Source organism: Rosa chinensis, chromosome 5, assembly GCF_002994745.2.
Source record: "Rosa chinensis cultivar Old Blush chromosome 5, RchiOBHm-V2, whole genome shotgun sequence".
NCBI classification, from domain to species: Eukaryota; Viridiplantae; Streptophyta; class Magnoliopsida; order Rosales; family Rosaceae; genus Rosa; species Rosa chinensis.
The window spans coordinates 43,243,925-43,316,013 of record NC_037092.1 but is presented as its reverse complement, the minus strand read 5'-3'; the positions used below and the strand labels follow the sequence as shown (position 1 = coordinate 43,316,013).

Sequence of the window (72,089 nt, the reverse complement as noted above, 5' to 3'; positions counted from 1 at the left end):
GGGGAAATTTCTAATAGTGATGTAGCCATCTTAAGCTCCTTAGTTGTGAAAATTTTGTGCATGTAGCTGCAGGTCCATGAGAAGCAACATATTGCTCCAACATTAATAACCCTCCATTTTTCTTGAATAACTTGGATTTAAGATTAACGAACGTGTGCTTCTTCACACTAGAATAAACCCTAGAGACCGCGAACAAAAGCAAACCGAAATGAGGTAAAACCTGCAAGGTTTATTATAGGACAAAATACTGTTTACTCCCTATACTTATAGGGAGTCGACGTTTCAGTCCCTCACCTTTCAATTTCGACGTTTCAGTCCCTCACCTTTCAATTTCACCTAAATACTCCCTATACTCTCCAATTTGATACAATAGGTCCTTGCCGTCAAGCCACCGTCAGAAAAACCGTTATCTTGCTGACGTGGCAGTAATTTCACGCCAAAATGTCTATTTTACCCTCTATGACTTTTTCCCTCTCTCTCTCTCTCTCTCTCTCTCTCTCTCTCTCTCTCTCTCTCTCTCTCTCTCTCTCTCTCTCTCTCTCTCTCTCTCTCTCTCTCTCTCTCTTCCTTCCGGCTCTCTTTCCTCCTTCTTTTCATCTCCTCATCACTCTCCTTCTTCACCTACAGTCGTAGTGCTCTGTTCCTTGGAGATAACCAGTTAATGAATGGCCTCCTCTTCAAGCTCAACACCAAAACCAACAACATCCACATCATAATACCCGACCCACTTTCGATCTTAACTAATTCCCACAACCCATATGCAAATATCTAGACCCATCTCACAAATCCATTTTCAACACTTGAACCTCACTTCTGGAAATGATGAAATCTACAGTAACCTTAAATCCCTCCATCCTCATCTTCAAACGGCAAAATCCCTCCACCTAAACAAAATGAATACCAAAACCACAACCCATCAACACCTCTAAGTCGCCAAAATTCGAGAAAAACACACACCACCACGAGCTCCTCCTCATCCTTCGCCACGACCCAGATCGCTCCATAAGAGCTGTAACCGCTGCTACCGGAGTAACAGAGATGCCGAGGCACACAGGTGGTGTTGAGCGGCGGGCGAGTCTGCTTCCGGGTCGACTCGGTCAAATGATGAACCGAGGCTAGGCGCGAGATCAATGGAGATCTGCAATGCAACGACTCGGAGATCGTTATGGTGTCGACCCGGCGACTCGACGATTGCTCGATTAGCTTCTGCTTAAGAGGAATTAGGGTTTGCATGGGGTCAGCAAAGATGAGCTTGGGGATGGAGAGCAGCCCATGCTCGAATGGCTCGCGCTGTAGGTGAATCAAAAAGACTGGGTTTTCTAGACTCAGATTTGTGAGTTGCAGATCATCCAGAAATGAATAATGAGAGAGAGGTTGGGGAAAGAGTGAGGGGATAATCAACTGTGGCCGGGTGCTTCGGGGTTTCACTTCGAATTAGAGAGAGAAGAGATCAGAGAAGAGGAAGAGAAGGTCGAAGAGCAGCGACATGGTGGAAGAAGAAGAGGTAAAAAAAAATTAAATAATAAAAAGTCATAGAGGGTAAAATAGACATTTTGGCGTGAAATTACTCCCATGTCAGCAAGATAGTGGTTTTTCTGACGGTGGCTGGACAGTAAGGACCTATTGTATGAAATTGGAGAGTATAAGGAGTATTTAGGTGAAATTAAAAGGTGAGGGACTGAAACGTCAACTCCCTATAAGTATAGGGAGTAAATAGTATTTTGTCATTTATTATATTTTAGGACCTTATTTTGCTCTGAATTTCAACTTTTTATTAGAGGAAGATGTAAGATTTAGTGGATTTATCAATGTCAACTTAAGTCACAGCAACTTGTTGCTCTTAAGTACAGAATAAGCAATTGGACTTAACGATGATCTTTCAATTAGGGTTCCTAGTTCATTGAAAGAAACTTATATGATTGGTCATACCCTTATTACACTAGGTTCAATAAAGAATTTGTACATGAATCAGGAGTATGTTCCTATAGCTAAAAGGTTTAGGAAAACCTTTATGGGAAGGAACCTAAACCTTATTAATCCTATAAATAAAACTACTTGGTCCCTGCTCTAGCTATCACAACCAACACAAAATAATACATAACCTCTACACAGGAACCCGACCCATTCTTACAATCTGAAAGCCTGCGTATAAATAGAATAAAGAAGCACAAACATACCATTGCTTCTTCAACGGTCTTGAGTTTTGCTCCAGATGCTAGAGTTCCTCGATTAAATCTTCAACAAGAGAATTCCACCTGTATTTCTCTACAGCATGTTGGATTCTTAATCAAGGAGCTTTTGCATCTTCTATTTTGCTTTCAGATTGAATCGCTGATCAAAACTTCATATGAATTCTCAATTCCACGTATGTGGTCCTCACATATGCTCCAATTTTGTTTTCTTGCAGAACTTCAATTTCAAATAGCCTTGTTGAGGCTTTTAAATGCGATTGTTTCCAGGATACTATTTGAATTGTGTTTTGGTTGGGTTTTGTATGTTTTGATGTGTTCATTGATATTGTTTTGATGTGTTCATTGATGTTGTTTTGCTGTGATTTTTGTCTCCCTTATTTTCTGAAAATACCGTAAAACACAACGCATAAAACTTGATCAAAACATCTAAAATGTCTTGATTCAGTTTTGGTTTAGGTCTTTTGTAGATATTATTGTCGATAGCAATCCCTTGTGAAAGACTTATCATAAAACATTGGTACTAGATCAACAGCTTGTGACATTGATTTTAGTGGCTTGAATTCTTGCTCCATACAGAAGGTATAAATGACTAGAGCTTCTGAGATCAATGTCAGCATATAACAAAGTCTAAAACTTGCCTTAAGAAGGTAACATGAACTATTTTCTTACCAGTCGAGGTGGTAACATGTTCAAGATACCTACAACTGAGTTTCTTAGATTTTGGGCATATGATTAAAGCAAAATAGGTGTCTAAAGTCTTTTTGCCACTCTAGGTAAAGCATGACACATTCAACATTCATATAGGCACTTCATTCATTGCCTCTCCAGTTATTATGAAAAGGTCTATGCCAGAAGCTGTCAAGGGTGGTATACCAGATGCAAAACAAGCAAGAGAATATTTTAAGAACATTGAAGAGAAATATCAAGTGTCTGATAATGCTGAAACTAGGGCATTAATGAATGCTCTTTCTAGTATGAAGTTTGATGGAGTACGAAGTATAAACTAATACATTTTGACGGGTACAGAAACCGCAGCAAAACTTAAGGCTTTAGTTGTCACAATTAATGACCCTTTTCTAGTTCACCTAATCCTAAATTCCTTACCCTCTCAATATTCTCAACTAGAATGCAGTTAGAACACATAGAGAGAAAAACGGATTGTGAATGAATTGTTTTCAATGTGTGTGCAAGAGGAAGATAGGATTAAGAAGAGAAAAGGGGTGGCTGTTAATCTGGTCAACAAGCCACAATTCAGGAAGAAAGCCTTCAAGCCTCAATATTATGCACCATCCACCTCAAAAGCTTCAAATGAAACATCTCAGGGATCTACCAACTTTAAAAAGCAAAAGTCAAGTTCAGTTAAGTGTTTGTTCTGCCGTAAGCCAAGGCATGTTAAGAAAGATTGCAGAGGTTTTAAGGACTGGATGAGTTAGAAAGGTAACAATTTTGATTTTGAAAATAAAACTGTTTCTCATTTAGAGTAAAAAACTGTCAGTGTGAATGAATTGATTTCAATGTGTGTGCAAGAGGAAGATATGATTAAGAAGAGAAAAGGGGTGGCTGTTAATCCGGTCAATAAGCCACAATTCAAGAAGAAAGCCTTCAAGCCTCGATATTCTACACCATCCACCTCAAAAGTTGCAAATGAAACATCTTAGGGATCTAACAACTTTAAGAATCAAAAGTCAAGTTCAGTTAAGTATTTGTTTTGCAGTAAGCCAGGGCATGTTAAGAAAGATTGCAGAGGTTTTAAGGACTGGATGAGTTAGAAAGGTAACAATTTTGATTTTGAAAATAAAACTGTTTTTCATTTAGAGTAAAAAACTGTCAGTGTGTCTAGTAGCTCTTGGTGGTTTGATACTGCATCTCCAATTCATGTTATTACATCTATGCAGGGTTTTCTAAGAAAGAGGATTCCAAACAAGGATGAAGCTAGGATTAGCTTGGGAAATGGGAACAGAGTAGCTGTCAAGGCCATAGGAATCATTACACTTGTTTTTACTACTGGTTTTTCTTTGGATTTGGAAAATGTACATTGTATTCCTTCTATGCAAAGAAACCTGATTTCAAGCTCTCTTTTAGTCAAAAACAATGGCTGTACTTTTACAGGCAATAATAAAGGTTTAGATTTCTTCAAAAATTCTGAGTTTATTGGCAATGCTTCTTTTATTGCAGAAATTCTGTTGAAGTCTTTTTGAATGAAAATATGTTGGTTTTAAAAGGCCTAGACTGAATGAAAAATCTGTTTTTCTTTGGCATAGACGTTTGGGACATATTTTAGAAGAAAGGTTTAAGCAAACAAAATGTTTTCTTTCTTTAGACTTTTCTCATTTTGGTTTTTGCACAGAATGTCTTAAAGGTAAAACCACCAATCTTAGGAAGAAAGGGTTCGATTAGAAGTCAAGAGCTATTAGAACTTATTCACACTGACATTTGCGGTCCTTTTCCTCATAAAACCATAAGTTGAAATCAATACTTCATTACCTTTATTGATGATTTTTCAAGATGTTGTCAAATTTTTCGTATTTCTGAAAAATCAAATTAAATTTTTTTTTTTTTTAAACAGAGGTAGAAAAACAGTTGAACAAGCTTATTGATAGGAGCATAAAATGCGACAAATATAATGTGCAATCTTTTACACTTTTCTTAGCTATTTCCTTTAAACAGTCAGTTTTAACTTTGTTTTCTTTTTAGGTAGTTCGTGAAGTTGTTCAAGAGAAATAAGAGCTTAAAGGGAGCAACGAAGCCATGGATCATGAAGTCCTGATGTAGAGGACCAATATTGATCAACCATTTGGCCAGAAATTACAAGGGAAGTCCACATAAATCATTGTGCAAAACAGTTGCTGCAAAGCAAAAAATTGCAGTTTCAGAATCAGCTTTCTGGGAACGAGGAGCAATTCTTGCATTCTTCCAACTTCACATTTTCATAAAAGGCCAGCGATCCTTGAATACATGATGTTATAGTTCAACAGGAGCCAAAGAACTGGTAAAAAGCGTCAACGAGGCAGCAGGAAATCAAAGTCAAAGCAGGCTTCCCTATAAGGCAGAAATTGTTAGCTTTTCACGAAGCTTTTTGGGAGATCTTTTCTGTCCATTTACTTAGAGTTTTTCCAGAAGGTTGTTAATTATTCTAGTAGATATGATGTCATAGAACACATAGGAGTCAATAACCGTACAGAAAAGTGGCGAGAGAAAGGCGTTCCTTGTCCAAGAAGGAAGCTTCAGAGACAGAAATTGAATCCTAGTCAAAACAGGGTATTTTGGCTGAGACTCTTCTTTGGACGGATTTCTTGGGCATTTTTGGAAGGTTATTGATGCTGCAAATATGAAGGAGAGTCCTAGAATGATTCCTCAAGATTTTGGGAAGATTATTAAGGCTTGAAAATCATTTAATTGTGCACCAATTAGACGAATCCTCAAGCAACTAGGGGAGGCTTTCAAAGAAGAATTGGAAAAGGAAACTTGGGCTGTGTATTCCACACATATAGAGGCTCTGAATACATTTAAAAGTACCACCATACATCGCCATCTTCTGCCTCCAAAACCCTAGTACACAAAGTCTTGAAATTCCCAAGTCCTCCAGGAACAAAAATCGTGCACATCATCATCCATCTTCCATCAAGCTTAGCCGTGAACCATGATCTTGAAGGAGTTCTTGTGTCCAAGGCTGCCTAAAAGTGAATTTGTGGCTTTCATATTCTCTCTTTTACGGTTTTTATCCTCTTGTAATCTAATACTTATGTTTTTTATTTGTTGAATTTAAGACGATGTGTGGCTAGTTACTTTTTGTTAGGGGCGAGGTTTGAAGCCCTAATTATGTAGAACATATGTTTGTTTTAATATAGTTTCTTGATCTTTGGTGTGAATTGGTTGTTTATTTCTGCTTGATTGAAAACTTTTGCATGTGTATGTTTTATGGTCGCGAACATAGGATTTAGGCATGTAATTGGAGCTAGGTTTAGAAAATAATTCACCTAATTGTCTTATTTTCTAATCCACAAGTATGCAAGGCTTTGGACAAAAGCTTATGTTTTAAAAAAAACTAGAAGAGCATGCTAGGTAGGCGTTCCACACTAGACTGCAACTCTATAACCAATCGTTTCCATGAGATCTTAATGCTTCAAATATGTTGACACTATATGTGTTGTTGATAGGATAGCGTTCTATACCTTGATTGCATGTTTGATAGGCTTAGCTATTGTGCGTTCACGTAGACTAAGTATTTAGGGAAACATTAATAAGGGACATGATCTGCTTCGACTTGTTTCTTGGTTGGTTTCTGTTCACACCTTAGTAATTGAAACTAGGTTAACATTGTTCAAAAGTAATTGGTGGTGGATTTCCAAGTCTCTAACATATTCTCCATCTTATTTTTTCAAAATCAAAAATCAAATTCGTTTTCCTTTTATTTTCATCAAAAACCAAAAACCCCAAAATATTTGTTCTTGATTAGGATTGAAACGCACCTTTCTATCCCCTTCTGTTTTCTGCCATCTTTTTCTCTCTTTCTAGTGTTTGACATTTTTGTTTAGTTTAGTTTCAGATTTTGTTTGTTTGATTTTTGTTGTAGTTAGTTTAAATTAGTTTGTTTTTATTTTGTGTGTGTTTAATTTGCTACCCTCAATCTCTAGCATCGAACGATCCTTACTTACTCTATATTGCTAACGACTACATCTTGTAGGGTTAAGTTGAGCGCCTAATTTGGGCTTATCAGTTATATTAAAGTTGAGCGTACACTGAATCTGGGCAAAACAAGTGTCCCTTTGCTCTCTATCTTCAAGAATGTGGAACCAAGGCTCAGTTCAGCACACCAGGAACCCCACCAAAGAATGGAGTAGCAGAAAGAAGGAATAGAACTTTGATAAATATGGTGAGAAGTATGATCTATAAGTCTGGTTTGCCGAGATATTTATGGGGGTCGGGGAAACACTAAAGATAGCTAACTATATCTATAATAGAACCCCTTGCAAATCAATCGAAAATAAAACACCTTTTGAGTTATAGTTCAACAAGAAGCCTAGTCTGCATCACTTTCATGTATGGCGCTGCAGAGCAGAAGTAAGGATTTAAAACCCTCAGCAAAAAAAAATTGGATTCTAGAACCCCGAGTCCTTATTTTGTTGGTTACTTGAATAAATCTAAAGGATACAGGTTTTATAGTCCTCATGGTAGCACAAGAATATTAGAAACCAATAGAGCTATTTTTATTGGAGAATTATATGGTTTAGAAATTGTGTATATTAGTGAATTTGAGGAGACTGATGAAACTAATATTAATGATACTTCTGAGTGGTTAGTTTACAATAGCAATGAGGGAATGGACACTGAGATGACTGATCTGGTTGAATTACCAGTTGAGATTTTGCCTCCAGCAGAAGCAGTTATAGCTCAATAAGATAATATTCAACAATAACAAGAAGTTGATGAAATGTTACAACAACAAGAACTCAACAATGAGCATCAATAGCATAATGATATTGTTTAGCAACCTCAGGAAGTTGAACCACAACAACAACAAGAACTAGTACAACTGAGAAGATCACAAAAGGAAAGAAGATCAGCCATTCCAGATTGTTATGAAACAACCTAATTCTTACAAAGAAAGAGTTCGATCTTGGAGAAGAAGAAGATCCAGTTACTTATTCGCAGGCACTACAATCAACATATGTAAATAAATGGGTAGAGGCCATGAAGTCAGAATTAATGTCAATGGAAATAAACAAAGTGTGGGAATTGGTTGATAAACCAGAAGGATACAAGCTAGTGGGATGCAAATGGGTATTCAAGACCAAGAAAGATTCAAGAGGAAATACAGAAAGGCACAACGCGAGGTTGGTTGCCAAAGGGTTTACTCAAAAGGAAGGGATTGACTACATAAAAACATTCTCACCAGAGTCAACTAAAGATGCCTTCAGGATATTAATGGCCTTAGTAGCTCACTTTGATCTTGAGTTGCATCAAATGGATGCCAAGACAGCTTTTCTCAATGAAAATCTTAAGGAAGAGATATACATGGTGCAGCCCGAGGGTTTTATTATTGAAGGAAAAACTAACAAGGTATGTAAACTTGAGCGATCCATTTATGGTTTAACGCAGGCTTCCAGACAATGGTCCCTTAAGTTTGATTCAGTAATCACTTCATTTGGCTTTGAGGAAAATAAATTAGATGAATGCATATATATGAAGATCAGTGCGAGAAAGTATATTTTCTTAATCTTACATGTTGATGATATCTTATTGGCAAGTAGTGATGTGAATATGTTAAAAGAAACAAAGAGTTTTCTTTTGAAGAATTTTGACATGAAGGATATGGGTGAAGCTGCATTTGTACTTGGCATAGAAATTAAGAGAGATAGAAATGTAAAAGCCTTGAGATTATGTCAAAGAAATTACATTGACAGAGTGTGTTTCTACTGAAGAATACGGTAACTAAGAAGCATGATGGGGAGAGAGAGAGAGAGAGAGAGAGAGAGAGAGAGAGACGACACCGCATGTATAGTGGTTCACCTTGCCCTTGAGGCAAGACTACGTCCACTTAGATATTTTACTATGAGTGAGGTCAAGTGACCTTTGTAGTGATACAAGTGTGGGAATCATGAATCCATCCTCTCTAAGAAAGGGAGGACTTCCCTTTATAGCTAAAGGAAGTCCCACTCTATTCTATATTTCCAACGTGGGATACAATACACATATTGCTTCTCTTGAAGCCTCTTGGAGAGCATGGGAGGGTGGCCTCCCTACGAGGTACCGGCCGACCTCTACCATAGCGAGGTAGCTTGGGTGTCGGACTACCGGATGCATGTCGTAGGCGGGACTAGCCATGTCGTGGGGCCCACCTAAGAGGTCGTTGCTTATGCTTGGCGGTATGTGATATAAGTGGTATGTACAAGTCCCCCAAGTCCCCGAGGAAGAGGGGCTTCTTGGTTGGGGAGTTTAAATGTGATGCCGCCAAGTATGAGTGATGACCTCGTTGAACGCCATACCCATACTAGTACCCCAACTCCGTAAGTAAGAAAGGACTCTACGGGTATGTTGGTGCACCGGGGCCCTCATCAAGCTAGTACCTGCAAAGAAGATGAGAGTGCACAAAAGCATATTGATTGCGCTAGGGCAATCGAAGTGACATTTGAGTTGAATGCATCAGGGTGCATGAACGTGTATGAGATGCATGATGCAAAGATGTGTGATGAACACGGTAAGACATAATGATATGTAATGTTGTATGCACATGATGCACATGTGTTAGGATAGGGAGTGTTGTTACTCGCTGAGTCCCCCAAGTCACGTAGTTAGTAAAACGAGAATTCGGACTTAGATATCATTCGACGATGTCAGTGAGGCTAAGAATGAAGCTCCGGTATCGAAGTTACGTGTCATACTAGCGAGACTATGACAAGACCATGATAGTCCCCCGAGTATGAGTGTGTAAGAATTGTGCTCGCTCAAATTGAGCGAGCAGTGGGTTGTGTGAGTTCTGTCCTAATGTTTTATTAATGGGATGTAAAAGAAATTTAATTGTTGCGATCAACAATAGGTGAAAAATTTCAATATTTCCATTAATAGATCATAGCAAGAAAAGTATGAGCGTGAAGCTCAATGATAGTCCCGGTCGGGTACTACCTCCACTTGTGATAAGTGGTATGAATAAGTCCCCCAAGTGTAGAGAGCGCTCGGGAGGTGAGATGACTCAAAAGCAAGGGATTGGACCTTGGCTTACCCCATGGGGGTACCTCGCCCGGGGCAAGGATTTTGATGCAAGGGATTGGACCTTGGCTTACCCCTTGGGGGTACCTCGCCCATGGCAAGGATTTGGATGCAAGGGACTGGACCTTAGCTTACGTAAGGGAGCTACCCTTTAGTAATCCCGCTGGGATACCTCGCTCGAGTAGAGGATTTATGAGGGCATGTAGGCCTCGTGTGCAACGACTTTGGTACCCGATGGGGTAACGTGAGGGCTTGCTCCTTCTGGTACCCGATGGGGTAGAGTGAGGGCTTGGTGCCTCGGGTACTTGATGGGGTACCGTGAGGGCTTGGTCCCTTTGGTACCCGATGGGGTAGCTTGAGGGCTTGCTGGCTCCGGTACTTGATGGGGTAACGTGAGGGCTTGGTGCCTCTAGTACCCGATGGGGTACCGTGAGGGCTTCGTGCCTTGTGTACCCGATGGGGTACCGTGAGGGCTTGGTGCCTCGGGTACCCGATGGGGTAGCCTGAGGGCTTGGTGGCTCCGTACCCGATGGGGTGATTGATCCAATGATCCCGGTAGGGTGAGAGATTGGTGTCTCGTACCCGATAAAGTATTTCTGGCCTTGGGCCTCCGGTACCCGATAAGTGTTGGGCTGACTCGTATACCTAGTGGAGTAGATAGGCTCGGGGCCTCATGTACCCGATGAGGTGAGTGAGCCCGTGATCCCGGTGGGATTGATGAGGACTTGAGCCTCCTTAACCCAATGGGGTTGAATGAGGGCCAGTAGGCCTCCTTTACCCAGTGGCGTGGCCCCGGGTAGAATGATGATTTGTGCCTCGTAACCCCGTAAGGGTATCCGGTAGCTTTGGCCTCAGGTACCCGGTGGCGTGGCCCCCGATAGAATGAGGGATTGTTCCTCGTAACCCCGTTGGGGTACCTCACATGATTGGAGGGGTTTTATGCAAGGATATGACCTTGGCTTACATAAGGGAGCTACCCTTTGAGGGTACCGCGCTCGGAGTGAAGATTTTAAGTGCCGCATTTTACTCTTATGTAGTGTCATGTGTATACATGTAGTAATTTAATTGATTTGCAATTAAATTGAAGCATGACATAAACACGTAGGCATAATAGATATGCTAATAGATATGCATGATATCGAAATTATCAAATATCGTAGGCATGCTTAGATTATAGAAATCGTTATTTGAAGCATATAAAGCATGCATTAGCTCAAATTTGAAAGTGTAAATGAGACTTATCTGGAGCCGTGAAGTTGTATAAATATTGTAATTGTTAGAAATACCAAATCATGTTGGAGTTGTCCAAGCATGACGCTCCATTGTTTCGGTGAATAAGGTGTTCCGGTAACATGAATCAACTCGTCATCGAGGTACTCTTAGCAAGTAAGTAAATGCTAGATAGGAATAGTTGAATTTCCTTGAGAAAAAATAGATGATTAATATGTGGATTTGTAAAATTAACATCCATAATTTGCATATGTATTTTGAAACAAATTTTGAATATATGTACCAATTGAGCAAAATGTATAAGCAATGTAGTTGTGTACTAAATGATGACAAGTGGCGTGTGGTTTTCGATGGGCAATGAAAATTTGTACAAATGTAATTTTAGGTGAAATGGCATGTAAGATGCCGAGGATAAAATGCATAGAGTAGTATACATGTGCAATAATTGAGAATTATGCTCAGTATTGTGCCACTTGTATATATGGTTTGATGGAAAAGACCAAGCAATCATGCTCCATACATTTGTATGATAAAAAAGCTCAGGTTGCCGGGAACTTTAATTTGAAGTATACCTAAGACATACATAGGTGGTTACACATCGACATGTCTAGTACTGTGGGCATGTGTAATTATAGGGAGCTAGGTGTCCAACTGAATATAGGCTGCATGTGTTACTGAATAAAGCTACAAGGCATGCATGTGTAAGTATATCCTGCATTCATGCTCTAAGGTACCATGTAGGTTTGCATGGACAATATAATTAATTGATACGTGGCACTAATTACACATACCATGTGTAGAGTGGAACGACGTGAATTCAAACATGATTGAAGTTTCATTTGAATAATAGAGTATATATGAGTAGTCGAGTACTTATCTTTGCAGGCTTGCAGCCTTGCAAGAGGGCTGTTGTTTGAAGACTGCAGATTGTCTGTAAGAGATTTACAAGTGCCCGGAGAGGTAAAAACCAGATTAAATTGTGCAGGCAACTGAGGCAGACGTGTCCGTGGATTTCATGGAAAGGGAAATCGATGACTTGGTGTTGCGGGGTGTCCAGAGAAGATCGATGGGTGTCCAAGCAACCTCCTTTTTTTTTTATGTCCCGGAGAAGGAGACGAGGAGGTCCTGGAAGGATATGTGCAGGTACCCGATCCCAAAGCTATATGTGCCGGAAGGATAGTTCCCGGCGGCTGTGACTCGATCCACCAAAGCTACTTCAAGGATGAGTCGAGCTAGCGCTAGTACCTTAAACGAGCGGTGCTATGTGCAGATGATGATCACGTTCAGTGGTGAATCTTCGAGTCTCAGAGCCTGTGGATCTCGGCTAATTGAGATGGTACCGGTGAGAGTGCCGGGGTGGGTGGTGCCGGGAGGTTGAGTACCAGACTTCCAAGTGCCCGCTAGCTCTCTCTCTTTTTTTTTTTTTTTTTAAATGACCGGGTACCAAGAGGTGGGCTGTTCACGTACCGGGAGAGTCAGCGAGAGCTAGATTGATTTTAGGAGGGATGAGACCGAGACCTGGTGAGATGAGTCACTCAGAGGTGCCGCTTGAGAAATCGATTCCGGGACTTGGTGAGGTTGACTGGTGTGCCAAACTTGCTACCGGAATGAGGTGAAGGACTGAGAGCCGGAGAGAGATGTTAGGCTGGGAGGCGTGGGAGAGATGAGTCTCCGGTGATGGAGAAGGTGATACCCGGTTGTGCATCTGGCAGCTCTGGCTTATGTAGATCAACGAGTGAAGGTGCCGGTATCAAGGATCTTGAGGATACCTGGACAAGCGGGCTTACTCGAGTCCACAAAGAGGATGTCCCATTGGCAGGTCGATCGGGCTGGCGATGATCTCCTGGAAGAGGAGAATCCAGAAGGTCCCGAGGTGATATATGACTTAGCGAGATCGTGTTTAAAATTTCTTGGAGCCTCAGGCCTGACAGGTTGCTGACTCAGTGGGTCTGCAGGTGGGATCCTGGAGCTGTCGATGTCGTTCAGAAGTCCAGGTAGCCGGTTACATCTCATGTCAGCGGGTACCGGGTACATGTTATGTGAGCGGGTACCGGCTCCAAGTGGGATCCTGTAACTCCCGGAAGCAGAAATGTTGATGAGCGGGTACCGGGTAGGCTGTTGGTTACCGGGTAGTGCCGGAGATCGAGGTTGTCGGTGATGAGAATCCGGGAGGAGGCATGGGTGCCGGCCAGGTTACGGATACCGGGCTCCCAATCATGACATGTCCAAGAGCGGGAGAGATCTGTTACCGGGAGTTGTTGACTCGGTGTTTGACTCGATGACGGAGCTTTGTGGATCCGGGAAGGTGAATGCCACCTAGACCCTTGGTGAGTTGCTGAGGGAGCTAGCAGTGAGGTGATGGAGTTACCGGTGATGATCTCCGGGAGGTGAGGATACTGTTGGGGAGGCCTGGTTCCCAGAAATTTTGAAGTACCTGGCGGGTTGCGCAATGGTACCCGTACGTGACTCGTTGAAGGATCCGGGAAGGTGAATGCCACCGAGACGAGTGGTGTCCAAGTGAAGCTTGATTCCCGCTGACTTGTGAAAGTCCTGGAGGCTTAGGAGTGGAGGTGCCCGCTGACTCAAGTACCTGCATGTACCCATGTACCCGGATGGCTCGTGTACCTGAATGGCTTCCGTACCCGAATGGCTCATGTACCCGGATGGCTCAAGTACCGGAATGGCTTATGTACCCGGATGGCTCTTGCTTAAGGTCGGAGGTTCATACCCACACTTAGGGACCCTCCTTCTAGCGCCAATGTTTCTACTGAAGAATATGGTAACTAAGAAGCATGATGGGGAGAGAGAGAGAGAGAGAGAGAGAGAGAGAGAGAGAGAGAGAGAGAGAGAGAGAGAGAGAGAGAGAGAGAGAGAGAGAGAGAGAGAGAGAGAGAGAGAGAGGACACCGCATGTATAGTGGTTCACCTTGCCCTTGAGGCAAGGCTATGTCCACTTAGATATTTTACTATGAGTGAGGTCAAGTGACCTTTGTAGTGATACAAGTGTGGGAATCATGAATCCATCCTCTCTAAGAAAGGGAGGACTTCCCTTTATAGCTAAAGGAAGTCCCACTCTATTCTATTTTCCAATGTGGGATACAATACACATATTGCTTCTCTTGAAGCCTCTTGGAGAGCATGGGAGGGTGGCCTCCCTACGAGGTACCGGCCGACCTCTACCATAGCGAGGTAGCTTGGGCGTCGGACTACCGGATGCATGTCGTAGGCGGGACTAACCATGTCGTGGGGCCCACTTAAGAGGTCGTTGCTTATGCTTGGCGGTATGTGATATAAGTGGTATGTACAGAGTGCTTAAGAGGTTTGGAATGAAACATGTAAAGCTGGTGAATCAGGTACCAATGTCAAAAGGGGACTGACTACATTCAGGGCAATGTCCTAAAAACTCATTCGAAAGAAAAGAGATCAACAAAAGGCCATATGCAAGATTGGTTGGGAGTTTAATGTATGCTGAAGTATGGTGTATGCACAAGGCCTGACATTGCCTTTTTAGTTAGTGTGTTGACAAGGTATTAGCTTAATCCTGGCAACGAGCATTGGGTTGTAGGCAAGAAGGTACTCAGGTATCTACAACGAACAAAAAATTTCATGCTGGTATACAGAAGAATTGAAAATTAGGACGTTGAAGTGATTGGATATACAGATTCAGACTACAAAGGTTGCATTGATGATTTGAAATCCACTTCAGGCTATATCTATGAATTGGCAGGAGGTGCAATATCTTGGAGAAGTGTTAAGCAGTCTTTAACAGCTACTTTAACTATGTCGGTTGATTATGTGGCTATTCATTATGCCACTGGACAAGCTTTATGGCTGAGAAACTTCATGAATGCAATAAAGGTTGTGGATTCAATTGAAAGGCCATTAAAGCTTTACTGTGACAATGCAGCTGCAGTATTCTTTGCTAAGAACAATAAAAGGTCTACAGTCTCAAGGAATATAGATGCGAAGTACTATGCAGTCAGAGATAGTGTGAGAAACAATGAAATTGAGATAATTAAAATTGGCACTTTGGCTCAGCTTGTATATCCCCTCATAAAGGCCATTTCAGTAGCACATTTTCAGGTACATGTCAAAAACATGAGTGTTTTAGAAACTCTTGACTTGGTAGAATACGTGGGAGTCTTTTCTGAACATATCAGTTTTGAATTTATGTTTTTAGGAGCTGAAAACTTTAAATCCGTTTTAAGTAAAATTTATTTTTGGAAGTTTGTTTGTTCAAAGTTCTTATCATCATAGATTGTCCGCATATATTAATGAGCTTGAAAATTTAGAAACGTTTCAAGAATGTTGAATATAAGTTGCAGATTTGCATAACTATGATGAGTCAGCTGGAACTTGAATTTTGTGTCAATAGGCAATTTTTTATGCATTCTGCTATTGAATCCTACAGAAGGACCTCATTTATGTTGTTACATTTTCATTTGAGTATATTTTCATGTACATGAAGATAGCTACTATGATCTGTGATTATTTCTTCATGATTTTGAGGTGCTAATGCTTGGTTAAGCATTTGTTTTCTCATCTGTCGAAATCAATTGCAAATTGACTGAGCATTGAAATAAGTTGGACTTCATGGTTGGTCCAGCACGCACTTCATGATTACTATATTTGATTTCAGTAACATTCTTGTTGTATTGAACATTGACCAAGTGGTGTTAGCTTAGTGGTTAGAGCACCTACCTACAATCAAGGTCCAGGGTTCGAGTCATCATGGGGGTATGAGTGAAATCTTTTGATCCTCTTTTTAAAATAAAATAAAAAAAATAAAAATAAAAAAAAACATTGATAGTCCAAGTGGGAGACTGTAAGACTCAGTGGACATATCAATATCAACTTAAGTCACAGCAACTTGTTGCTCTTAAGTACAGAATAAGACTTAACGATGATCTTTCAATTATGATTCCTAGTTCATTGGGAGAAACTTATATAATTGGCCATACCTCATTACACTAGGTTCAATAAAGAATTTGTACATGAATCAGGAGTATATTCCTATTGCTGAAAGGTTTTGGAAAACCTTTATGGGACGGAACCTGAACCTAAGCCTATATATAGGACTACTTGGTTTCTGCTCTAGCTATCACAACCAACACGAGAATACATAATCTCTACCCATTGGAGACTCTCAAAAGGGATAGCTCAAAGGAGAAACAAATCAAGTACACCAATTGACAAGTTCAATCTTTAATCCTCTACGATGGCTGCAGCGCCAGGTAAGTTTGTATTCTTGCATTGAGTACAAAGTTTATCTGCATACGTTCAGTTTCATAAATTATAGAAGATATAGCAAAGTAATGATCAATAAGAAGTAGAGCAGATTGAGAACCATACCAGCAATGAGAAACAATCCCCGAAAGGTATACAAAGCCAAATAATTGGTTTCTTCTGATAGAGTAATCTGAGGTTCAGATCCAAAACCAATTGGCAATGAATGGAGTGGGCCAAACCCTTATAAACTCATAGGCAATGTCCCATTTTTCTCATGTGGGATGTATATATTCTCAACACGCCCCCGCACGTGTCTCGAATTTTCAAGCCATATACGTGGACAACTTTTAGGTGACGTGGAGCCCGTGTGGCCGTTTGGCATGCACACGTGGATAACCCGCTTTGATACCATGATAAAGTAATTTGGGGTTCACATCCAAAACCAATTGGCAATGGATGGAGTGACCCAAACCCTTATAAACCCATAAGCAATGTCCCATTTTTCTCATGTGGGATGTATATATTCTCAACATCTTCCAATATAAAAGAAGTAAAGTTTTGCCCAAAATCAGCTGAGCTGCCTGAGCATGAGATTATGATATAATCTCCTCTCCCAGATCTATGTACTCGAGTACACCCTTCCACTCCTGGTCCTCATTTTCTTAAGAAGATAAACAGAGTGGTACAGATTATCAAGGCAGTTATGTAAGAGACTATAGCAGTTTCGGTTGGCTAATTAGAGAAGTAGACTTGCAGAACCCACCATAGGAAAGAAAGTATATATTCTTAGAGAAGAATTAATGGATAGATCACTTACCTTTGTACACATCAGGTACAGGATTGAGGTAAGGATCCACTACTAGCAAAACAACAATTACCCACGGATTTTAATCTGTGGGTAATAAGACTATCTCACACTGATTTCAGTGTGTGATAGCTTTTACACACAGTGCACGCACAGATTGGTATTACCGTGCGGTTTGGAGGGGGGGTAATGCTCATCCGCCACGGATTATGTTGTCCGTGTGAAATACTTACGTGGGCCCCACTATAATTAAAAGCAATCCGTGTGAACAACTTTATTTCACACGGATTTCTGTGTCAAATACATACCTATCTCACACAGATTATTTTGTACGTGTGAATATTAGACGTGGGCCCCACTATCTTTCCGTAAATATAGATCACCGTAATGGAATGAAATCCGTGTGAACAACTCTATTTCACACCGATTTCTGTGCCAAATGTGTAAACTGTATTTCACACAGATTTCTGTAGCAAAATACAATTCACACTGATTTCTGTATCAAAACCTATAACCTTATTGACACGGATTTCCGTGTGAAATCCCTATACTCTTAACTCAAACTGATTTCAGTGTGTAAAAGTGACAGCATTTAAAAAAAAAAAATTTCTGCTAATTAATTTGCAACCCAAACATAATAATAGTTTTGATTTTTGAACAATAAATACACTTCAAATATTTACAATCAAGTGAACAAATCCACAACTCAATCGAACATGAATAAACTTTACATTCATAACAAGATGTTATTTACATTCCTACCAAAATACATTTCGAACCAAAGTAAATACATTTCAAACTAGATAATGCCAAGTGAAACCAACCCTTTCAGTCAGTTGCGAATCTGGAACAGTTTGAGGCATTTCGGGTCGATACGCATCATTGATGGCTGGGGTTGGTATCACAGGTCTATTGCATTGTGCGTGGACTGATGCAAGCTGTGTCATTTGGTCCTATCCCAACAGTAGAAATGGTTCAGAAAACAGAAGGCACGACCGTATGTCACGATCCTATCCCAGCAGTAATACTGACAGTATCAGATTTCTGTCAAATGCAAACACACCTCAAGTGATGTGGACCCTCCAAAGGGGAATACTAATGCACCCTTTCGAAAAGAGATGTCATCTGCTTGCTTGGTTGGCTGCGAACTTTGGTTGTGATAATTTTAAGCTCCAGCATAATTTTAATTTAGCTGAATCATCAAACATGGAAGGAAGCCAGTGAATAAATAGTTTGGATCCTGCATAATAAGAAGTAGGTTAGTTAATGATTTGTAACTGAAGCATGCTTTCAAGAATTGTGAGTTAAAACAATTAAATCCATGCTGAGAAAATTAGACTAATCAATTACCAACAATAAACATAATTCTCAGACCTGAAGGGTAACTGATAAAACTAAAGGTAGTTTCAGAACACAAAAATTATTCTCAGACCTGAAGGGTAACTGATGAAGTAATGAACCCAAATGCATATTCTCCAATACGTGGATGCCTTATGATGGCCACTTCCTTGAAGGCTTGCATGTTTTGATCTAGAATACCAAAAAGCTAAAGATTATGATTTGCCTCTCCCTAAGGGGTAGGAACTGTTGTTCAATGAGAACAAAGAGAATGAGCACTTTATTACCGCATTTTGACATGAGCTTCATGAACTGGAAGACATAGATGCAAAGAATGAGGTATTTGTTGATTAGCTGTAGAACTTTTAGTGGTTTTCATCCCAATGAGAATATGCCAGCTGAATCCAATAACAAATTAGGTTACCACCCTACCACAAATTGACAAACATTCAAGAAAATGCAGTATGGAAAAATAAAAGGTGCTAGCAATTACTGAATATAAGCTAAATGAGAAGCAAACCAAGTCGAAGAGAGGTACTCAATACATATCATAATACGACAGAGCATCTAAGCAAGTTAAATTGACATACTTTTTGGATGGAAAAAGTTCGGGTAAGATCCGGTACCTGTCAGTTTTCATTTTTTTCGCATATTGTACATCTAGCAGGGACAATTTCACTGGATCATCAGGAGAAATGCTCCTCTGGAATTCAGCAGATCATCAATTACATGACGAAAGCAATGAAATCATGTGCTTGGAAACTGATTCCTTACAGTACAACTACGAGGGAAGCAACAAACGGCAAACTAATGCCATCAGTCCATATTTAGCATGCTCATTGGACTAAAACTTGTCACCATTGGCCCAATGACACATCTCACAACATGCCTAAGCCATTGAACAACACTAACAAGAAACCAACAGCATTTCATTAACATGCAGAGAGAAAATATGCCTTGCTAAAAGATAAATGTCCTACCCATCCAAAGGAACTTGAGATGCTATCAATAATAGGAGAACTCGTTTGCAGCGGAATTGGAGCAATGGAGGGTAACTCCGGCAATTTTAGATCACAGATAACTCCCAAAATCCAGTTAGCCACAGAATCACCACCAACAATCTGAGAATGAGTACCAAACACCGAGAAAATTAATTATAGAAAAAATTTATTCCCACACAGTATCTCAGAAGCTGAACTTCAGATGAAGATGCACTTCACAGATTGGAGCAGTTTTTAAAAGACCACCACCAGACAGCAGAGAAGGATGCAGCTTAGCAGACTGCTTCGCTAACCTCCCAACAAGCCTTGGCCTTGGTACCTCACATTTTCCATCATTTCTTGGCTTTGTGACCTGCGTTAAACTCGTCGGAGGTCGGTGATGGTGGAGGTGAGTCACGGTGGTGACCGGAAGTGGGTGTCAAAGGAGAGAGAAAACAGATCTAGTTCCTCTGTCCTCCATTAAACCAAAAAAATTTGGAGATGAGAGAGAGGGAGGCAGAAAAGAGGAGCTGGGATATGAGAGAGAGGGAGAGTAGTGGGCGGAGGAGCAGAGAGAGGGTGGGGGAGGGGGCAGTGGGTGGAGGAGATGAGAGAGAGAGGGAGACATGAGAGAATTCGGAGGAGGCTTTAGATTTTGGTGAAGTGTTTTCTGGTTTTAAGCAGCATTATGCACGGAAATCTGTGTGTTTATAGTATTTCACACAGAAATCCGTGTGAAATACATTTGCATTTACTACAGATATCCGTGTGAATTTACCTCGGTAACCCAATAACTATCATTCGATTGCAATTTGCTGGGTATAAGCGGAATTTCCACGCAAATTCGTGTGAAATACATTTACCTTTGCTACGGATATCCGTGTGTATGTACCTCAGAAATCCACGGAAATCCGTGTGTAATACTACTAGGGGAGGGAAATTGAATTTGTTCCAAAAAATTGAGCGGGAAAAAATTTACCACGAAAATCCGTGTGAGATACATATATATTTACCACTGATTTTCGTGTGTATTTATCTCGATAATATATAACTGTCATGTTAATTATTGTTCATACGGAATTCTGTCTCTATTCTATTTTTTTCACACGGAATTTAGTAGCTAATTTTTCTTTTCACACAGATATCCGTGTCTACATTTCACACAGATATTCGTGTGTTGCTCATTTCACAGATAATTCTGTATTAAAAACTTATTGTAACGGAATTCTGTAGCAATAGAGTTTTTCACACGGAATTCTGTAGCTAATATAGTTTTTCACACGGAATTCTGTGGCTAATGGTTCTTTTCACATGGATTTCCGTGTTAACATTTCACACAGATATCCGTGTGTGTTACTCATTTCACACAGATGTCTGTAACAAAAACCGGTCAACCCTTTAAACGCTTCTACTTCCTAAAGGGGAGCCGACCCTTGAGGAGATAAAATTTCAGAAATTTTTACATTAGTTGATATAGCTTCTACCCCTGAGAGCATGAGAGTTTATAAATAAAAAAAATAAGTTACGAGTGAGCGGTTATGAGCATATTAGTTTTATGTAGTATTTAAAGTTTAGGGTTGACCTACTAGATCGAAACCCAAACGACGACGAAAATAGCTGAAATTTTGAACACAACCATTTATTCTTATCATGATAACATCCTACGGTCGATTTTGATAAAGTCTATTTCCTACGCATTGTTGCTCATGGAAGGTATACTTTTATTTACAACTAATAAACTAGTTATACCACATTAGTAGACATATAAGAATTTTGTGCGAACCAAAAAATAAAAATTGAAAATCAATAAATTTGACATTACCCATCTATTTATAGTGTATTAATAGGTATTGTGTAAAAAAATTAACTCAATCCGCCGTTATTTCGATATCAAATAAGTGGTCAACCTTATATAACCTATACTTTTTCACACGGAATTTTGTAGCTAATTGTTCTTTTCACACGGATATCCGTGTGAAAAGGTTTTAGTTTTTACACAGCATCCGTTACTGATATTTATTTCACACAGTAATCTGTACCAAAAACTTATTGTAACAGAAATCCGTCCCTCCATAAATCACATAACATAAAAAATTAACGATTTCTAAATAAACTAATTTATAATACGTACAAAAATCTGTCTGAAATACATTTTTAGCAAATGTAAGATGTCCGTGTGTTATCCTTTTTTTTCTTTTTTTACAACAGTATCCACAGTAATTTGTGGGAATATTCAAATATTGAGCGGGAATAAATTGATAAGCCGCCCTTATTTTTTGAAAATAAATAATTAGTCAGTAGCTTTTATTTTTATTGATAATAATTTTCTTTGGAATTATTTTGCCACAGAAATCCGTGTGAAATACTTATATGAGAACAATGGCCAAATTTGATCAATCTGCTAATTATAAGCAGAATAACCACGGAAATCCGTGTGAAATACTTACACATTTACAATTGATTTCCGTGTGTATTTACCTCGGTAACCACTAACTGTCATGCTAATTGTTAGTCGATTATTTACACGGAATTCTATGTGTAGTCTCATTATTCACACGTAATTCTATGTGTAGTCTCCTTTTCACACGGAATTCTGTAGCCAATTGTTATTTTCACACAGATATCTGTGTCAATTTTTTCACACGGAAATCTGTGTGTATTACTCATTTCACACAGAAATCTGTATCAAATATTTATTGTAACGGAAATCTGTCCCTCCTTAATTCACATAACTAAAAAAAATTAATTATTTCGAAATAAACTAATTTTTAATACATACAGAAATCAGTGTGAATTGATCTTCACACAGATATCCGTGTAAAAATATTTTACCTTTTACACAGACATCTGTTACTTTTGTTTATTCACACGGATTTCTGTCGATATTGTTATTGTATAAATTACTGTGAGCCTAATTATGCTCTTTTCACACGGATATCTGTGTTACTCATTTCACATGGAAATCTGTGTGTATCATTTCACACCGAAATCTGTATCAAATACTTATTGTAACGGAAATCCGTCCCTCCATAATTCACATAACATAAAAAATTAATGATTTCGAAATAAACTAATTTATAATACGTACAGAAATCAGTGTGAATTGATTTTCACACAGATATCGGTGTGAAAATGTTTTAGTTTTTACACAGATATCTGTGACTATTGTCTATGCACACGGATTTCCGTTGATATTGTTATTGTATAAATTATTGTGGGCCCGATTATGCTCATTTCACACGGATTTCTGTTAGTATTTCTATTTCACACGGATATCTGTGGCTTTTAACTACAGTAAATCCGTGTGTGTTGTTATTTTGCTAGTAGTGGGAGTTACTTCATTGCCGTATTCAATTAGTCATAGTCATTATCGTCGATGCTGCACCAAAACCCTAAGCTTGAAGAATTATTATAAAAATACCAGTAATATTGTTATTACTTTGACCTAAGTAAACCCCATCGTTTAAGTAAGATCTTTTTGCAACATTTGTTTCAAATTGGTAAGGAACTTTGAGGCTGGAATTGGGAGCTTCTGATGCATTTGCTGTGAACACATACAATATTGAAGCTAAGCTGAACCAAGAATTGAGCATGTTGTGCTTTTCGCCTTTATCTTTTCTAAACAGTAAACATAGTTGATCTTACTCATTTCTGCACTCTATTATATGGTTATATTTACTTTTTTGTATGAAATGAAATAGCCTTTAAATTGCCCATAGCTAGCTTCCTGGTTTCTTCCTTTCATGCGGAGTTGAATTTGAATCCAGTAGTAAACTTGCTAGGAGGTAGAGTTTATTTTATATTTCAGAAGATTGAGACATTATTCATTTCTTTAACTAAAATTTCAAACATTGAACCTTATCACTTTGTACATAACATTCATTAAAATAATTTACGCGGGAAGTGCAAATCAAACTAAGAAGACTTCAACGCCAGACACTTTGTTTGAATAAAATTTAAACAACTAATTAAGGAAATCCATATCTGAGCTCTATGAGCTAGTCACTCCGGCTGGTTCATCTCCAAAGAACCTTTGATGTCATGGCGGCCGGCCAACTTGTACTTGGTGGCTGTCAGACAGCCTCTTTAGCTCTCGGGCCACTTCTTCCATTGTTGGTCTTTCTGCACTACTCAGCTTGAGGCACCTTTTTGCAAGCTCTGCTACTGCTCTGACTTGTTCTCTGTCTCCTTCTCTTACAATTTGTGGCCAAACAATCTCATGAAAGAGACCACTTTGTAATTCCATGGACGAAATAAAATGGGAAGATATGATTCTCTGACTTTCTGGTCTACCAAATGATATTGGCTTCTCTCCTGTTACAATCTCTAACAAAACCATTCCAAAGCTGTAGACATCACTCTTATCTGTCAGTTGACCTTTATGAAGATACTCCGGGTCTAGATAGCCAAGTGTCCTCTGCAGCAGTGTGCTTATCTGGGATTCATTAGTAGGAAATAACCTCGGAGGTCCAAATCCGGCAACTTTGGCAACGAAACGATCAGTTAGTAAAACGTTGGAAGACTTTACATTTCCATGAATGATTGACGCAGAATGCAGATAATTAAGACCTGCTGCAGATTCTGAGGCTATCTTTAGAAGCGTTTCCCAAGACAATGATCTTTTCCCATTGGTGTGATGAATGTAGTCCAAAAGGGTCCCATTGGAGGCAAGTTCATAGACCAGTATGGGAGCTTCAGTCTCTAGACAGCAGCCCAAGAACTTGACCATATTTTGATGGTTGATTCCGGTAAGAGTGATAATCTCATCTATGAAACGATCGACTCCACCCTCTCCTGGACCAAAAATGTGACTCTTCGTATGATAGTCAACAGCCATTTCTATCTCCTTGGATGTAAAAATGATTGTGCATCCTCCGGTTGCAGCACTAATACGCTGCTCTAACAATAACCCTCCATTTTTCTGGAAGAACTCGGATTTGAGTTTAGCTGACTTTTGTTTCTTCACACTGGAATATATCCCAGTGATCCCAAACACAAGAAACAAGCAAAAAAAGCCAAGACCTACAAGGTAGGTTGCATTAATTATTTAGTTATATATACACCTCCTCTGAAAATAAAACCAACAAGAGAGAGAGAGAGAGAGAGAGAGAGAGAGAGAGAGAGGAAGAAGAAGAAGAAGAAGAAGAAGAAGAAAGGGTAACTGCCCTTAACTACTTATCAATGGAAAATTAGTAATGAGTTATAATCAGGCTGGGGACTGCCTAGCACGTACCTAGAGTGAAATTTTCCCAAAAGACTTTGATGTGTGCAATGAAACCTCTGTCCTTTTTCATGTGGTTTTCCAGATTTTTATGTGTGTCAACTTCGCGAACCTTTGATACAAGGAATCCCTTTTTTGAATTGGAATACCATAGAGAGTGTTGAGCTGATAATTTCAACCTGGAGCTGCCTGGTAGCCGTAGAGTGCGACGACTCGCATAGCTGATGTGTTCTACCATAGACACAGGAACCCCAGTTCTGAGCGGCTTGCTACTCGTTCTCATGAACCAACCTTTAGGTAACAAAGTAATGTTTCCTACACTTTCTGCCTCTTTCAGAAAGGACTTGATGCCTCTTCGAATGAAAGAATGGCCACAGTTAATACCAGAACAAGCTCTTCTTTCCTGATTAATCATTGTACTGTTGATGCTGCAAATTAATGGGTCATAACCTACAAAATGAAATGACTCATAACCTATCAATGTGAACTTGTTTGCAGTAATAGTGTTGGAGGTTCTAATAATCTGGGCGCCATCTGTCAAATTGATTGCAGCAGCATGGAGATAGCTTGCGTGCAACATCTTCGCTCCAGCTTCAGTGTAGCAGCTATAATTACTATAAGCGTAAACAATGGAGTTATTTACGCGTACCTTGCTAAATGAAGAAACCTGTACCTGTACCTCAAGACTAGTTTCGCCTATGAAGGATGTTGGTGTTCTATAGGAAGTGCTGCTATGTCTTATGTCAAACCAGTAATCACCTATAGAAGATCCACTTCCTTTTACGGGACTGCCAAATTCAAAGGGCAATGTGAGGTTGAGATTTCCACATTTTTTTGGGTAGGTGTTGGCTGCTTCTAATGGAATTGCTAAGAACAACAAAGAAACTAATAAGGTTAACCGAGAGATCCTGTTGGGCAAGAGATGCACTGGTACCAGAATCAAGCTCTCCATTTTCTAACTCAATCTACTTGTGCTGAAGTCAAGTATGCAATTTGTGGTTATAGATGTCAGTATGATGAAATACGTACAACCTGCTCCTTCCCTGTTTCTTCATTTCACGCGGTTTTGAATTTCTACTAAAAATTTTATTCCAAGGTCAAGGTTGTCTCATTATTTAATTCCTCAAATTACCAGTGAGTGCCACTACAGTAAAAATGGTCTTTTACAGCGCACATTATTTAATTCCTCAAATTACCACCCTCAAAGCCTAACAATTTCTAGTGGAATCATTAAAAAACTGTATTAGATCATCATTGGGGCAGGAGTGAAACCCTTTGATCCTTTTTTTTTTAAAGAAAAAAAAATTAAAAAACTGTATTGGCTAGCTCTGCAGAATACATGTGAAAAGATAACTCTGCCAACTTGTTTTTATTCTAAACAATCATGATTTATTGGATGCGCACGTTAGTGTTAATTGGATAATTTTAAACTGACTTAATGGACTTTGGCTCATTGCCAACCGAAGTGTATCTTCTTCTTCTTCTTCTTCTTTTTTTTTTTTTTTTTTAAATCCCCAAGTGTATTTTCTTTGTTCATTTAAGATTTGAGAGGACTCCCTTTCCAAGCTTTTACAGAAAATAAACTTTGAAAAGGTACATTTATTGCTAGGATTTAGTAATTGTATGTTCACTTTCAATCAAGGAGGAATTCCTCTCATTGTATCCCTTTCGGTACCCATTTTTGTCAAACACCTCTTTTGCTTGGATATAGGTAGCTTGATTATTTTGACCTAGAGCAGATCTTGTTGGCTACTTGGTTGTGTTTCTCAATATAGATGGCCTTTTTTTTTCTTTCTTTGTTTCCCAAGTCATCTTGAGGCTGGAATCATCTTTGAGACCAGAATCTTATGGTTTTATGAGTCTGTTTTTTCATGTACTAGAGTATAAGTGTATAACTGCTTAATCAATTTGCCCATTGTATATAATATGGTACTGCCGATGTTGTTACACGGTCATTCGGAATTTATGGTGAGGACTTCATTTTCAGATACATAGTAGTCAAGATCAAAGCTAACCAAAATGTATGAGCCTCTGTTTGGTCTAAAGTTACAACACCAACTTTAACTATTGCCAGCTTACCTTCATCCACACTTGAGCCTTACATGAATGTTCTGATTTTTCTATGTTAGTTTTGGTAGCTAGGTGTTTAATTTGTTGGTTGGTTTGAGTTGTAGTTGCATTAGCTTTGTAGGTTTGTTCAAGTTATTCGTCATAATCATTTTAGAGCTGGTAATGATAGATACTCCTTAACATGTAGAGAAAGCATATCCATTTTCTCATCTGGACATGTTATAAATATGCTGATAACGTTAATGTAAAAGCAAAGTTCTTGTGATCATGGTATGCCTCTACTCTATCAAGAAACCATTTGTGCAACAACACTAGCTAGGATATATATATGGCCCTTTCAACTGTTTAGTTTTTAAGTCCTAATGTGTAGATCATTTCTGTAAATTTTCAGCGAAATCGGTGATCGTTAAGGTATCAAATTAGATTAAATCAATGAACGAACCAAATCTGTCAAATTTGAACCGTTCATACTTATAATCTTAACTCGCCATTTTGAATGCTTTAACGATAATCAATTTGGCTGAAAATTTGCAGAAGTGATCTACACATTAGTACCTAAAAATTGAATGGTTGAAATGCCAAAATATGATCGAAAAGTTGGTCTAATGTCCTACCCTTAAAAAAGACCAAAAAAAAGGATCGCTTAGTGGAAGGACCCTGTATATATATATACACACACACACAGTCTTTCTTGGCTAAGGATGTCTTTACCTTAGCTTAGGAAAGGATTTCAAGTTTTTGATCACTTTTCGATCACATATTCACAATTTCACATCTTAACCGTTCACTTTTCGATCATCTATGCAAATTGATGATCGTTAAGGTATCTAACTCGCTTCAACCAATGGACAGACTGAATCTGTCAACTTGAACCGTACTAGTTTTAAAGTGGTTATCAATGCCTTAACGATCATCAATTTGGCTGAAAATTTGCAGAGATAATCTATACACTAGTACATAAAAATTGAACCATCGAGATGTGGATATGCGACTGAAAAATGACCAAAAACTCGAACTTCACATGTTAATTTCAAAGCGGAGGTCCGCTCTGGATAGAATCTGTATATATATATATATAGGAAGGATCTGAAGTAGATGTCCGTGAAGTAAGAAAAATGCGGATAAGATACGTGTCAGCCAGCCAATAGAGTTAATTTCCATCCGGGTCCCACACTCCCACAAATATTATCTTCCCTGTCTCTCACCTAGTTCAATTAGTCAACACTCTTCTCCTCTATCTCTTACACTATTATACTTTTTGAAAGATTGAAACTTGCTCCCGATCCTCATCCTGGTACTCTTGAAAGGAAACAAGGTCGTCGATTGTCGTAAAAAAAAAAAAAAAACAAAGCCGTCACGATTCTTAACATGAAGCTCCATATCCCTATGAGTCCTACACAAAACTTCCCTCTAAGTCAACTCGTGCTTGGTGATAAAGCCGTCGCCGGGGTTGACATCAACCAACCAACGGCCTATTGGTGACCTTGAACTTCTTCTCATCATTCAAGTAATCCTCGGCGTCCATGAAATTCTTCCACTCGATGAACAAAAACCCAGAAAAATAAAACAAACAATTGAAGATTGATGTCTCTAGGCATGAACTCGGGTATTGATTATCTGGCCATTAATCTTGGCAATTGATTTTTGTTAACTAAATTTGATTTTTGATTGCTAATCTGGATATTAAGCTGAGCTGGGAGTGGAAGAGATTGATAGAGTCGATGATGTCGACGACATCGTTTTGGGGGAGACGCGGCCAAGGATGATGCCATTGACGGCGGAGGTATTCAGTGTTGTTTTCGATCACCTAAAATAAAAGAACTCTGGGTACTCATCAAAGAAAACAATCTCTGATAACAAGTGAATCAGAAACTCAATTTCAACAAAACCATCTCGAAATTTGAACAGACACTAAAAGAGAGTCAAAAGTCTTGAACAAGAATTTCAGAACAAATCCATCTGGGAGATCCCAAGTTCACAATTCTTCGTCCACCCAAGTGAAGGAACTTTGAAGGATGTGAAAAAAGAGAGAGAAGAGAGACCTTAAGCTAGCACATTCAAAGAGATGTACGGTAGAAGAGAAGATGATAAGAGCAATATCTGCAACACAGAGAACTAAAAGCTCCTCGGCCTTCTTCAAAAGCCCTCTTCTCCTCTTTGAAAACGTCACCTGCCTCCGTGGTGTTGTCGATCTTCTTGATTGAATCTTCTCCCTAGCAATCACTCAAATTCTTGATCTTCTTCTCGTGGACACTCCGCGTTGGGGCTGAATCTCAATCCAAGTGCTCAATCTCCAACTTGCAGTCAGCGGTCCTTGGGTCGAAGGGGATGGGTTTGTGAGTGGTGGTGTATATGAATACTGAGGTCCTGCCCATTTCAAGGTTTAAACTTTCTAATCAATTTGTTTCTGGATTTAGAGATCAGAGAGATGGAGGAGGTAAAGATCAGGAGCAAGTACTCTCCTCCTTTCAAGTCAGTGTTGACTTCCCTTGGACTGAAGGTGAGAAACAGAGAAGGTGGTGTTGGATTGGCTAGCTGACATGTATTTCGTCCGCACTTTGCCTGCTTCACGGACGTCCGCCACTGAATTCCTTGCTATATATATATATATATATATACATATTCTACACTAGGGTTATTTTTTTTTACTTTTATGGATTATTCATTTGGACTGATTGAAGGGCCAACTTCACTAATGCTTGTAATTGCTTGTCTAGTTGTCTTTGTAGGCTCTATGATGTACGACTCCTCTATGGAAAATGGTTAGCATGTGGCATCATATCAAGTTATAATCAGCCCCTTCAAGTACTCATGTAATCAATCTGAAGACAATTCTAATCTAGTTAGCAGGTTCTATATTTGAAAACCAGTTTAATTATACTATTGATTTTGTAATATGAAGTTATTTAATTGTTATAATTTACTACATGAATGCTTTTGTTTACTATCCTTGAATGAAAGGGTTTAATTGAAAGTATTGTTTATTAGAAGAGTGAATGAAGACATCTTTTATGACACGCAAAATTGTCTTTTACGACACGCAAAAAGGTCTTTCACTACACGCAAAAGGGCTTTTTAAGCACACAAAAGGGTTTTTTACGACACGCAAAATGGTCTTTTACTGCACACAATCAAAGTTGTAAAACATCTTTATCGGCGGGCAAAAGAGTGTTTTATGACGCGCAAAAAATGTTTTTTACGACGCACATTTTGTGTACTACAAGAGAAATTTGTCTTTTACGACATGGTCTTTTACGACACGCTTCTTTGTGCTATAAAGTTGTATTTTACTGCGCACATTGTGTGTGTCTTAAAAGACCATTTTTGCTATAGTGTGCGTAAATCTATACATTTAAGTACGCAAAAATCTTTTTCCAGCTATGCCAAAGGGGTGGCAAGGAATTGTGATGTCTATGAATTCCTAGTTGGCTTATAATGCAATTTCTGTCACTGTTAATCAAAACCTTATTGAAGCGGCTAAGCCAATAAAGTAGTATTAAGAGGAGCGCATGTATAAAAGCGTCTAGTAATTTATTGAGATGTCTACAACAATATGTTTATTACCTAGTTTTATATTCTTTTTATTGGACATATTTATAGTAGGATTAAATTTTGTTTAGTCCCTGTATTATGACGCTGTCATCGTTTCAGTACCTGACATTCTTAATTAATATGAAAAGTCACTAACATTACAATTTTTGTATGTTCGGTACACTCCATTAACATTCTGTCAATTTGGGCTGTTAACTTGCTGATGTGACACTCCAAGCCACACCACCTCAGTAGTTTGCATGCCACGTAACCTGTAAATTTCCAATATACACCCCCAAGCATTTTCCCCCATTCTTCACCAAAAAATAACTCCAAAGTGATTGAATTTTTCACTCCAAACCCCAATTGCAGGCTAGCATACCAAAACATGCTTAATTGCAACTATGATTTCATCATTTCAAAACAACTACAAAAGCCAACTGATACACACACACAAATAGTAATAACAAGTCAAGACTGAACAAATTAACACACTGTGCCGGGTATGATAAGCAGCAACAAGTTAAAGTGTAATTACAACCCTTGACCAACTGAATTCATTTATGACTTATGAGTACACAGTCCTCATTGATACTTTCCCATGAGTTATTGAATTATGAAGAAAACTGAAAAAACATTGCAGAAAAGATATGAGACAAAGGCAAAACAGATACAATTTGAACCAAGTTTGAAGAAAGCCGAACCCAGAAATCAAAGCAAGGGCCAAGGCAGCAACTTACCAAGCTTGAAAATTTTGAAACCGAAAAGTCAAAAACTGAAATCGAACCCAAAAATCTACTTGCACCTTGAGGACGTCTATTCTTTGCTGCTTCACCTACTTGAGTTCTAGGCCATTGAAGACTGAAAATTGAATGCCCATAAGCAAAAAGTAAGAGAAACCCATAAATGGATTGAAGACTTGAAGAGTGAAAAACAAAAACCTATAAACCCAGACTGACCACCGTCAGTCCGTCACAACGTCACCGTCGAACAGAGAAAGACGAGGAGCTTTTCATCAACAATAGCTTCGTCAGCAACAAACCTCTATTCTTCATATAAGAAGAAGCCCAAGCCCACCAAATTATGCATCCACTCTCTCCTCCTCCTTTAACGGCGGCGGCAACACCACCACGCTGCTTCTGTAGGAGACTTCGCCTGTGGGACCGGAACCCAACACGGTGGCGGCTCGCAGCAATAAGGATGAGTGGGCCTGCGAGCTTCAGTTGATTCCCAACGGAGGTCTAGAGGCCATGACCGGATTACGTACGAGGTTAGGATAGGGTTGGAGAGCAAGGAACGGGAATTTGAATTTTAGGGTTTGTTTAAGGATTAGATTCTGAGTTCAGCCTAAAAACTCGTAACAAAGGGCATGGACATTTTGCAATTGGAAAGGCTTATGTGGCACTGAGTTGGCATTGACTTTACTGCCACATAAGCCTATATGTGGAGCAATTGGACAGAGTGTACTGATCAGACGAAAATTGTGACGTTAGAGACTTTTCAAATTTATTGAGAATGTTAAGGACTGAAATGATGACAGCATCAGAGTTCAAGGACTAAACAAAATTTAATCCTTTATAGTATATGTTGGCGGATTTATAAAATGGGCGTCACTCATGCATGAGATCGATGGACTTCTAGAGAATTCATTTGCATACCTAGCTACTACTCGCCGACAAGTGCCAAGAATATTCGTTATAAGTACATCTTAATCAATCACAAAATTTTTCAAACCCTACCTAGCTAATTGCAAAATAAATGCGAGCAATTTGCCCCCAAGTCCATGATTTTGATATTTGTTACTTGCCTAAAGGGACAATGAACCACCATATGTTTGACAAAAGTAATAGCTTGTCCCCCAATTTTTGCGCCATTTCGATCAAAGCTGTCATTCCTGTGGGTCAAGCCTGTATATTTCAAAACTGCTTGTCCTCAAATATGTATATATGTTGATCATCTTCCTCAACCATACTGATGCCAAAGTGACGTCTATCATCGATCACCATTTTCTTCCTAGTGTTGTTCCCTTCCTTGTGGCATCATCACCACCGTCATTGCCTTAGACTTTCTCTTCCTCTTCCTCTTCCTCAAGGCCGGTCCTAGCTTAAGGCATACGAGGCAAGCATCTTAGACCTCACTTGCGTAAATGCCTCACTTTGAAATAAGTTTTTGTACTTTATACTATTAAAAGCCCAATGAAAATTGAAAACAACTTCTAAATTTCCCATCTAAGAAACAAAATGACCCAACATATTACGAAGCATTTGAACTTATCTAGGTCTTGCAGAATTAGGCCTCTTACCTTTGGGTAGAATTTTCTCTCTTTCTACTACAAACGTCTTTCTTGTATATTTTGTATTTGTCTATCTCTGACCAATGCATAATGGATTTGTTCGAACTTAACTAATTGAAATTAGACCTCCATTTATAGATTGTGTTATTCTTATTTTCATAGTTGAGACCCAAAATTCTTGTACCAAATACTTTGTTTGTAAAATTGCAAGGGTATATTGAAATAAAGAAAAATAAAAAATACGATATAATTTTTGCCTTAGGCCTCACTTACCATTGGAACAGCTCTTGCAATTGAATAGCTATACTAGTACCATTTTTGCAAAAGGCTCTAATCAACGTACCAAATGTAACCACATCAAGCATACAACCTCCCTCAGCCATTTTTCTGTAAAACCCTTCAGCCTCAGCCACTCTATTCGCGAGAACAAAGCTATTAACCAAAGTGGTGAAGGTCCTGACATTTCCTTCTAGACCAAATTTGAAGAAACTCCCCGAGACAGTCAAACCAAACCCGATTTGGTTCCAATAACTGAAGCAATTAATGAGAATGTTTAGAGTACAAACATCAGGAACAATTCCCAACACACCCATTTGGTTATAGAAAGAGATGACTTCCGAATAATTTTCCAATTTGGCAACTTGCCCCAAAATTTGGTTGAAATGGAGAAGCGAAGGCAGAGGATGCCTTTGAAGCATTTGATTGAATAGGAGCAGGTGCAAGGCATGTTTAAGCTTTCGTAGTTGTTTTCTTTTGGATTTGCTTGGTTTTGAGGGTTAAGAATGAAACAAGGCCAAGTAATTGTTGATGAAAACAACGGGAGAAGAGTGAAGACGAGGCTAGGCTTGGCCTTGCCCAAGGGCAGCCTTGGCAACAGCCCAGGGCCCAAGGGAAGGTAGGGCACAATTTTTTTGAATACAAGGTTATATATTTTTTTTTGAAGGGAAAATGATCATTTACCCAATTTTAACAACAAAATTGCCCACTTGCTCCACTAACAGTTTTTTAACCCCATTTACTCAAAACACTCTAAGGGATTATTACCCAGTTAATTCTTTTTTATTCTTTTTATTTATTTTTAGGACTTTTTTGCCCTCTCCTTCTTTCTCACTTAGAGAGAAAAGTCATCCTCCACCATGCTGTGCTCCGGTGACTAGTGGCCGACAGCGGACTCCGGCGACCGGTGACCGGAATCCGGCGACCGATGACAGGAATCCGGGGACTGGTCACTTGAATCCGGCTACTGGACTGGTGTCGGGATTTCGGCATCTGAATTTATTGCCACCCAATAATACCCAGTAACCATATTATTGCCCCCCAGTAATCATATTATTGCCCCCCAGTAATCATATTATTGCCTCCCAAAAACATATTATTGCCTCCAATAATCATATTATTTTCGTCCAGTGAATTGTATGAACTCCCGAAACCAAAATGAATACATTACAAGCACAATTGATCATATTATTGCCCCCCCAATAATCATATTATTACCCCCCAATACTCATATTATTGGCTCCTAATAATCATATTATTACCCTCCAATAATTATATTATTGCCCTTAAGGGAACCAAAATGAATACATTACAAATACAAAAATAAAAATAAAAAATCTCAGGATACCAAAAAAAAAAAAAATCTCTGGGCACCCACCGGAGTGTGAGGCCGATGCAGGAGTGGTTAACTTCACTGACCATCTCCATCATTCATCATCATCTTCTAGTTTGATTGGAACGAGGCAGAGCCGAAGCGCATCGGAGGTGCAGGATCGAGGGTGGTCGGGCGACGTCGTAGGCATGGATAGAATCGGATCGGACTGATCCGATCTGGACTGGGTTTCACAGATGCCTCGCTGTACTCATCGGCGGAATGGCTTGAAGGTGCAGGTTCGAGTTTTGCAGGGCGATGTCGAATCTGTGGCGGCCTGGATCTCATCGGATCGGACTGATCCGATCTGGACTGGGTTCACAGATCCAAGCTGGGGATCGATTTGCTTGGAGGAGGCGGCACTTTTATTTGGCGCGACGGGGATGGCGAAATGACTGCATTGCCGGATTCGGGGGATGGAGGAGAGAAATCGGTTGAGGGGGGGGGGGGGAGAGTCGATGAGGAGAGAGAAATCGGTGGGGGGAGAGAGAGAGAGTTTGAGAGAGATAGATAAGTGTAATGCATTAATTAAAATGAGGGCAATACTGTCACTAGAGATTATATTGGATAAATGGGGTTAAAAAACTCTTAGTGAAGTAAGTGGGCAATTTTTAGGCTAAAATTGGGTAAGTGGTCACGGCCCCAAATTTTTTTTGTGACTAGGGCCTGTCCTGAGATTTTTTTTTGTTGATGATTATGAGATTAATTTGACTTCGAAAAATTATAAATTATTGACAAAGTTTTAGAATAATCAACGAAACTACAAAAAACAAGCAATAAAATTTCTAGTATCCAAAATTTCAAAAATAAAGAACACCAACTATCTATTTTGATCTATACCTCAACCTGCATCATGAAATGTCAAAAAATATATCTATTCACTATAGATTCTATAGTATAGAAGAACAGAAAAATAGAGAGGAGAATGATTCTTGGGAGATGAAAAGAAGATAGGGGAAATATTGAAAATGACAAATGATGCAAGTGAATTGAGGGATTTACTAACCATAAAAACCCCAAAATTAAAGAGAAATTTGTTCGATTTCAAAGTTTTGAAGAGAGTGAAAGACTCTGCTATAATGTTGCATGACTTTTTACAGTTCTCGACGACTCAAAGAGTTGAAGAAGAAGAAAACACGTAGCTACTATCATCTAGGCTTCTGAAATAAAAGTTTTTTTTTTTTTTTTTTTCACGTGTCCTAGCATATATTGCTATATATATATATATATATAACCTTGTATCATTTCAGAAAAGGGGCCGTGACCACTTACCCAATTTTAGCCTAAAAATTGCCTACTTACTCCACTAAGAGTTTTATAACCCCATTTACCCAATAAATCTCTAGTGACAGTATTGCCCTCATTTTAATTAATGAATTACACTTATCTATCTCTCTCTTAGACTCTCTCTCTCCCCCCACCGATTTCTCTCTCCTCATCGACTCTCTCTCCCCCTCCCCCACCGATTTCTCTCCCCCATCCCACGAATCCGGAAACGCCGTCATTCCGCCATCCCCGTCGGGCCAAATAAAAGTGCCGCCTCCTCCAAGAAAATCGATCCCCAGCTTGGATCTGTGATCCCAGTTCAGATCGGATCAGTCCGATCCGATGCGATCTAGGCTGCCACAGATTCGACGTCGCCCGACAAAACTCGAACCTGCACCTTCAAGCCATTCCGCTGATGAGTACAGCGAGGCATCTGTGAAACCTAGTCCAGATCGGATCAGTCCGATCCGATTCGATCCAGGCCTACGACGTCGCCCGGCCACCCTCGATCCTGGACCTCCGATGCGCTTCGGCTCCGCCTCGTTCCAATCGAACTAGAAGATGATGATGAATGATGGAGATGGTATGTGGAGATGGTCTGTGAAGTTAACCACTCTTGCATCTGCCTCACACTCCGGTGGGTGCCCAGAGATTTTTTATTTTTTTTGGTATCCTGAGATTTTTTAATTTTTTTTTTGTATCTGTAATGTATTCATTTGGGTTCACTTGAGGGCAATAATATGATTATTGGAGGGTAATAATATGATTATTAGGAGCCAATAATATGAGTATTAGGGGCAATAATATGATTACTGGAGGGCAATAATATGATCAATTGTGCTTGTAGTGTATTCATTTTGGTTTCGGGAGTTTATACAATTCACTGGACAAAAATAATATGATTATTGGAGGCAATAATATGTTTTTTGGGAGGCAATAATATGATTACTGGGGGGCAATAATATGATTACTGGGAATAATCCGTTTATGTTATTATTATTATTTTTTTTAGAATAATCCCTTTTATGTTACTTTTTTTTCTTGAGAATAATCTATTTATGTTACTTTTTTTTGTGTGGATTCCGTTTATGTTACTTTTTTTTTCCTGAAAATAATCCATTTATGTTACTTTTTTCTTCTTCTGAGAATAATCCATTTATGTTACATTTTTTTTTCCTTGAGAATAATCCCTTTATGTTACTTCACAAAACCTCACTCTACTACAACTCTTATCTCATCGCCTAATCCTGCTACTACACTCATACTCGTCTAATTTTGCTACTGCACTTGTATTTGTTTTCTGCTATTGCACTCGTTATCATCTAATCTTGCTACGGCACTCGCTGCACTCATACTCGTCCAGTTCTGCTACTACACTCATCATCGTCCAATCCTGCACTGCACTCGTTGCACTCATATTCATTCAGTTCTGCTACTGTACTTGTACTCGTGTTTTGCTACTACACTCGTCATCGCCTAATCCTGCTACTGTACTTGTCCAATCCGGCTACTGCACTCATACTTGTCCAATTCTGCTACTGCACTTGTACTCATGTTTTGCTATTACACTCGTTATCGCCTAATCCTGCTACTGCACTCGTCCAATCCTGCTACTGCACTCGCTGCAATCATATTCGTCTAGTTCTGCTACTGCCCTCGTACTCGTGTTTTGTCTTGCATCTACAATGTACATATTAAAACAATTTCAATAAATACACTGACCATCATAAAAAATAAAAAAATAAAAAAAAATACACCGACATAAATTAGTGCAGCAAATTGGTGTGGTTATGCATCATACTTTTCACGAAATGCAATTACAAATACATTGGCATTGAAGGGTCAAGTTTTTGAATATTCAACAACTGATTTCCCTGAAGCACTCTATATGTATAACTTCTCATCAACTAAAAGATCAATAATCTGTTACTAAAGACAATAATGCAACCCCATAAACCAAAATACTCCTTGCACGAAATCAATGCAATGAAAACAACATTCCTTCATTCTATCTCTAAAGAACTTGATTTGCATCAGTCAAAGACCAGTACAAACCCGATAATCATATAACTGCAACTACTTCACCAAAGCATCATCCAATCGAAATCACCAAAGCTACAAAGATACACAAACAACATTTCAACCAAAATAATCTTTCCCTTAATTCTACAGTTCCTTAGTCACCAGATGCAAAATGCAAGCACATTCAAATACACCTCCTCATCAAAATTAACATCCAACATAGCCAAGCCCATAGCACAAAACACTAACACAACCTCTCAAAAAAAAAAAAAAAAACCAGGACAAGAAGCACTAAGCAAGTAAACGACGAGGCAATGCAGGTGAAATCGGAAGAGAGAGAGGACTGACCGCTCGGCCGTCGTCTGATTCAATATATTCTTACTCCCCAAATAGATATTATAGCAAGTCCTCACTATCTGAAGCAAGCAATCGCCGTGAGTCCGCAGCGAAATCGATGCCACTGCTGACAGCAGTGTCTTCAGCACCAGCAGCTCCATCTGATCGTCCTCCAAATCGTGGCATTCATAAACGAACTTGATTAATTTCGTCAGCAACTTTGCTTCGCCGTGCAGGTAGCCATGCACGATTAGCTTTTGGATGCAATTGACGGCGGGATCGGTGATCTTCACCACTCCCGATGTGGCGGCGCTGATGATAGGGCTGAGAATCGACTCGGCATCAGCGTCGGGTTCGGAATGATTTGAGGCGTTGTGGAGCTGGTTGTGCTACTGCTTCGGAGAACTGCAAATTGGGTTTTGGGATTTTAATTTTTGCGTTTTGGGATTATGTCAATGGCATGCGCGTAAATTGTGATAAAAACTGTGCATTTTAGTCATTTTCCATCAAAATAGGAAGCCAAGCTTGCTTTCTTTGGTTTTGGGCCTGGGCTTGTGTCCTTATTTGTATAAAACTATTTGAAGGTGAGTTTTTTGTGTTTGAGAGTTTCTATTGGGACCTCCAAATTTGCTCACTTGATCTCACTCTATTATGAATTATTAAATAACATATATAACCTACTATAAAATGACTATTAAGGACAATAATTATACAAAAAAAAATTGTTATATTTATTTTCTCTAGACTTTCCAATTCAATAATATTAGATTGTATTCTTTATTATTTTTCCTATCTATTTTCATTTTCCAATTTCACTACATACTCATTAAAGCACTCACATATATTTAATAAGAAATAAAACTATGATTAAGATAAAAATGTATGATATGAATATTGAACGCATATTGGTCAGGAAGAACAAAATAAATTGTATTATGACCTAAATCTAAATCTATCCATTATATTTGCAAAAAGAAGAAGAAAAAAAAGAGCTAGCAAATTAAAAAAAAAAATTTAAATAATTAATCATGAGGAACAAAAAATAGCGAAACATTACGAAAAAATGATTAATCTTTATTTGTTTAGCACAGCTAAAAAAGAAAAAGTAAATAAAAAATGGTTTAATTACATATAAGTGCATCTTTGATTTTTTTTTAGCCATAAGGCTACCAACTAGTTTTTTTCCCTCATAAGGCCACTAGACTAAAAAAGGTGTTATATTTTGGATATTAAAAACCAACATATTTACATAACTGATTTTCCCTCATAAGGCCACTAGAGTACAAAATCAACAATTATTCTATCTCTCCTCTCCGGCGAGGTCGCCGACCAACTCCAGCGGGTTTCCAGCCGACCTCCGGCGAACTCCGGCAGACCTCAGGCCAACTTCTGGCGGATCTCTGGCAAACCTCCGGCCAACTTCCGGCGACCACAAAAGCTACTGTCACTGACATCAAAAGCTACTGTGGCTAGCAACAAAAACTACTCTTATGAGATTTCTAGCCACCTCCGGCTAGGTCACAAAAGCTACTATCACTAGCAATAAAAGCTATTGTCACTAGTAACAAAAGCTACTCTAGTGAGATTTCCGGCAACCTCCGGCGAGATAACAAAAGCTACTATCACCAACAACAAAAGCTACTCCTTACCCAACAAACCTTTGCTCCTCAAAACGAAAAGCTACTATCCTCACAAACAAAAGATACTGTCACCAATATCAAAAACTACTCTCATCAGCAACAAATGCTACTCTCACCAACACTAGAAAATTACTCTCACCAACACAAAAAACTACTTTTACCAACAACAAAAGTTATTGTCACTAACACCAACGAGCTACTCTCACTAACATTACAGAGCTACTAACATAGGTACAGAAAGCTACGATCACTATGATGGAAAACCACTAAAATAGTTACAGAGAGCTACTGATTTGAAAAAAAAAAATCTATTGACATTAGCTTGAAAATATACTAACATAGACACATAAAGCTACTATCACGATATTGAAATGCTACTAGAACAATTACACGGAGCTGCTAACTTGAAATAACGAAAATGAAAATAGAAGCTATTGACATCATGTTGATAAAATACTAACATAGATATAGAAAGATACTATCACTATGTTGAAAAGCCGCTATAACAATTATAGAGAGTTACTAACTGCAACAAATAACATACAAGAAATTGTTCATTATTCATCAATCAAAATACATCACAACACCATCAGAAAACATAATTCAACCACAAAACCATCCCCCCATCACACAAGAGCACAACTCTCTTTCTTTCCCCTGCAAAATTCCACAACAGATGAATTCAAACAAATCCAAGCCCATTTATTCCAATAAATCACAATCAAATCAAACCAAACTAAACAAATTCTAATCATGCCGTCTAATTAATTTCAACAAAAATACCATAAGGATTTGGTCTCAACCTCAATAAGTAAACCAAATACAATGACAATAATGAATGGAATTGAAAAGCTTATCACATTTCTTGGCCGGCGGTGTCCCAAATCTGGGCCTTGACAATCTAATCATCGACAAGGGTGCTCCGGGTGGCAAACTCGACACCTATGGTGGACTTAGACTCGAGGTTGAACTCATTGCGCATGAACCTGGACAACAAATCGGATTTGCCGATACCGGCATGGCCGATCAAGATGACCTTGAAGTGGTAGTCGTTGTCTGACCTGTAGGCCGTGTCGAAGAGCTGGAGCGACTTTCCGGTTGGAGATGAAGTGGTTGCGGGCCTTGTCGTCGTCGCAGGAGAATCAGTGCTCATTTAGGTTTCCAATGCAGGTGAGGTGGAGGAAGAGGCGATGGTGGTGGTGGAGGAAGGGTGTTGCCAGAGCCGAGGCTCGTGAGGTGTCTCAAGTCGAAATTTGAGATCTGAGTGAATCGAAGATGAGTAGAGAATTGTCTCCAGTGAGAGAATCGGAGATGAGTAGAGAATCAGAGAGATCTGAGTTGGACTCTAGTGAGGTAGCTCCGATAAGAGCTTCTTCGTCGACGTGATAGTCTTCATGCATCGCGGCGCCGTTTCGAGGTTTTGTAAGCTTGGAATCTCACCAGATCAAAGGCAGTGGTCATCGGAATCGGGGGGGGGGGGGGGGGGTGGCTGGGCTTTGGTCGGGTTTGTGTTGTGGTTCAATTGATGGTGACGGTGATGAGAGATGATGGCCAGAATTGATTCTTTCCGGTGATTGCAGAGGGAAGAGAAGAAGAAGAAGAAGAAGAAGAAGAAGAAGAAGAAGAAGAAGAGAGAGAGAGAGAGAGAGAGAGAGAGAGAGAGAATGAATTTCTATTATTTTGGCCGGATGATTATGGAGTTAGTAGAAGAGTAAAATTGTCCGGTTGAAAATAATTTAAAGCCACAAGTGGCCTTATGTATACAAAAAAACATTGGTGGCCTTATGGCTAATTTAAGTTTCAAATTAACACTTGTATGTAATTTTCTAATAAAAAAAAATCACATAATAGTTCATGCTATTTTATTTTTATTAATTTTTAAAACTCAATAACTTGTGTTTTATTTTTTTTTAATTAGATAAGAGATTTATGTTGTCTGATTAAGGAATGGTGATGTAATTAAGATTTATAGAGTAACTAAATCATTGAAATGACTAAGTTTTTTATTATAAAGATCTTAGTTTGTTTGTAAATTATATGAGTGAGGTTATTTGAGGAACTTTAGTGAGGTTTAATAAGTAAATTTAATATTTGAAAATTTGATAGGAGATGTAAAAAGTATAGAGATCAAGTGAGTAAATTTGAATGTTCTAATAGAAAAATTCTTTGTGTTTATATCTTTGGTTTGGTGCTATTGCGTAGTTTTCTAAAAAAAAAATTATTTGTTTGAGAACAGAACAAGAGAAACTCAAATTTGGCAGCGAGAAGGGGATAGATGTCAACTACTTTTTTTTTTTTTTTTTTAATGTGACTGACTTCCTGACATGGAACATCTAGAAACGCCCGGGTACTCTGCTTTTGGTCATTTTCCACTCGGCTATATAAAAATTGAAAATTAAAAAAAAACAAGGAGAAGAGAAACTCAATCTTGGTAATGCAATGTGCGAAAGTAAAGACAAAGTGATTCCAGCCTCCAAATTCGAATACAAAAACTGATTGGTGTGAAACTGAGAGAGACCAAATGGCTCTGGTACCCTCATCTGCGCCAGTGAACGAGAGCCCAGTGATCACCGAGGTTGACATGGGCGGCGACGACTCCACACCCACCGTCCGAGCCACCGTCGTCCAAGCCTCCACCGTCTTCTACGACACTCCCGCCACTCTAGGTCCTCTCTCCGCCTCTTTACTCCTATATATGAACCTTATACCTGCATGATCAAGATTTTACTCTGCAAATTTTACTCCAGTCAACTAATTTTACTACAAACCAGTAGAAATATCGTGAGCAAATGTGATTCTGGTTTGGTTTATGGAATTCTGACTCTGTTGGTGGATGAGGATTTGAGATATGGTTTTCATCAATCCAGCTGTGATTGAGCAATGTTTGTTGTCTGGTGGTTCTGATTTTGTTGTTGTATGTACAGATAAGGCTGAGAGATTGTTGGCTGAAGCAGCTGGGTATGGATCGCAGCTGGTTGTGTTTCCGGAAGCATTTGTGGGAGGGTATCCGCGAGGCTCCAATTTCGGGGTTGCGATTGGGAACAGAACTGCCAAGGGGAAAGAAGAGTTCCGAAAGTATCATGCCGCGGCCATTACTGTGCCTGGTAAAACTACTCTTTGTTTTTTTTTTATTTGTGCTTTTCAATGCTTTAGTTATGCATACTGAAATGGGTTGGCCTCATCAGAGTGCAAGATTAATAGAATGCTGCATTGAAACAGTATGTGCAGTGACATGTCAGTTTATGCTTAAACTTCAAGTTTAACTATTGCTTGCTATTTAGATCTTTACTTTGGACCGAAGAAACTTTACTTATGTTCTCTTTCAAATGAGAAATATTTTTGAGGAAAGTTTAACTGGTGGGACTTGATTATTCCTGTATTCTAGGTATACATCCTGGTCAATGTGCAAACAACATCCTCAGTAGTGCATAGTCTTAAGTAAATTCTGACAATAGATGTAATGCAATGCTCGACCTCTTGGGTATCATTTGATACCATTTAGTCATCCCTATCACACATGAAAAATATATGTAGATTCTGTATATGTCATTATCATTTACATGAAGAATTTATGTAGATTCTGTATATTAAATTAAGTTATTATTGGTGTACAGACAACTTAAGAGTTAGCAATTTAGAGATGTAAAACAGGGTCTAGCCTGTTTAAATACGTCAAGGCACATAGCAGATATCCATTCCATGCATGCTGTGCCTGGAATGGCCATATCAAGCCATTTGGTTATATGTTTTAGACACAACCTTCGTAGAATGACTAGGTTGGCGAAATTTGTAGAACTTATTGTTCTTGTAACCCCTCCATGATCTCAAAGAAAATCTCTTTTGCTCCTTTTGTTTTTGTTTTTTTTTGTGTTCTTTTGTTTATTTCCCTTCCCTGAACTCTCTCTACATTTGCATGAGTCTGTGTCAAGAATGGCATGGCCCAATTAAGAAAGGTAATTAATTAGATTTTTAATGTATTGAATGTATACGAGTATGGTGGTATTCAAAGAAGTATTTCAAAATGTCTGGAAGTATTCTGGTTTAATCTGGGTTTTATGAATCTCTGCCAAAGTTCTTTAGTTTGAAGGAATGTACCTAAGGACGCTTTGTTTTGGAATCATGTGATTGAGAGAGTTGAAAAGAGATTGGAAGGTTGAAAGAAGGCATTCTATCAAGGGGAGATTGACTTAGATTCAAGCAGTTCACTACAGTTTACCCACATATTATTTGTTGCTTTTCCAATTCCAGTTGGCATGGAAAAGAGGTTGGTGGGTTGATGAGGAATTTATATGGGAAGGAAGCAGAGAAGGGCAGAAGGACCACCTTATTAAGTGGAACTTGGGTTCCAAAAGTAAAGAGAAAGGAGATCTGGAGATCAGAAATTTAGTAGCAAAGAATCTCTCGTTCCTCTAGAGAGAGATTCTCTGCGGCATGGTAGTAATCAGAAGTATTGTTATAGCGAAAAGGGATGCGATTCTAACCCAGTTATCACAGGATTGAGTAGAAGCCCCCTGGAAGGACATTTATGTTGGGATGAACGCTTTTTACAAGTGTTCTCAGATTGCAGTGGGTGATGGGAAAGAGTGAGATTGTGGGAGGACAATGGGGCGGGTGGCTAACCTTTGAATGAAGCCTTTTCCAGACTTTTCAGATTGTCAAAATTCCATAACACCTCTGTAGAAAGTTGAAAAGAAAAACAACAAGTGAAATTTCTGTTTTCTGAATTCCTTGGGTATCATTTGATATCTTTCGTCATCCCTATAACGTACCTGAAGAATCTGTAGATTATGTATCTTCATTAAGTTCGTAGATGCAGAGACGACTTAAAAATTAGCAATTAGAGGTGTAAAACAGGGCCCAACCTGTTTACAGTTTTCATGGCACAACACAGATATACATCCCGTGCATGCTGGTTAGCATGTTGTGCCTGGAATGACCATATCAAGCTCACCCATTTGGTCATATTCTTGAGACACAACCTTCGTAGACCTATTGGCTGATACTTCAATTTTTCTAACAAACTATCTTTTCAATACTGTTTTTTCTTCTACTTCCACTTTCAAAATATTCAAAATATTCAATTTAAATTTTAGAAGTTTAATTTGGATTTTTAAAATATTAGGGGTATTCATTGTGGATTTCAAAATATTGTATTTAAGTATGGTGGTATTTAAATAATTGTTTGTAAATACTCCTTAAAAGTATTCTGTTGTCTAATCTGGGTTTTATGAATCGACCAAATTTTATTGAGTTTTCAGGAAAGTGCTCTCTCTATTACTATGTGATATATTAGTATTTTTTATATTTTTATTTTTTCTATGATGGTCTTGAATTTCTTGATTTATATTTAGGATTTGATGTCTTCTTTACACATGCAAATTAGTTTGACAAATATATATAAAGGCACATCACCATATTGACTTCATCATATTTGGCCAGTTGTAAAAGGACATTAGCTCATGTGTGTGAGATATTCCCTTGGTTCTGCTCCACTGCTTTTCTGTATGATTTTGTATCAGTTTTTCAAAGGACTTAAAAGTTGTGTCTCTTGTTTATGGTTGCCTTTTTTCATGTTGAAATGAAAGTAGATAAGGTCTTCATATATCATTACTTCATAGCATGGATAAACAGGGATCTCCTGGATTGTTCATTGTCCAATCTTCAATAGCATGAAAAGATCAGCATATTGATGTGAGCCTTGAGAACTTTGACATCATATATGGGTATTCTGGAAGAAGAGAAGAGAAAAAAAATACCCAATTATTAGATGAGCTATTTTATCAAGTATGTGGTTGAAGTGCGATAAGTCCCGTTAAATCCTATATAATATCCCGTCAAAGTTGTGTGGACTGTATGGAGTTCAATCAAATCTGTGAATTCCACTGAAGCCTGTCATTGAAAGAAACTCTACTGCAGTCTTTGACAATCCAAACAGAATATAGCCATGCAGCGAACATGCTTAAGCCATATGCCCTTGTTAGGTCTAGATCAACATAACTGAGTTGTGCCAGCCACTGCAGGTTGCATGAATGTACCTAAACGATAGGGTTTGGTTAGTTTGCTGTAGGCCATTTTACACCTTGGGTTTTTGAACATTTCTCTTATCAGCTATGTTGTGTAAAAAGTCATCCAATTCCAAGTTTTGTTTTTCTTTTCCTTATAGATGGAATTCAAATACTCTCTGGAATATGCTAATAAGTTTATTATCAAGTGTTTGCTAGTTGTGAGGCTGTATGATTTAGTTTTTTATTTTTTTTATTTTTTATTTTTATAAACTTTTATGAAGAAGCGGCATGAATATGTAGATTCACTATTTCTATTAATAAATGCAGGTCCTGAAGTTGACCGATTGGCATCAATGGCTGGAAAATATAAGGTATTCTTGGTAATGGGTGTGATAGAGAAAGAAGGGTATACACTTTATTGTACTGTTCTGTTTTTTGATTCTCAAGGTTGCTACCTGGGAAAGCACCGAAAAATAATGCCAACAGCATTAGAGCGAATCATTTGGGGATTTGGAGATGGATCCACAATTCCTGTGTTTGATACTCCAATAGGAAAAATAGGTGCTGCCATTTGTTGGGAAAATAAGATGCCACTTTTAAGGACAGCAATGTATGCTAAAGGTTAGTCATTTCCCTTGGAAATCTTGAAAAGCCCCACTTAATTAACCCGTTTTGACTCATTTTGCTGAATATATTAGTTTTCCCCTGATCTGCTTAACTTTCTCCTTTCTTCTAGGTTGAGAATTCATATTATGATGATTTAGTTCAGTGTAATAAGAGTAAAGAATAGCTTTTTACCGATGAGACACAAGAAGGGCTTGTTCACTTTACTACTGGGTCATGGGCCTGTTTGAGACCATCAAATTTCCATGCTTGCTGTGCAAGTTTTAAGTTCAATATAGAGTTTCATATCATCTGGTATAGATTAAGGGGAGTGATTTTGGCACTCCACTTTCAACAACTTTGAAGTGGAGTAGTTGATGTGGAATATTTTTTGTTTTGTAGGCATTGAAATATATTGTGCTCCTACAGCTGATTCTAGGGATCTATGGCAAGCGTCAATGACCCATATTGCTTTAGAAGGTGGGTGCTTTGTCTTATCAGCTAACCAATTCTGTCGAAGGAAAGACTATCCCCCTCCACCAGAGTATATATTTTCAGGTACGGAAGAGGAACTTACTCCTGATTCTGTTGTCTGTGCTGGAGGCAGTGTCATCATATCACCATCAGGGACTATACTTGCTGGGCCCAATTATGACGGGGAGGCACTCATCTCAGCAGATCTTGGTATGCCATGTTTTTTATGTACTCTCCTATTGTTAATCAGTTTTCTGTGTTTGAAGAAATTAAAATAATTAAGAGTTTCTGTATTACAAATTGGGTTATTATTTCTTTTATTTTGCTGTAATGGACACTGAGGCCCAAAACAATAGAAAAATGTCAAAAAAACTGAGGACCTCATGGGACCTAGGTACCCTGATAATATCCTCAAAATAAAGGTGAAGCACATTTAGGAGTAGAGCCCAAAAGACACATATCAGGTCCAAAGAGAGCCCATAATAGCTAGTACGTCAGCTGCATAGTTTCCTCCCTTTAGAAATGACTAAGCTGTGAACTCGCTCTAATCAGCCTAAAAGCCATGCCCATTAGTGTGAAAAGAGGTGATAAGTGCTATATATCTGCGGATCAGCTCAACAACAGTAACTTCTACCTCAACTTTGTTAAAGGCCTTTAGTGCTAACCGCAAGCCAGGATACAGTTCCATAATCAGCATTTAGAATCTGACCGCTTCCCAATCTGGCATGATATTCTTCTCTCGAAGCAGAATTAGCTGGGAAACTGAACCATGTTTTTGAATGAAAGTGGAATGTCTATATGTTTTCAGTACACGAAACAGGAATGTCTATATGCTTTCAGTACACGACATTGGAATGTCTAATCTAGGCTTCATGCTTTTAGATGTGTGGTTTTTGAAGTAATATGGTCTGACACTCTGACTGATTAGTCTAATTTAGGCTTCATGCTTTATTGATCCTCTGTGTCACACGTAAAACCAAAATCTGTAGTGACTTAATTGTGAAGTGGCTACTTTTTATGAGGACAAGTGTCTTCTCTTTGGTAGATATAAGGCCTGCTCTGACTCCAGAATAATCCCGGAAAACCACTTAGGAGGAATCTAACAAAAAATAGTGTTAAGTCGAACAAAATTCATTTAGAGACCCTAAAGATTAAAACTTGGTTCTTTTTTATTTTTTGTAATATAATCAAATACTATTCAGTGCAAGGCTGTTCATTCCCACAAGAACTATCAATATGATGAAGAGTAAAAAATCAGCCTCATGTAGAACTATATTTTGTCTATAGATTTAGTTCTTTTGTTATGAGAATGGATCTCTGATGTTGTAACTGTGCTTAGATATTGGAGATATAGCAAGGGCGAAGTTTGATTTCGATGTGGTAGGACACTATGCACGGCCTGAAGTGCTTAGCTTGATTGTGAGGGACCATCCAGCAAATCCGGTTACTTTTACATCAGCCTCAGCGAAGACAGAAGTCTCAGACAAATCATAATTGAATTTGCCAGCTCCTCACTAGGGTAGTTTGCAAAATGCAGGCTTGTTCACAAATGTGAATTGTACCCCAAAGTTGATGGGATTATGTACTTGCTTACTTTGTACTAAAATCAACTTTAGAGACGAAATTTCTTCCTTGCTGTACCACCTAATTTTAATCCTTTCTTGAATATCTAAAGAAAAGAGAGCAGTATATCCTTTGCTTGTCGATAGATTTGAAGACTATTCCAAACTTGAATTTTGGGAGTATGAAACTCAATCAGGTGGTAACACCATTAAACAAAAGTTTCATGTAAAAAATAAAAACTCGACATTCCTAAGTTTTTCTTTGCAAAACAGGTGCTGCAAAAAACTCTGGCATTTTGAAAATGACTTGCTTGGACACGAAATGTATAAAAAGCGCCTAATGTAGGACATATTTTACTAATAAGAGACTAGATACGAATTCAATTTATTAGGGGTTTAAGTTTTGTAGTTGAGCAAAATAAAGTCAAGGCGTCTGATTTTTTTTTTTTTCTTTTTCTTTTCATTCTGATAGTTGGATGTACAACGATTTAGCTATGAAATAGTTCGCCATATGACTTTTTAGTTATGAATTGAGGAATTGATACCACTTAGTTACGATATAGTGTAGTTAGTCAAATTATTGGCTTTTCATTGTTCATCATTATGAAACTTTTCCCTTATGAAGTAATTTGGTGCACAAGTTTTGAGATGACTATTTATGATTTAGATTCAATATGTACCAACATGCTACATTTTTTTTTTTGAAGAAAAAAGATTGAGTATTATTAGATAAGATTAAAATCGTACATGAGGGCATCCAGTACAAACTCTGGAGCATGAACAAACCACTCAAGATGACAATTTGTCTCAAAGCTATTGCTAGCTAAATGGTGAGCAACCGTGTTAGCTTGCCTAGGTGCAAAACTAACAGTTACCTCCCCCACTGCAGCTAGAAGGCCTTTAATTTCAGAGATTAGGGCTCCTAGATAAGACATATCCTCAACCACCGAGTTGATGGCCTGTACAGCTGATAGGCAGTCACTCTCCAAGATTACCTGAGTGAGATCCAATGCTTGTAAAAGTTCCAGACCATACTTCATAGCCAAGAGTTCTGCATGTAGAGCAGAGCTAACAAAGGCAGCTCTATACGAAAAGCCAACAATGAAGACACCCAAATTATTCCTCAACACACCACCTGTGCCGCCAAACTGGACCGAGGGAAGGTAAGCCCCATCTACATTCAGTTTATAAAAATCTGGCCTCGGACCATGCCACTGTTTCCGGAAAGTAGGTCCATTACATTCTGCTACTGCTGACACCATATTGGCTTGAGAATATTCCTCATACCAAGCCATCGCCGAGGCCACAATACCAGAACTTGTTTGAGACCGGTCCCTCCAGAGATTTTCATTCCTATTCCGCCAAAGACTCCATAGTAGAACGAGTAGTTTATCAAAAAAAGTTGCTGACAGCGAAGTGATTCTTTCTAAGAACCAATCTTTCCAAGAGGTGGACGACAGAGGAATGGAGAAAGGAGGAGCTCCTACAATCTCACGAGTCAGACTGCATTGACTAAACAAGTGTTCCACAGTCTCAACTGCATTAGAACAAACCACACACCTCAAATCACCAGAATAACCTTTCTGAGCTAAAGCAGCCCGAGTGGGAAGGAGATTTTGAACCACTCTCCAACCAAATATAGCCACTTTACCAGGAACTTTAGCCTTCCACAAAGCTCTCCAAATCGGACCATAAACATCCCCGTTAGAAGAGGAAGCGAAAACATTACCAATCGAAATGTCCCTAGCTATTGCATACGCTGATTTAACAGTGAAGAAACCCTTCTTATGGAGCTTCTAGGCCACACGATCATGACCAAAACGACGACTTAGAGGGATGGAGAGAACTCGGGCCGCCACCTGGGGTTCAAAACAAGTATGAACAGTTGCTTCATCCCATGACCAAGTATTCGAATCAATTAAATCAGCGACTCTGTCAAAAACAGTCTTTGGGGGTTTAATCAAGGAATGGTGAGAAATAGTAGGGATCCAGTCATTGTCCCATATGCTCACAGAAGCCCCATTACCAATCCTCCAGTGTAGACCAGCCTCCAACACAGGTCTAGCTTCCATGATGCTCCTCCATGAGTATGAAGGTCCCCCCATGTCAGCGGTAAGAAAAGATCCATTCGGGTAATACACCACTTTGAATACTTGAGCGATAAGTGAGTTTGGACGGGTCAAAAAATGCCAGCCCTGCTTAGCTAACATGGCAAGATTATAAGCGTGTAAATGTTTAAAACCCATACCTCCTTGAGCTTTAGGGAGACACATTCTCTCCCAGGACCTCCAATGAATACTACGCTTTCCATCTGAGCTGCCCTAGAAAAACTAACAAGACATATGTTGAAGATCATCATAAAGCGATTTGGGTAAAGCATAGCAATTCATAACGTAGTTTGGTAATGTTTGAGCAACCACCTTAATAAGCAACTCCCTGCCCCCAACACTCAGGATCTTAGTTCTCCAACTAATAATTTTTTGGTGAGACGTTCCTTCAAGTAGGCAAAAATAACAGTCTTATTATGCCCTACATGTATAGGAAGCCCTAGATATAAACCATGCTCCTTAACACATTCAACTCCCAAAAAAGTAGCTAAATGATTCCTCTGATCTAAGCTAACATTACTACTGAACGCCACACTAGACTTTTGAAGGTTGACATGTTGTCTTGAGGCCTGAGCATAAATGGTTAGAGTATTCTTGAAGGCTTGACACTCCGGAACAGACGCTTCCCCAAACAGGAAGCTATCATCAGCGAACAATAGATGATGGATAGTGGGAGCAGAAAGAGCTAAGGTAATTCCCTTAACAATTCCACGTTGAACAGATGAAGATATCAAAGCCGAGAGACCCTCTGCACAAAGAATGAAAAGATATGGGGAAAGTGGATCGCCTTGCCTGATTCCCCTAGTTGGTAACACAAAACCTGTAGGAGAGCCATTGATCAATACAGAATAACTAACCGATTTCACCATAGCCAACACAACCTAGACCCAACTCTGACAAAAACCCAACTTAAGAAGGACTGCCTCGAGATAATGCCATTCTAATCGATCATAAGCTTTAGAAATATCCAATTTGAGAGAGAAAAAGCCATCAACCTGTCTCCGGAGCTTCTTCATAAAGTGAGCTATTTCTGTAGCCACTAAGATATTATCAGAGATCAAGCGCCCAGGAACAAAAGCGCTTTGCAGAGGAGAGATAACCTGAGGAAGGATAGTCTTCAATCTGTTTGCCATGACCTTGGAAGCAACCTTGTAGACAACGTTACACAAGGCAATAGGTCTCAAATTAGAGACTAACTTAGGTTCTTTAATCTTTGGAATCAAAGTAAGGTGGGTGAAATTGGATTCTTGTGAAATCTGACCCGTACTGAGAATCTCTCTAACAGCCATACACACATCCTTCTCAACAATGTTCCAGAACTTCTGAAAGAAACACGGGGACATATCGTCTGGCCCCTGAGACTTAGAGGGATGCATTTGGAAGAGGGCTTTTTTTATCTCCCCATCCGAGTAAGGTGCGATAAGCTGTTCATTCATGACAAGCGAAACGTTAGGCTGCAAGCAATCCAATACCACATCCATGGCCGCTGGATCCGAGATGTTTGCCCTAAAGATAGACTCGTAGTACTTAATAATCAGTTCATTAATTTCTCCCGGGTTGGTAGTCTACTGCCCATCATCCTTTACTAGACCCTTGATCCGGTTTCAGGCTCTTCTATTAGAAGCTCGTCTGTGGAAGAAGGCCGTGTTCAGATCCCTATCCTTAAGCCACTGAACTCGTGATATCTGCCTCCAGAATGTTTCATTAGCAGAGAGTAACTCATTTAGACGAAACTGCAATGCTTTTTGCAATTCAAAATGACTCGGTTCAAAACCTTGCTGCATCAGATCCTCCAGCTTTCTTTGAATCAACCTCATCTCCGTTTGTCTTTGTTGGAAAACTCCAGAATGCCAACGCATAAGAAGTTGACCTGTCTGCTTTATCTTTCAATCCACTTGCATCATTGGTTCCCCTATAGTTGGGAGCATCCAACCTTGTTGGACCACATTCGAACAATCTCCATGCTGCAGCCACATCTCCTCAAAGTGAAATTGCTTTTGATTTCGATACTGAACAGCTATATCTGGCATAACTTCAATAAGGATGGGACAATGATCAGACCGACTAAGGGGAAGAGTAATGCATCTAGAGAACGGATACAAACCTCGCCATTGCACATTCTGGCAAGCTCTATCAAGTCGCTTCTTTATGAAACGATTCAACCACGTAAACTGGGGACAAATGAAACCCAAATCGAATAACTCGCAATCAACCAGGGCTTGACGAAAGAGATCCATGTGCGAGAGGATCTCATTGAAGTCACTAGCAACAAGCCAAGGAAGACAAACTTGCGCCGCTAGGGTTCATAATAGATTCCAAGTAGTAGTACGATTCGCTGCTGCAGCAACCCCATAAATACCTGTAAAACAAAACTCTTCTGCAGAGCCTCTGACACCCACCTCTGCATCAATATGGTTAGCAGAATAATGCCTGAGACGAACATGAACTTCATTAAGCCAGAAGAGTGTCAAACCATGACAATCGTCCTCTTTCGGGGCACATACTACGCCGTCAAAACCGATTCGTCCACGAACTGTTGTGAGCAGATCCGGAGATGCGAGGGTTTCAGAGAGAAAGACCAAACTAGGGTTCTGTTGCCGAACAATACTCACCAGGGCATCTTGAGTTTCAATGTTATTCAGGCCCCGACAATTCCAAGCAATAATCTTAAAAGCTTGCATGGGAAATTCAGAAGAGTGATGACCATCACCGGCTAGTAGATGGGCTAGACGAGAGGGAGAGCTCTCCTAGGGTTTTTCACATTTTAAGGCTTTTTTACTTCGAAAGTATATCCAACATGCTACATTTTAGTTATAGTTTAGTATGATTTAATTCCCATTTGGTGCAATTAGCAAATTGATAGACTCCATTTTTATATTATTTCACTTTCTGAAACCATTCTTTATTACCCATCTGGCATCTGTGTCCATCTTTCTCTTTCCTTTACCTCCACTCAATATTTTCAACAAATTTTATTTCTAGATTAGTTTTCACCATCAACTTAAAATTTGGAACAAACTTACAAAGAAGTTGAATTTCAGAAGTTGGTGATGAAAACCAGATCAGGAAGTGTTGGAGGTGAAAAATTCCGTAGAGGAGTTTGACCCAACAATTAATGCGGACTGGAGCGGAAGCTGACCTGGGAACAATCGAGAAGCTTCCCTCGAGCGTTGACCTAGAGTTTGACCGTCGACTGGAGAAGAAGGGGGGGGGGGTACCTGCAGAAAACCCTCTGATGCCTAAGTCAGTACGTTTCTCAATAGTGGAGTACAACAAGTTCGAATTCCCTGATTTACCTTGATGTCGAGCCGCCTATTTATATGTGTACTTTGCCATGGGCTGCAAGTAAACTTGCACAGCAAGTCGCGATGACTTGAGCGGCACACCACCATTAAGGCCATATTCACTCCTGCAATAACCGCCACTTATTGGCAGCCATGATTGCCATACTGAATGCCGCATTTCTCATCGCATTTACAGCTACATTAATTGTTGCATTTACTGCTGCCATTACTTCTCTTTAATTGTCTTGGTTGTAGGGTCAAATTTGTTGACCATGCCCACAGGAAGAAGGAAAAAAGAGGGAGAGAGAGAGAGGGAGGGGGAGAGAGAGAGAGAGAGAGAGAGAGAGAGAGAGAGAGAGAGAGAGAGAGAGAGACTTGGATGGCTATTTGAATTGAATATAGGCAATCTAGAACCTGTGACAAAGATAGATAACAAGTCATCCTATTGGGTTGCCGGAGCATCCATTACCAAAACAAGGGTTGCAACTTTTCTCCGTAGATGTTACGAAGATGGCTGATGTATTTTTATGTCGGATATATATATATATATATATAGAGGCCCGTTCTGAAGCGGATGTCCGCACTTCGCTAAAGTGCGGACGGCGATGCAGCGGAGGCGTTCCAGGCGGCGGCGGCGGCGCGCGGCTTGTAGGAGGGAGGCCGGAGGCATCTTGGACTGTTCTGGGCAGTGTTCACGGTCGGAGGAGGTCGGGGTTGCAGGTTCTGGGCAGCAACCCGACCTGCAACTGCAGGTTTTCTGGGCAGCCCTCCAACGACGTCGCCGGCGACTCCACCTACTGCAGACGGCTCCGCCCGACCCCTGGCGTCCTTCCGGAAACCCTCGCCCCTCCGTCGCGCCCCGAGCCGAGCTGCAGCAGCGCCGTCCGCACTTTAACGAAAGTGCGGACGTCCTCTTTGGAACGCCTCCGTATATATATATAACGGAAAAAGGAATTCAAGAGGAATACATAGATGCTTAAGATACCATAAATTGTTCACATATGTTAAGATACACGCAATACCTGCCAAGTTTGTCACGTAAACAACTTAAAGTGACTATGACTTCCATATGCAACCCTAAGGTAAAATATCCATTCAAATAGATTTGCACACAGCCCATAAACCGAACTGGCACTAAGCTTGTCTCTATAACAATTTGATAGTTCTAAAGAAATTAAGAATAAATAGACTAAAGCTTGAGAGAACATCAACTTTTTTTTTTTTTTGAGATGAGAGAACATCAACTTTGGTTCAAATTAAGATCGCAATTCAATCTATAAGTGTCAATTTCAAATTAATGGGCATAAGTACCCCTAACTACAAGCAGAGAGATATAATTCTTACTAGGAAGAAGGCTATCTGTGATGGTAAAGTCCACTGGACACTCAACATCATCAAGTTCATTTTCAATTCTTGGTGACACTAAGAAAAGAGTTGTATAATACTTGGAGAACTAGCGGCACTGCCGGCGCACATATAGGGAACATGTCTTGGGAAAAATACCAGTGAATTAAGAACCAATAACTGTACGTTGACTAAAATATCAGATTACAATTACATGCTTATTTACAACAAACTGAGCCTTCAAAAATAGGAGATTTATAGCTAAGCAATAACTAACTCTCCTAGCTATAAAAAAATGATACAAACTAATATGAGTAATGTCAATTCAGGTAAATCATTGATTCGTTGCATAAGGCCTGGTGTTAAGTTTTATTTGTCCTTACATCAGCTGTATCTGAAACATGAGGCCTCGACTTGGACTCTGTAGTCTGTAGTATCGATAACCTTCGCTCAAGGAAAGGTAGGATTAGGTCGTACACTCCATGAGGATAGTTCCAAGGCTGGAAATGTCTACCTCTCCTGTGTGTAATATTTTTATATGACAAGCTCCTATAATAGTATTTATTTTCTCATCAATCAAGAATGGAAATTTACTAAATAAAAAGTTAAAGCTAGGAAAAGTAAAACCCACGGTTGTGCCCACCAGAAACTCAAAGAGCAAACCCACCTGCGCGCTATTCTTCGTTTGGGAAGGAAACAGAAACCGGCAACACTTTCTCTCTGCGCAAACAAACCCAACAGGAATTAGTAGTCCAAGGCCGGCAACCCGCGTTCTATCCATAGATTTGCCCCCTGTCCATTTGCATTTACAACACACATGAGGGGTGCCAATGATTTGAGCTTTGTTCATAGTGCTAATGGAACTAGTGATGAACATGACTCCGTTTATATTTTGAATCCTTGCACTTGGGAGCTCTTCAATCTTCCCCATGTTACTAATCGAAGAGCCCATCATATCTTCCACTTTGGGTTCAGTGCTTCTGCGAATTCAAAACGCAAGTCCTAATAGCAAGTTCACCCGTTGGGTCACCAGGTCACTCACTATTCACTGCTTTTTAGCTTTAATTTCCACCATCTGGGTCACGGACACAGTTTTCATGGTGACCTCGGTCACCAGGTCACTTTGTAGGTCATAATGGTGACCCAGAAAGTGACTCCGGGTGACCCAGGGCACAAAATACACTGTACCCGTGACCCAGAGGGTGAAATTAACATTAAAAAGTAGTGAATAGTGGGTGATCTGGTGACCCAACGAGTGAACTTGCTCTAAGGAAGAGAAAAAAAAAAAAAGTAAGCCTAAGCGAACAATATATATGACTATCACTTACAGATTTTTTTTTGGTCATAAATCACTTACAGATAAGATGCTAAGAAACTGTAGCTATGATGTGTCCTTTTAAAACTTGGAAATTATTCTATGCACCGACGGTGCAAATCACCTAACACTTATAAAATGATCTCAATTCTTGATATTTATAATTAATATTTTTATTAATAACCTAAGAGTATTTAATATAATCTAACCAGCCATTTATGTCGGTGCAAGTGCACGTCGGGGCATTGAATCCTCCGCTATCAAGAATTCAAGATCCATCAACAAACACAACCCCCAAAGTTGAAATTTATATTTAAATTCCCAATTCAAATTCTTACTACTCTACGAAAACCTAAAATTGTGATGGGTACTGTTTTGGCCCAATACTTAACATCATCACCTCCTTTAATGTACTAGAAATTGACAAGCAACAAACGAAATCATGAGGAAAATAAATTAAAAAACAGTTGAATATGAAATTTTGAAAGAAAATGAGTACTATACAAAGGTTGATTAACATCATCACCTCCTTTAGTATAGAAACAATTGTTGATTAGGATGTATACCAGAGTTTGGTAAATCATTGATTCAATTGAAGAACCAGATGTTAGGCAACTATCATCTACATCTTCATCTTTGGCTTGCGAATTATCAAAAACTTTCACCATCATGTCTCTCTCTACACAACCAAAATCAAATCAAAAGGAGATGATTGTAGTTTGAGCCTATACAAAGGTGCTAGGTCGTGTTTTTATAGCTGAAATAGAAGAGTTTTTAGAAAGGCTGTTTTAGAAGAAACAATGGGCGGCCAGCACACCGCTTTAGGGTTTAGTTGAGCCAAGTGCATGTGAATCTGTTTTTGCAACAATTGGGAAGGAAATTTATTGCTTGGTATTTTGAGTTTTTGTTCCATATACATTTTAATATATACAAATGTGGAAAATTATTCTTTTTAGAAAGTTCATTATATTAATAATTTAGATATGTTCATGAACAAACACAATAATTTATTTTTAATAGAATTAAGAATGCGTAGTGACTCCTTTACTAGAAAACTAGTAAAGTTTATGGAAATTCGGTGTTTGAAATTGTAACTTTGTAAGGAAACTATGTACTACAAATTAAAACAGGCAACTCTCATCTCAAATAATTACCCTCTCACGAAGACAAGTGGTAAATGGCACTCGTAGTACAAGCGTTATGTACACTTTAAAAAAAAAAAAAAAAAAAAAAAAAAAAACCCTTAGCCCACCCCACCCTTACGTCAATGAGAATCGAACCCATGACCTTTACAATGTTGGAATTATGTACACATTTGTTTGCATGCATGATAAATTGAAACCTTTGGCGCCCTTAGGGTTGGGATTACGATATTCTAATCTAGCTAGAGCACCATAGGAATTTTTTTCTCATTCTTCCTGGACCTCTCTTTTTTTTTTCTTTGAGAATGATTCACAGGCCTCCTTAGAGTCTTCTTAGTGCCACAAGGGCAACGCACACCATTTTGGCTCTTTTGGGGTTCTTGTCCAATCATTTTGATGATGTACTGAGTATTGGTGCAAACATAAGAGTATGACATGAAAAATAGGAGTAATGGCAGTCACGCAAGCGACTTGGAAGCCTACAAAGTTTTACAGCAAATGCCGTAGACATAAAGGTAACTTTGAAATGGCACCTCAAGCTAAGTTTTCAAATTATCACATTTTAATTATCATTGTGTGTATATACTTATTAAAAACTCTTCAAGCTATTTAAGTTTGCTCTCAAACACCACCCTTGAATGATTTAGTGCTTTAGATTTCTGTTTTGGGATTTTCGGATTTTTTTTAAGTCTTTTTTTTTTCTTCTTCAGTTGAATCATTTGTTGTTGGCTCTCAAGTTTTAAGATGTACCCTAAACAAAATGTCATAATATTGAAAACTTGCAACTGATATGTTATACATCAAGTTCATTTTCAATTCTTGATGACACTAAGAAACGAGTTGTATAATACTTTGAGAACTGGTGGCACACAGGTTTTGTAATTTATGGCATAACTCAATTCAATAAGTAATTAGTTACATTTAACAAAAACTTAAATTTAACTTAGATTGAGGTATTCTGTTGGAGCATAACTCAATAAATAATTAGTTACATTCCAATTTTAGCTATTTTTAGATATGCAAATAGCTATCATTGTTGGAGATGTTCTAAATGGAGAGGGTATTTTCCTAACCCAATTCTAACATGAACAAGAGCATAAGCTCATTCACAGCTCAACAATATCGACAAAATATGATTTTGTGATGTCAAGATTAGATTTTAGTTGTTTTTTTTTTGTCTATCCCAAAAATAGAAGTTTATGTTTTAGTGCAAATTTCTCAAAAAAAAAAAATTAAAATTAAAATGTTGCACTTTTAGAGAAATTGTTGAGAGAACACGAGGAAAAAGGGACTTCCTCAGGTAGGTTATTATGGCAAAGCATGCTTATATGGTTGGGGGGCTTTGGCCTTGCTATTTGTCACATTCTGCAATTGATGTAGTACGGTCGTTGGGAAATATCATTCCTCTCACAAACGAGTTGAGAGAATGAAAGGAAGCTGTCCAACGCTTTTCAAAGCTCAACAAAACTTTAACACCACTAAACATGTGCCTTGGTAATATTTCAATGTTGATAATCTATACTATTATTAAGAGAAGATATTTTGTTAACCAAAATCTAAAATTTTGACAAAAGTAATCCTAAAAGATTAAATTACTTTGAGAATAAATTAAATCACAAAGGTAAATACGATAATTATAAAATATATTTCTCTTTAAAAAAATAAAAAGAAATTATCCTACAGCCATTCAGCCAATTTTTCTCTCTCATTATCTCTCTCTGCAATAATTGTTTTATTAAATTCTATTATTTTTTATTTTCTCAAATAAAGAAAAAACTATAATACATGCTGACATGCAGAGCATGTATGCAGAAAGCTAGTGTCTATGAATGAAAAAGGTATATAAAATACAGTATTCCATTAACATAGAAAATTCATTAACTGATTAGTAATTATTTGAGTCCTCTATAAGAGGATTTTAGCTAGATTTTGCATGACATTCTAGCTGTTTTTCTCCGAAATCTCGAGAACTTTATTGAATGAGCATAAAAGCCAACTTTAACCAAGGAAAGTAGAGAGAGTGAGGAAGATGACAATTTCTTCTAGCTGAAACCTGATACTTGAGAGGCTTGTGAAGAACTCAAGAGGTTGAGTTGGAGGGTTTGTATTCTGACAATTGATGAGAAGAAAATGTATTCTTACTTCGACTAAATAATTGAATCAGTTATGATTTATATAAAACGGTCACTATCTTAGGGATTCCTAAAACATGCTCAAATAGTAAAGACTAAAATTTTACAAATAAATTATACTGAATTCATATAGCATCGTATAAAAATTGTATATACAATTGATCTATCTGTAACATTGAATTTGATTGATGCAAGCAATTTAAGTAGTGGAAAGCTTTGAAGAAAGAAAACAAGAGAAGCATTCTCAGAGAAATTATATAACATATGAGACAATTATGTTTTTAACCTTGGCAGTGGTATCCTCTAATGTTAGCTAGGGGTTTGAATCACTCTTTGGCAAGGCCGTATAACTTCCTCATTAAATGATTTCATTCTCGCGGATCCTTCATAGGCAAGCATTGGTACTGGCAATTTGCAGTGGCAAAGCATTGAACTGGTCATACTTTTGAATCATATAAGATATGGTCTAAGAGACATACAGCAGATCCATTTTTCTTGATTTCAGTTTCGTGTTCTTGTGTTTGATGCCCATCTGCATGTTCTTGAGTTTTTGAGCCAAATCCCCAATCAATGCCGGTGGAACTTTTGTTTAAGCATATGTTTTCCCATTGTATCTTCTCAGAGAGAGACCTTCTTCCTTTAAATTGTTTATCAACTGAACTCCTTTTTGAATCATCTTCAGCATCATCTCCACAAGCGTAACTCCACTTGTAGCTCCTATTACCATTGTCCATGTTTAGTTCAATGGAATGAAGATCATCACCTGAATCTTCTTCATCACACTCTTCTCTGTATGCAACTTCCATTCCATCGTCTCCTTCCTTTATGCTCTGAAATGACCCAAAATTTATTTTCTTTAAGTAGGCCTCAAGTTCCTTGATTCTTTTGAAGTCTGGAGACTCGCCACTGCCTTCACCCTTATGGGATCTCAAGTAGCCCTCTAGCTCATTCTTCAGTTGCTCAACAGCCGCATTTTTTTCTTCAAAATGGTACTTCGCTTCCGAGAGCTTCATCTGAACTCTCTCCTCGCGCAACACATCTGCTAGCTGAAGCATTTCCCTCTCCTTTTCCACCTCTTCACGAACTTTTTCCGACTCTCTCTTTAGTTCTTCAACTTGGGCCCTGTCTTCCCCCATACCTACGGCTAACTCATCACAAACTTGCTCAAAAATCTCTTTTGCTCTCTTCTCCCTCTCAAGTTCTTTTGTTGCCTTTGACAGAGCTACATTTTTATCTTCCAGTTCTTTGCCAAGCTTTTTGTTCAACCGTTCTGTTTGTTTTCTCAGCTTCTTCTCTACTTCAAGTTCTTCTGCTATGCATGCTACAGCAGCACGTATTTTCTCTCGCTCCTTTCTTTTCCAGGCTGCCTTTTCTTCTGCAAAATGCTTCATGAGGTACTCAATTTCTTTGCAGTTTGACCTCTGTTCTCGGATCAATTGATGAACCTGGACGCGCGCTCGATCAAGTTCAACTCGTAAGGCTGAGAGCAGGGGCATACTTAGAGAATGCTGCTGCTCTTCAAGACCAGAAACACGAGTTAGAACTTTTACGAGCTCCTTGGATGTAGAAAGGCCATTGCTGACCTCCTTCAAACAGGTCTTAATGCATTTTCGATCAGTTTTTCCATATGATTCATCTTTGACCTGCATATTGTGATATGAAATCAACATGTGCGCTTCTGCAATCAACTGTAGCTTTAACATATATCCAAAGTTTCAAAATTGATTTCATCAAAACTCAAAAGAAATAAAAAAATCTAGATGAAAATGGCTGTGTGCCTTGCAATTTCAACAAAAAATGTACAAAATTGGTCCTTTGAAGATCCAAGAATGAGTCTGACCACAGCAAAGAGAAAAATAAATAAAACGCCAACAGTTTTTTAGGTCCATCGGAATACCGACTGTTTTAAAGTGAAAATGATGTGAGTATGTGATAGACTGAGAGGTATCAACTTTTGAAAAATCTACTAGTCCTTGAAAAGTTGAAAATGACAAATGAGGAAACTATTTTTGAATCTTTATGAGATAACTATTATCAGACAAATCTCTGGGGACCAACTTCCATGCATCACTGTCAACATCTTCTCTTCATTTTATTACAATTAGGCAACACTATGTCCCTGTTTTTAACAATCCTAACAGTTCCCTGATAAAGTAATTGGTTTACCTCAATTACACTGTGACTGCTATGAGTCTCAAACCCTCCCAAGTAGTGATCAGTCGGTTGAATTCTCTGAGAAACCGACAATCTTCTCTCGTGTGCACCTCCAGATCCAGCTTTTCTCTGCAAAATTACCAAAACCAAAATAAACTTTTAATTCAATTTAAAAAAGAAAAGAAAAAATTACTACCCTTCAATCATCATCATGAACAGAACTCTTTCTGCTAGAGAAACTATACAGAGTTCTAATCTGCAGACCAGAAAATAAATATTAGAGTTCTGCAGTGCACTCTCATTTGGCATTTCGGCTCATGAATATGATATTTGTATTACTATCTGATATGGAAATACAAACAAAAAAAAATATATCCAAATCCTCGGACATAAATCCAGTGCACAAATAGAAACATTCTCCAACATAGCAAGTAACAACTCAACCTTAAATAGTCAACAAGAAACAGAGTTCTTTCCAACTACACTGGAATCTAAAATGGAAACACAACAAAAATGTTATCAAAATTATCAGACCAATGTCGATCACAGTGAGATAAAAAAAAAGGAAGAATAATCCCACCTCTGAAATAGGAGAATAAGATGGATCTGGGATTTTTGGCGGCATTTGAGCAATACCCTCTTCCTCTTTGATTTTAGAATCTTTGCTTTTCACATCAGGGACTTCATTGATCTCCCACAACGTAGCGGCGAGCTTTCTTGCTGAGACCGACATGACTTCCTTCCCTTTCCCGTCGTCCTTGGAATGCTGCTGACCCTTCTGCTTCTTCGGCATGGTGGCGCAATTGGGCGGCGATCTGGGGCTCGTTGAAGTCTTCCAAGTTGGCACCGGCGTACTCGACCCGGCTCGCTTCCCGACGAGAATGGCCCGCTTCAACCTGTACCTACGCACCAAGGAAGACGAGGACGAAGACGAACAGCCTCGCTTCCTGATCTTGCTGCATTGCCTCTCGATCAAGTCGTGGCGGTTCTGCAAAGACATATGGGAGTAATCGGTATCTGGGTTTTGATCTTGGAGGGCAATGATGGCGACCCAGTTGGGGGGATCTTCAAGATTTTGAGGAATATTTAGGAATAGAGTGAAGGATGGGGAAAAGATGGGGAAGGTGGAAGTACATTGATGATGATAAGGAGGGTGAGCTCATTTGATTTTGCTTTCCATAAGGCAAGTTTTTCAAAGTGTCAGCCTTGAATTCAGTGATTGAAAAAGTGTGGGAAGACTGTCAAAGATTCTGGGCAGGCAGAGGGTCTTAAAGAAGATCAAGGGAAGCTTGGAAAGGTGTCAAAGGCTGTGTCTCTCAGTCTCTCTGTGTGTGATAAAAATGGAAGCTTTAAAAATCTTTAATTTTGTTGAGAGGGAAAATGGAAAAGTGGGGAGAGAGTGATAGTTGGGGGACTTTGGAAACTTGGGGAGTTGGGATGGGGAGAGTTTTCTTCTCTTCTTCTTAATTCTCATTCACTCATTGATTTCACTTCCCAATTTTTTTTATTAAATAAAAAAACACAAAGGCAAGATGATGTGGCAAACATGTGAACCAAAATGCATTCAATCAGGATCCTGCATGTGTAATTGTGAGATGTGAAGGCCTACAAATATTGACTAGGTTCTGAGCATTTCCATTTACATTTGTCTCTTTCCTCTCTGTGCTGGAATGTTCTTCTTTTCCTGCCTAATTCCTCTTGGATCTTGCAACTTCTGCTCACAGACCTTCCTCAATAATTTTTTTTTTTTTCATTTATTTTCTGTGATTTTTATTTTTTATTTTTCTCTAATAAATTCTACATCCAAAAACGTTAATCAAGAGAGAAATGACATGAAAGTGTTAATCTTATCTTATGAAATTTATCAATCATGATGTTAAATGTTTGGGGAATTATTCGCAAAATGTCAAAAGTACACATAACGTCTAAGTTAGTGGTTAGGGTAGGTCTAGCACTCTATCTCTAGCAAAAGATGTGACTTATGATAAGCCAATTTGTTTGGATGCTTTTAATTGATAGATTCATTTCTCTTTTGATGTAACAAAAGAAATTTATATTTAACTATAGTAACAAGGGCAATAATAGAGTAAGAGTCTCATGTTTGCTAAGTCTAATTATTGAGATAAAAAAAAAACACTAATCAAGAAGAATTTAAAAAATCAATAATTTTTCTCAACAGTTAAAATGTGTTGCTATAAGATTTGAAATACATTGCTTTTTGGCCTAAACAAATTTTCGATGTTGGTTTTTAGTACTTTTTTAAGGGATTTAAGTTTGAGACTTCTTTCAACAAACTGAATAGAAATACTATCAAACCAAATATTAGTTAGTATTTTGTTGTTTGGAAAATTCTACAATGTGTTAACGTATGACATGCATGCAATTGCCTTAAAAGTGGTAAAATGAGTCCTCAAAATAGTAATATTAGTCCTCAAAGTAGTAACATGAGAAGTGGTAAATTTTCTTAGTTACCACATGAGTCCTCAAAATAGTAATGTTAGTCCTCAAACTGGTAACATGAGTCCTTAAAGTGGTAAATTTTCTTAGTTTACCGTATAAGTCCTCAAAATAATAATATTAGTCCTCAAAATGGTAACACGAATCCTTAAAGTGGTAAAAATAGTTGATGTATGAGAAATATTAACATACCATAGCTTTACCATGCTTGCTTTGGTATCAAAATAACATATAGTATTAACCTGGTCAAGTTTTAGGCTTACCGGGATGCTCTCCATTATAGGCAACGGATTTTAGCAAAGTCAATGACAATTAGGTCATCATTCATCTTGGGCATATACTTGACTGTGTATGTTTCAACAAACCATCGTTATGAAGTTTTTCAATCAATTTGGGAATTAAAGAGTTTTATTCCAAATTGCATGATCAAAGATGGCCGGTTCTTATTTACTTTTGTTACCTTAATGAAAAACGAGAAACGTTTTATAACTTTGGTTGTGCTCCTATCTTTTGGGGAGATTATAACAGGACTGTGGGAGGCAACAAGGCTTGACAACTCCCAATGTTGATCTTTATTTCAAAGTGGGTGACGGATTTTGTGGCGATTGTTGTAATGGCGTAATGCTACAAAAACATTATAAAAAAAAATTATGCATTCAAAAAAATAAAATAAAGAAAACAAATGATTGCATCTCGATGTGTGTAAATGTTCCAATATGCAAAGCAGGTCAAAGAGAAGAACTATAAAAAGTTAGATTTTCCAACAAATCATGAACTTGGAAAATTACAGAAACCAATAGGCAATCTTGGGTTAACTAACTAATTCATATTTATAATTTAATAATTGACAACATCTTATCATCAAAGCCAGTACAGGTCACAAGATCTCTCAATCAATCAATCAAGCAAGCCCTAAGAAAGGTTCTTAAGAGAAAAATCGATCAAGATACAAGCCAATGAGGTGGGACCCTACTAACGGCTCAATATGTTTTGGAATTGTTGGAGTTTCCTCGCTGTATTTGGCCTTTGGAGCTTTACACAAAAAACAAATCTTATAAAAACACCCACATAATTGCTTGTTCCAGGGTCCCCACGTCTGTGCCCCCATATGATCCTGTCCTCTGTTTTTCCATTGAATCATCTCATTAATGGTGTTGTTTGTGGTCCTTGGGAGCTTCCTGGTTCGAATTTTTTTGAAAAAAAATCCAACTGAAGCTACAATGCCACAAGATGTGTTGAGAAGGACAGAAGCAGTAGGAGCATGGATGCTACAATCAAAGAACCATGTTACTGAATGGCCTAGCAAAGCTGGTGAAATGAAATAAAACTAAATATAAGGGTAGGGTTCATGCACATGTATGTATCACCAAATGTGGTGGTGGAGTGAAGGATAGAAAATTCATGTCGAAGATTCCTCGATAGAAATAAGATTAGATTATCATTACATTTAAAAGAAGGAAAATTTTACGGTACCGATACATCCGGTAGACTAGTTCAATATAGAGGTAAGCTAGCTCAATACAAGGGTAGACTGACTCCATGCATAAGTAGACTAGTCTACCCTTGTACCGAGCTAGTTTACTTATGTATTGCACTCATCTAATTGATGTATCGGTACATTAATATACCACAGACGATCTCTTAAAAGAATAATATGTAAATCAAGTGAATTTGAAGTTAAAATAAACTTTACTACCTACTTAACTCATTTTGGATACAATGAAATCAATTGAAGTATTTAGCTAATGTGGATTTTTTTTCCTCACCTAGCTTTGCTAGGGTTTGCTCGACGGCAGACCGTCTTTGACAAAATCTTCCAAATTGCCGGTGGCAGTGAACCTATGACTATGAGGGCAGGGTGTTGTTCCCTTCCCTTATCTGGTTGGATTGAGGGTAGTGACGGTGGAGTCTTCCTCCAACGTGTTTCCATAATTTTTCTTCTTTTCATTTCTTCTCGTTTTGGTGAGGAATTGGTGGTGGGCGTTCATGCTTTTGGGTCTGTCGAGATCTTCTGGCTTGTGGTAGGACTTGGAGTCTGGAGTCGATTTAGGATTTGTGGTGAAAATTTGCTACAGATGCGGTGGATTGTGGTTTTTGGTCGAATGTGAGTGGTAGAGTTCATTTGGAAATCGACACTTACTGGGCGGCTTGGCTGGAGATAGACGGCTTCTGGCGATGCGAAATCGGTTGGTTTGGAGGCTTGGAATGCAGCGGTACTACCAATGGTTTCAAGGCTCCGGATTAGAGGATTGGAGTCAGGATCCCTAGCTCAAGTTCACTGATTCCGCGATGCTGGTCAATCGTGGGTTTGGTGACTAACAGGTGTTGCGGTAGCAATGGGCACGAGATTAATGAAGGTGGCTACGGTGGTGCGGCGGCCTCCATCTCTACAAAACTTGGCTTTGGCAGCTGGGCCTTCTAGGATTCTTCCCTTATTTTGGGCTTCACCTGGTTGGTTTGGACTCTCAAGGAATTTAGGGTTTTCCATGGGCTAGGATTGTCTATGGGTTGGGTTGCCCCTTGTGTGGGCTTGGTTGGTTTGGCTCTGTAAGGCCCATAGTTTTGTTTAAATTTTAAAGGTCACAAAAGACTTAGTTTCTTTTATGAATCATTTAACCTACTTCGGAGAACGAGGTTTTTTAAATTAATAAAAGTGCTTATCTCTAAAAATATGGATGTATTGGGAGTATGTTGGGTGCTTATTTGTTTTCTAGAATAAGTTTTTAGTTATACTCTATAAATCGGCTCTTTCTGATGAACTTTAGGGTGTGTCGATTTTGTACTGCTTGCTCAAATTTTAATACAGCTTGACCTTTTACCTAAAAAAGAAGTGAATATGAAGTTTGAATTTTAGTTTAAATACTAATTTGAGGTTGAGGTTGTATTATTTTCACCATTCAAAACAAAAAAAATAATAAAAATTGCATTTGATGCGTCTCTCATCATTCTCTTGCAGTATTTGTAGTCAAACATAGGTCAAATTAATGACTTTGAAATAATAGCATTTAGGGCTTTAATGAAATTAAAAAAAAAAAAAAAAGAATAAGGAGAGTTTTTTTTTTTTTTCAAAAGAGGTTAGCCCTTTATATAGATTCAGTAAGCAGTACAAAAACGAAACATCTCTATGGGATCGACAAAAAGAATCGTTTCTCAGAGTATTGATGCCTATTTTAAAACAAGAACAGGAACCCAATATATCCCCAGTACACCCATCTTTTAGACAATTCATGCACCATTATTCCAAACAAAGATCAGTAACATCTGAAGTAAGAATAAAAAACCCTCAAAGATTATGATCTTTGCGACCTAAAAATTTAAATGCTTTTCAGAAGAGGAGTAGCAGACTCCCATTCCATTTCTACCCGACCCCATGACGTCCACATTACCATTCAAAGCAAGCCTGGTCCAAATAGCCCAAGGTGTGGAAACCCTAAGTGCACCCAATCAAGATATGTTAAGGGCACCCATAGCTTTCTCCATGAAATTCCAAATCAACACCACCGACAACCTGCGTTGCTGCCAGAGGACATCGAAATTGCAGACTACTTTGCCCAACGACAGTAGAACCAGCGCAACCATCTTTGTCCGCCGGTCTACAACTACCAAATTCCAGATCACCACCGCCTCCCCAATACGTCGCCGCCGCATAGCACCAGCATAGATCCGACTGAAGCAGCCCTTCCCAGTCGTTAGCATCTTCAACAAACACATGTCTACACTGAACAGTACAATTGCGGTAATCACCCCAACACCAGTCCGTCCACCTCTAAACCTGACCACATCGTTCTTCACCATTTTGAGATTACCGCTACCATAACCACTTATAGTAACCAAATCCAGGCCAAGAATCCCCGGTCGAAAGCCATCAAAGAGCGGCACCAAAGTCTCCGCAGGCCATCAACCCTTGTCAGCAACCAAATGTTGCTCTGGGCTTGATACACAGTCTCCGAAATTCAAATAACCCCCACACAGCACCGTCAGTTGAACGAAAGCGATGAGAAGTAAGATCCATTTAGCCATAAGGCTAGCAGTGGCCATGGCCAACAAATTTGGGAATTTTGATCGGAAACCGAGAAGTTCACGATTAAACCCTAGCAAAGCGGTTAGGATCAGTTTTTTTTTCTCATATAATTTCTTTTCTTTTCTTTACAATTTTCAAAAAGGAGAAAGTTAATGTGATGCCCCGGAAATTCGTAATTATTTTCCGAGGAATTTCCGGAATCTAATTTATGGTTGTTGGACGGTTTCGTGGCTCGTGGATGGAGCGGAAGTGTTTCGGACGAATTTCTATTTGAAAGGTATGACTTTAGGGGGGGGCTCAAGGTTGACTTTTTATTCGTTGGGATTCTCTGAAAACTTCCTTCACGAAAGTTGTAGAGCGCGTCGATACGAGTTCGTGGACATGTGGAACGCGAGAATCGGAGTTCATATGGGGAAGTTATGGCCATTGGAAGAAATTTCCATTTTGGTATAAATAGAAGTTTCCCGAAAGAGAAACTTACTATTTTCATTTGTTTCCTTTTCCGGAAATCTTTCTCTCTCTCTTCTCTCTCGGCTGCTACCTTCAGTATCTAAGATTTCAGACTGACCCGACCCGGACCCGGTCGATCCGACCCGACCTTTCCGGCGAACTACGACGGTCTCCGGCGACGAAACTTTCCAGATGGGATCGTCTCCTCCGTCTGGTCATCCCTGTGGTGTCCTCTAGCACCGATTCTCGGTGGTGTAGAAGGCGGTGCAGGTTGACGTTTTCGGACCCGATCGGAATTCCTTGTTCCGACGTCGGCAAGGCTTCAAGTCTTCTTGGTTGAACTCAGAACGGCCTCGTTGATCGATCCTTGGTGGTTGTTTGGATCGATTCACGTGAAACTTCGATCAACTCAGTTGGGATTACTGTTCACGGCTTGTGAGGTAGTTTTCGATCCCTTAAGCTTGTTTTCTGACTTCGATCCAGTTATGAAAGTTCACAAGCATGCTTAGATGAAGCTTTTTGATGTTGGGAGTTTTGTGAAATAATGTGTTTTTGGCCGGCGGCGGTGCACCACCATCTGTGGTGGCGTTCCAGCGGTGTTCCGGCCACTTAAGGAACTGTTTCTGTTATTATATATGTTCTACTCGTTGATACGAGCGTTTCGATATATAATATGCAAGTTTTGGAGTTCGTTTGGAATTGTTATGATTTTTGCAGTTTCATACCGACCAATTTATGCTATCCGTGAGGATTTGAGCGTCCGATCGACTTGTGGTTTGGTCACATCGATCGTGGACGTATTCCAGAGACTTTGGGAGGTCTCGGATGTGGTTTCGCCTCGATTGGCGCCACTTTGGGGATTTTAGTTCAAAACAAAGGTTTCGGACTTAAATCGTTTGTGAATTGTTACTGATTTGAGATCATTGGTGAATAGGTGCTTCTAAAAGGTGAATTGGACGAGTTGTTGGTGATAGTGTTAGTTCGGTTCTGTATTGAAGACGCAACGGGATTCTAAGGTGAGTAATCTCACGAAGTTCATTCACGAACGGGAATACCTTATTGTTTTGAGAGTTAATTGGTTAACTGCAAACTGTAGATGGTATTAGTGACATTTCTGAGTAGATGACTATGTGTGTGTGTATATATATATATATATATATATTATGAGATGTATATATATACATACGTATTCATGTATTAGTTGTGGATTGGTGAAACAATATGCATGAAGCGATGCTTTTATTGTTTTGGGTTGTGGCTTTTGGAAAACAATTGGTGGGAAATGGTATTTCTATTGTTTTGAAAAGTGTTTGAGGATTTGAGAGTCACAGGTTGTGATTTCTCCTTTTGAATTGATTTAACGTTTTGATCTGACGACTGGTGGTCTGAGGATTTGAGAGTCACAGGTTGAGATTTCTCCTTTTGATTAATTTGAGGTTTTGATCTGAGGGTCAGGTTGGCCTAAGGATCCGGGGTTGCAGGTTGCATCCTCATGGCAATATTATATCGTAAGATTGAACCTTGGCCGGGTGACAGGTTACGATTCAGTTAGAGCTCTAGTCTGTCTGCCATCGTACTTTAGGGATCTAAGTAGGTTACTTAAGACTCCTGGGTACATATTTTGTCCAGGTTGGACCGATTTGCTGTTTTGTCCAGGTTGGACCTAATTATTGTTTTATCCAGGTTGGATCGATTTATCATATTCTACTTGTTAGGTTAACAATAGGTATGATTTATTTTTGTTGATGCTTTGTCCAGGTTGGACCTATTTGCTGTTTTGTCCAGGTTGGACCTAATTATTGTTTTATCCAGGTTGGATCGATTATCATATTTGAATTGTTAGGTTAACGATTTATATGATTTTGTCACGGTGTGACTTTCGTTGTTTCTTTTGGGAAAAGAGTATTGATTTTGGAAGCATGGTATGTTTTCTTTATTCGCGAGTTGAAAGGTTTTCTTCTTTTTTTTGGCGTGAGTTGTGCATGTGTGTTTTGAGTTACTCATACGGGCTTGCAAAAGCTTACCGGGTTTGTTGTGTGGCAACCCGGTGCACCATTCCAACGGTGTAGGGGTTAATCCTGCAGGTTAGGATAATCGAGGTTGAGGCAGCGAGTTAGCGGCTTCACGGTAGGAAGCCATCTTTGTGACTTTACCTTTGATAAGGACTTCCGTTGTATAGTTACTCTGAGCAGCCTTTACGTTTTATTTTGTTGTTGACAATTTAATTCGTAAGCTTGTGTAATATATAACTCTTTGGATGCGAGTGTATATTAACTTTGAGGGTTCATGACATCAATATGTGTGTAAGTTTAAGGGAAAAAGATTTCAGGTATTTCGTATTGATGACTGGACGTTCACGCATATATAATTATGGGGTTATATATATCGATTTTCATGTGTGTAAAATCAGGGGCGTGACAGTTAAAACTTCAAATTAATTTTTCAGAAGGAAAATAATAAATGAATTCCCTAAGGCCAGCATAAAGATGGAAGAATGTAGTTGAAGGCAAGGTTCTAAAAAACTAGGTGCTAGTTGGGCAGTGACCTAAGGACTAGCGCCTAGGGGGCTAAGTGGATTTTAATTATTTTTAATTATTTTTATGACATAAAATTAATATATAATAGTATCAATCATACTTATTATTAGCAAAAAAAAAGAAGCAATTAATGAGGGGACACAGCTTGTTCTACCTGTACCAATCAGAAATTCGAAAATGAATATACCCGTTGGGTCATTGGGTCAGATACTGTTCACTGTTTTTTTTTTTTTTTTTTTTTTAAATGTTTATTTCCATCCTCTGAGTCATTAGGTTTGTTTGGTGACCTACAAATTGACCTGGGGTGAAACTAACCCAGATCAGTTTATAGGTCACGAAACTAACCCAGGTCAGTGTGGAAAGTGTGACAATGACTCAGAGGATGTAAACAAACATAAAAAAATAGTGAATAGTATCTGACTCAGTGACCCAACGGATGAACTTGCTCTAACAATAATATTGAAACCCAAAACTTGACCATTTGACACTCTGCGCTCCTCCGCCTCCTTCAGAACTCTCACACTTACACACACACACACACATCACCAGAACCCAAAAATATTGAAACCCATAAGCTATTAAAAGCAAGAATGAAAGGATATAGAGAGAGAAACAGAGAGTAAATTTGATACGACCAATAATGTTATCAATCAATATATTCAGATTGAAACTATAAAATGGAAAAGGGAAAATCACTATCTGCTCGGATGAATTTCATATCCACCCACATAGTGATTGGTTTGATTGCCGCTTCAAGCCCAAGGAGTTAGCAGATTAGAGGGGAGAGAGAGAGAGAGAGAGAGAGAGAGAGAGAGAGAGAGAGAGAGAGAGAGAGAGAGAGTCGACCCGTCGTGCCATCAAGGAGAGAGATACGACAAGAGAGAGGAGAACAAATGTGTCTAGGGAACCTGCCAGCACCCAGCCAACGCCTAGCGCCTGCCCATACTGCTGAAATGCAACCCGATTTCCCTTTTCGTGTAGCCTAAAATCATGG

The 72,089-nt window shown here is 38.9% G+C and overlaps 3 protein-coding genes across 4 annotated transcripts; 1 reads left to right on the top strand and 2 right to left on the bottom strand.

The window, feature by feature from the left end:
• Positions 1 to 23,400: 23,400 nt before the first annotated feature.
• On the bottom strand, positions 23,401 to 25,706 carry LOC112166756 (wall-associated receptor kinase-like 8). 2 transcript variants are annotated; one of them, XM_024303660.2, is made up of 3 exons: positions 25,351 to 25,492; positions 24,714 to 25,151; positions 23,401 to 24,502 (listed from the first exon to the last, which is right to left on the bottom strand). In XM_024303660.2, exons 2-3 carry the CDS (start codon positions 25,114 to 25,116, stop codon positions 23,520 to 23,522), a joined length of 1,386 nt encoding a protein of 461 aa, XP_024159428.1. In that variant the 5' UTR covers positions 25,117 to 25,151; positions 25,351 to 25,492; the 3' UTR covers positions 23,401 to 23,519. The 2 variants fall into 2 exon arrangements, with proteins under 2 accessions (XP_024159428.1, XP_024159427.1); XM_024303659.2 differs by having other exon boundaries at positions 24,714 to 25,706.
• Positions 25,707 to 41,896: 16,190 nt separating this feature from the next.
• On the top strand, positions 41,897 to 48,282 carry LOC112165679 (bifunctional nitrilase/nitrile hydratase NIT4A). Its single transcript, XM_024302280.2, has 5 exons — positions 41,897 to 42,173; positions 42,432 to 42,611; positions 45,840 to 46,133; positions 46,518 to 46,799; positions 47,929 to 48,282. The coding sequence occupies exons 1-5, from the start codon at positions 42,029 to 42,031 to the stop codon at positions 48,081 to 48,083; spliced, it is 1,056 nt and encodes a 351-aa protein (XP_024158048.1). The 5' UTR covers positions 41,897 to 42,028; the 3' UTR covers positions 48,084 to 48,282.
• An 11,284-nt stretch (positions 48,283 to 59,566) lies between these two features.
• On the bottom strand, positions 59,567 to 63,113 carry LOC112168440 (golgin subfamily A member 6-like protein 1). The gene is made up of 3 exons (XM_024305562.2): positions 62,211 to 63,113; positions 61,643 to 61,759; positions 59,567 to 61,119 (listed from the first exon to the last, which is right to left on the bottom strand). Exons 1-3 carry the CDS (start codon positions 62,628 to 62,630, stop codon positions 59,914 to 59,916), a joined length of 1,743 nt encoding a protein of 580 aa, XP_024161330.1. The 5' UTR covers positions 62,631 to 63,113; the 3' UTR covers positions 59,567 to 59,913.
• Between the last annotated feature and the right edge of the window lie 8,976 nt (positions 63,114 to 72,089).

Coding starts and splice junctions, on each gene's coding strand:
- LOC112165679 (XM_024302280.2), top strand. CDS start 42,029: ATGGCTCTGGTACCCTCATCTGCGCCAGTGAACGAGAGCCCAGTGATC. Junction 42,612..45,839: donor CGCGGCCATTACTGTGCCTG/GTAAAACTACTC, acceptor TAATAAATGCAG/GTCCTGAAGTTGACCGATTG. Junction 46,800..47,928: donor ACTCATCTCAGCAGATCTTG/GTATGCCATGTT, acceptor AACTGTGCTTAG/ATATTGGAGATATAGCAAGG.
- LOC112166756 (XM_024303659.2), bottom strand. CDS start 25,653: ATGGAGAGCTTGATTCTGGTACCAGTGCATCTCTTGCCCAACAGGATC. Junction 24,503..24,713: donor TTGGGAAAATTTCACTCTAG/GTACGTGCTAGG, acceptor CCTACCTTGTAG/GTCTTGGCTTTTTTTGCTTG.
- LOC112168440 (XM_024305562.2), bottom strand. CDS start 62,630: ATGTCTTTGCAGAACCGCCACGACTTGATCGAGAGGCAATGCAGCAAG. Junction 61,760..62,210: donor CTTATTCTCCTATTTCAGAG/GTGGGATTATTC, acceptor GTAATTTTGCAG/AGAAAAGCTGGATCTGGAGG. Junction 61,120..61,642: donor GCAGTCACAGTGTAATTGAG/GTAAACCAATTA, acceptor CACAATATGCAG/GTCAAAGATGAATCATATGG.